General features: G+C 39.2%; 1 protein-coding gene across 1 annotated transcript; it reads right to left on the reverse strand.

Annotated features, from left to right (window-relative positions):
• Positions 1 to 13,826: 13,826 nt before the first annotated feature.
• Positions 13,827 to 42,072, reverse strand: SPACA1 (sperm acrosome associated 1). Its single transcript, XM_063297311.1, has 8 exons — positions 41,919 to 42,072; positions 41,318 to 41,374; positions 35,335 to 35,436; positions 34,283 to 34,389; positions 32,922 to 33,057; positions 19,108 to 19,228; positions 17,699 to 17,858; positions 13,827 to 13,832 (listed from the first exon to the last, which is right to left on the reverse strand). The coding sequence occupies exons 1-8, from the start codon at positions 42,070 to 42,072 to the stop codon at positions 13,827 to 13,829; spliced, it is 843 nt and encodes a 280-aa protein (XP_063153381.1).
• Positions 42,073 to 72,089: the final 30,017 nt, after the last annotated feature.

A 72,089-nucleotide genomic window follows, 5' to 3' on the forward strand; every position in this document is an offset into this window, starting at 1 on the left:
AACTGTCTGTAAGAGGACTTTGCTCTGATCACACAGAGCCTTGGCTTGTAAGAAAGCAAACCCATGCACAGTTTGACCAGTAGAAGCTTCTTTTTATTCTTTTTATTTATTTATTATTTATCATTAAGAGATATTGATGGGAACAGGGCTTAATTGGAGCACCCGTGTGGTGAGAAATTCGATGTCAGTCAGATGGGGATGAAACAAGTGTTTTTGTGGCACTGATTGCTGCTACTCCAATCCTTCTCTTCTTCTTACAGCTACTGGCATGATTGCATTTTCGACCACAAATGGGCATGGTACGATAAATGAAAAGATTATTTATTTTGCACACTTTATAGCCAGCCCAACCTAGAAGGCTCTGGGCAGGTTACAAGTTAAAATGATAAATGCAACAATAAAATAAATCAAAATGTTAAAACCAATAATATGGATGTTAATAAAACTTGGTTTTCAACTAGCTTCAACTAGAATTGAAAGCCTGATAAAATTGCACAGCAGTGACTTTTTCTCCATTCATTTGTGTAACCATTGTTTTACACAGGGCAGAGATTATTACTCCTTTTTTTATTTCTCTGCTTCCTCCCATAGTATGTCAAACTTGTATTGGAGAGTTGGGTGGAAGGCTATTATGCTGGGCTGCAGAAAAGACCAGTTGTGTATAACCTGCCTGGAATTCTGCACTGTATCGGTTGCCTATCCCAAATACTCACAGACTCTCAAGCAGGGGCTTGGTAATATCTGATTTATTTAAGAATAGTGAACAAACACAAAGAAAGCTGAGAACGAGCAAAAGCGCGCCAAATACAAACTAAAACCCCTCGGTGCGAATGTGACCCCTCCCCCTTCGTTCAACTGTTTCAAATTCCCCATCCCAGGTGCTCCTAACGAGTTCTGCTAAACAACGGGCAAAAAGGACCTTGAACACCAACGATAACCCAAACACATTCCATCCCCATGAATAGAGATAGAAAGCCTGGTACAAGGTCTCCCAGCAGCTCCCTCCCAACCGGAACGCGCATCAGCACCATGGCATGCGAAACGTTACGACGTACATTGAACATTGCAATGATGAACATGACATGCACTTAGTTAGGATGCTTAAATTGCAGTAGAACCATCAGGGAGTTAAGTGGCTTGTGCGAAAGAAGATTGTTCTAAACTACCCACAGAAAAGGCTATCACAGAATGGAACCAGTTCAACCTGACAGCCAACCCTGTAGCTCTTTGGGGAAGCAGAATGAGCTCTCTCTTACTGTAAGAAAGGAAGAATCTCAAAATGAATAGAATCCAGTGTGGAATTAATTATTTATATTGGCATCAACCACATCAAAATTATTTTCTGTGCTGATGAAGAAGAATGGATTTGACCACAAATGCATCTCTGGTTCATGAACAATGAGGATAATTGCTACACTATTGAGGAACACATGATGGGAAATTTGCACAAAGCTGTATCTTTGGTCTCCAGCATTTGAAATAAGCCCTGTTCCTGTTTTAAATTTTTTAAAAAAAGATCTCTTTCAGACTTCTAGCATTCTGTATGACAAATGCTATGTCTGCAGGGCTGTTATGTAACAGGTTTGGAATTGGACAAAGGAAATTCCCTTGTGATAAGCCAATGCCAAAGCAGACCTAGATTTTAGAAGGTGGATCCCTAAAATTAGAATCCTAAATGCCTAGTTGCAACCTAAATAAGCAGAATGGCTTTCAAAATGCTGAGTCACCAGTATTTTCCTCTGTCTTTGGACCACATTTATCTCATAAACGTCCCCTGTGATCACAATATAGGAACAGCTTTGCTTCTTTTTTTTTAATTCCCTGCCCTTTGTATATTTGTTGTTAAGCTTTTCTGTCTGAATTTCTTCTCAGGAAAGCAATTTTAGCATTAAATATTTTTTTAAAAGTTTCTTTCTTTAAAACAAATGTATATGTATCTCTACAATGTTTTTCCATCATCAGATTACTTTCATTTTTATTTATGAATTGCCATTTTCATTAAAAATGTGCTTTATATCTGCTATAAAATGATATGGAAAATTAATGTGTGTTTTCCTTTGCAATGCCGATAATTAAGAATCCATGTGTGAGCTCACCTATCTTCATTGGCATACAATAAATCATATCTTACGTTTTGGGGCAGACTCTAATTTAGTATAGTTTCCTTCAAATTTGCCAGACCAAACATGTCCTTTTATCTTTAATCTGCTATAAGGGACTCACTTATGAAATAATGAACAAATGCCTTTGGTACATGCACTCAGTGAATTGTCTCTAGGCCATTATATTGCAGCTTATGCTATAATATATGCTCTTTAATTTGGCCCTTCATTATTTTTCAGATTAATATATTTACTTGTCTAGATTTTTTAAACTTTTTTTTCTATACAAAATGCAGTGATTAATGAGAACAACACAGAAGTCCAAAATCTGACAAACACAGTATTAATTAAAGGGTCATTCCATCATGCTAATTTATTTCTACTTTATAAATGAAAAAATATACTGCATAGGTACATGTTGGAACTGCATACAATAAATCTATCTTTCTTTTATCAGTCCCTTTTCTCCATCTCTCCCTCTCTCTTTTTCCAAATGTTGGTCACCACTCTGGCTCAATTAAAGTCATGGCCCAGATGCGGATAATGATTTCTCACAACATACCAGTGATCATGGCAAGTTCTAAATTTTATTGCTGCCCCTTACAGTGTATGTCCCTCCCTCAACATAACAAGTTTGGCAAAGGTCTAACAAATGCATTACACAACGTGCTAGGTTAGCCTGAGCCTTTGTGATGGTTTTGGTGGTTTGATATGTTGTGCAAACCTGGTTTGCTTGGTTATCTTACAATTCAATGTATTGGGGAAATCCAGAGAACAGGCTAATTCAGTAACTAAGAACAGGTTTGAACAGAGCCTTTAGAGCTCACTTCGTTCTTCCAGGTTGCCAGCTGGAGCTGCATCTGCAACCTCTTCTCCTTGGTGCCACTATTGTCCTCTCTTCCATTCACTCCGTTCACTTTTCCTGCTGCCTGACTGAAGGTCATAAGAACTATAATCACTCACTTGTTTGCTGCTCTGTGTTCTTTTCCTGAACACTATGGAACGGCAGTGGGCACTAGCAACTAAGAGGCCCTCTTTGCAACTGCCCTGCCTTCTCCACACTGCCAGACAAAGAAGTGAACCGTGATGGACAGAATAGGAGAGAATGCTGGCCATGTATCATGTTCACTGTTTCAATGTACAGTACACATCGTAACGTTTCACATGCCATGGCGCTGATGCACGTTTCTGTTTGGGAGGGAGCTGCTGTGAAACCTTGTGCCAAGCTCTGTATCTATGTTCATTTCAATGGAATGTGTTTGGGTTATGTACTCTGCTCAAGGACTTTTCCCGTGGACCATCAGAAGCCGTTAGGAGCACCTGGGATTGTGAGCCTGGGAAGATTCTATGGTGGGGAGGGATCTCATTTGCACCGAGGGTTTTTAGTTTGCATTTGGCGCGCTTTTATCATTCTCAGCTTTCTCTGTGATCCTGCATACTATTCTTTAATAAATCAGATATCTTTGAATTCCTGCTCATGAGTCTGATAGTTTTAGAATAGGCAGCCATTACACCATGGTGGCGAGGAACTCTCCCCGCTTTTCAACAGTAAGTTTCTAGGAGCTCCAGTAGCTGATGCCCCCCACTTTAGAAGATGCCTTATGACATCCAAGAGCTTCTAGTAGTGAGAAAGACAGGGCCTTTTTCCAGAGATGGGGTCAGTCTGCTGACACTGGGCAATTCACTTGGTGTAGAGCTCAGTTTCTTGCTTCATGGAATAGTTCTAGGGACTGGTTGTAGTAAGTATTAGTGGGACCACAAAAATAAGGGTCTGTTAAGAAACCATAGTTTGGGTCCTCATAGTCATTTTTCTGTGGACTTCCTGTTCCTTGGAATTTATTCTGAATAATGTTATTGTCTAATAAAATATTAAAATGAAATAAAATTATTTGCTTTAGACACATCCTCTCTAGCTGGATCTCCATCCTGAATAGAGTCAGTTAAGGTCTTTTAAGGTTTGGGCTACAGATCTCAGCTTCTAAGTACCCTGTTCGAAATGGCTCTGATTCACCACAACCTTTTGCAGAAGTGGCCACCTGTAGGCTACTAGCCTCTCTTCTCTCTGAGCTTCCAAATAAGCAAAGCCAGACAAAAGATAAGCTGTTAATTTTGTCTCTGGCCTCCTTTAAATGAATATATTTGAAAACAGAATTTGATTACCTTGCATATGCCAGAAGTAACCAGTCAGGCTTACAGTTTCCTTTGCATAGAGATGTATTATTCCACAGAAAGGTTTCATTTGGGTATTAATTGCTCTTTTGAATTACATGCACAGAAATAGTAAGAACAAATTAGTTCATTGCTACAAAGAAATTTCAATCTTCTTTGCCTTCTCCTTATTTCAGGTTCAGGTAACAAACATGATTTTCTACATTTTCTTCATTCAGAAATCACTGGGTATCCTCACAGCCAAAATTAAAACAAATTCAGTTCCTTTTCTGTTGTGTCCCCCCAGAGATCAGATGGGCCCCAACCTTACTGGCTTTCTGTAAGGCCTTAAAGACTTGGTTTTGCCATTGGACACAGGGACCCAGGTGTGGGAAAGCCTGTACAGTGGCTGTGTTTATTATTGTGATGGGTGTCGGTATACCTTGGCTATGAACTGTATTGTATGGTTTTTATAGGATTTTATGCCTGTTTTTATATATTTTTAATTATATTGTTTTTAATTGCTGTGAGCCACCCAGAGTCATATATTTGAGACGTATGGCTATATAAATTAAAATAACAAATAAATAAATACTATCTGTCCATTGGCATCCTTTAGCAGATTATTTCGAAGTTGGAACCCCATTCCGAGTTCAGAGATCTTTTGAAAGACTTTCCTTGTTTTTCCATATCTGTTGCCATCTTCTATGTCTTTACAGATGCTTTTGTAATACTGCTTCTTGTCTCTTCTAACGGCTCACTGAAATTCTGTGTTGAGTCCCTTCCTAAGATCTTTGTCTTTCTTGGCTTTGGCGTCCTCTCCTCTCTCCTCTCCTCTCCTCTCCTCTTCTCCGCAATTTCCACTGTTCGCTTTCTTCTGTTCCTTGGTCTTTGGCAGTCTCTTTTCACATTCATCCTTCACAATTTCTTTAATTTCATTCCACAGTTCCTTTGGTTCCCAATCAATGAGGTTCAGGACTTCAAAGTGATTCCTGATGTTCTCCCTGAAAATAGTGGGCATATGCATACAATGATGTCATGAAAAATGGCCGGCTTTGTTCTTCCACTTTAACTTGACATGGAACTTGCACGTGAGCAGGTCAGGGTTTGTTCCACAGTCAGCCCCTAGCCATGTCTTTGCTGTTATAACTGAGCTGTTCCACTTCCTTCTACCAATAACATAGTCAATTTGATTTCTGTGCGCCTCTAGCATCTTCCTACATTGCTATTGCCTGAAATGGGTGCCTGCTTGCTTTACCTGGGCAGCTGGGATGACCTTCATGCCTTAGGTGACCCCGCTGGGAAGTACATACTCTTGGTGTGCACTCCCAGGGTTCTTGGCTCGTTCCTTGCAGGAACATCTCCCCCATGCCATGACGAGGTAGTATAGCTGGACTTGGAGGGCGTGCTCAGTTCAGAAATAACATCACCTTCTATTCTGGCTGGCTTCCTGTTCTTCTTCCTGTTCTTGTTTCTTCAGCTACATCACAAATGGATAGATTCACCAACAATGCTTACATCAGAACCTTCTGTTGCTGTCATGCCCAGTATGTCTTGTCATAGTCTAATGGATTATATAACCCAAGAACTAGGAACAAGTGGCGCAGCAGGCATTATTAACCTAGTAAGCATTATTAACCAGCATTTTTCACCATCAGTTTGCTGAACAGAGCTGCTGAGCGATTATTAGAATTAAGAATTAAAAATTCCCTGCCCCAGATCAAATTAAGTATGGCTGTTTACTTGGAGACATAAGGAGTTCTGGAATGTTTCACCTTCTCCTTTTACTTTCCCTTACTGCTCCTCTAGCAGTTAGAACCAGGGCTTGACCAGATCTAGTGATTTGGAGAGAAACAGCAGCAGTAGCAAGTCTATTATCATTGTGTGTCTCCACCATGGAGGCAGTTTTTACAAGTTTCACCTATTTCTGAAATGAAGCATCTTTTAAATGCAGTATCTAGACACCGAGTATTAATATTCTGGTAACAGATGGTTTAGATTATTACATTTCAGCAATGATAGTGTTTCGGGCTCCTATCTTTGAAGCCAGGTTGAAAGCTGTAATTAAGGTAAAATACAACAACAAGTTTGTTAACACAGACTATATATATTCAGGAGCAGTGTGAGTTAAAATACCGCTTCAGACTTTGGGAGGCAAGCCAAAGGAATTGCATGACTCCTGAGGCTGTTTTCCCTCAGTTCTGAATACAGCTTAGTCTTGCAAACTCAGACCACTTCCACTCTACAACATTTCCTTTCCCCAATCTCTTATGAAACAGTTTGGAGCTGATCTGTGATTAGTTTTACTTCAGCTGATCTTGAAATACTGAGAACCTGCAGAGGCCTATCGTGTTCCCTCAGCTGACCTCTAAGAGAGCATGAAGAATGGTGTGCAAAGAATGCTCTGGGCCTTCAGCCTCTATAGCCACTGAGAGTCCCATTGATTGTGATGGGCTATAAATACAATAAACAAACAAACCTGGAGTAAGAAAAACTCTAAATAAATAAATAGGACCTCGAGTAAGAAAACCTCTCACCCTACTTGATTCTAGCCCTATGCCCTCATCCAAGCTGATAAGATAGGAAGCAACTGTAGAGAAAAGGAATCATCCATGCTGCATGGCCACTATTCCTTTACTGAATTTAGAGGCCGATGCCCTGACGTAGAGGAAAAGAGAATGGCCTTGAGGGGCAGCAGGAAGAGCCTCTGCAAAGGCAAGTCAGATAAAGGAAATCTGAATCCGGGGCTTGAATGTAACGTATGTAAATGTCTCGGACAATCCCCTCCCTAGAGAAAAGCAGCTCAGGAAGAGATAGCTTGTTTAAGCAATCTCTGTGCCCTGTGGCGGTGGGGGGGCAGCTTGTTTATATGGGGGGGGGGTTGGGGGAGAAGGAGGAAAAAATGGGTCAGGCACAGGACAATGTGATACTGTACTGACTGTAATGGTGAACACATGACTGAGAGAGAGACACTGCCAAGGTCATAAATGCAGGCATTGGTCTCAAATTTACTTTTTCATCACGGTTGGAATTGTGAACGGTCACTGTCCAAGGTAGTCACTAAATGAGGACTACCTGTATAGTGGCTTGGGGAGGGAAGAGAGAGAACACAAACTAGGAAGTAGATAGTGCCATAATTCCCACCATAGGGAAATGGATAACCTACAAACTCAGCAGGGACTCAGTGTTACAAAGAAAAAAAAAGCTTGCTTCAGTTTCAAAGAAATGGGAGCTAAGCTAGGGAAAAAGGCATGTTGCTGTCAAAAATGGCCAGCATAATGTAAGCTAGCAGATCCAAAGCTGCTTCAAACTGGCATGAAGATTCGGGTAATGGTCTGTCAAAATTTCTTTAAAAGTTGCTAAAGTCTTCTGGATTGCAGTCGCTGTCAGAAGATGCTGGAATCCCTATTGATTTACACCAGGAAATGCAGAAACTTGATTACTTGACAAGTTTGGGTGAAAATTCTAGGCATATTAGTGGCATATATAATCTGTCAATTTTAGATACAGTATATTCAGTGAGAGAGAAGGGAAGGCTGGAAGAGTGCTTTGGAAAAATAAGGCTTTGCTGATATTTTAAAGGAATATTTTATTGTATTATATTGGTGGGCGTAGATGCCTCGTGTGGCGCAGAGTGGTAGACGGCAGTATTGCAACCAAAACTCTCCCCACGACCTGAGTTCAATCCCAGCAGAAGCTGGATTCTCGGGTAGCCGGCTCAGGTCGACTCAGCCCTCCATCCTTCCGAGGTTGGTAACATGAGGACCCAGCTTGCTGGGGAAGGTGACAACTGGGGAAGGGAGTGGCAAACCACCCTGCTATAGTCTGCGAATAAAACGTGGCGAAAGCAGCATTCCCCCAAAGGGTCAGACATGACTCGGTGCTTGCACAGGGGACCTTCTACCTTTCATTTCATATTGGTGGGCAAAGTAGCCCACACTAACAGAATGAAGTAACTCTAATTTGACAGAAAAAGGTGCATGGTTTTGTGTTGGGGGCAGGCAGGCAAAGACAGCAGTTACAACAGAGTTGTAATTCTGGGAGTTAAAAGCCATACATCTTAAAGTTGCCAAGTTGGAAAAACACTGATATAGAGACTAGGAAGTTAAAATGAATGGAAACCAATTTGAGGGGTTGATTTTATTGTATGGTCCTATTGATAGCAATGGACATACTGTTCCTTTTATATCCCCTCTCCAAAACACTATGATTAGAAACTTAAAGGAAAGTCCCTTAGAAAAAAAAATCCTAATTGGAAGATGGAGCTGTCCATCACTCTCTGCCTCTGCTTCCTTGGAATCTCTAAGATGCAGCTGAGAACTACCTATTGTCTGTGAACCAGGGAGTTATGCCGATAGTACAAACGTGTCACACCAGTTGCCAGGCAGCTACATAGCCTTTCCAGATGGTTTTCGGTACATCTCAGACAAAGGTGCCCAAAGGATTATTTTTGCCCATATAAAGCTGCTGGACTATTGACTTTGGCGTCTGCTGCCCTATTCTAAGCATCACAGTTTTCTGAGATAAGAGGTGGAGATGAAGAATGAGCTTTCCTTTGGCATTCTATTCCCAGGAAATTTTAATTGGAGTCATCTTTATTTTCCTTTGCTGTTTTCACCCGCTAATTTGTTTCTTCTGCTCTTCTTCCTGGATGGTTGGGCAAAGCAGATTGCCTAAAGCCATCCTGGGTGTTCACTGGCAGAAGTGATCATGAAAGAAAGTTCCTGTTTTGCTTCTTAGAGGCCTTGCTCTCAAAACAAGAGTGGTTCTTTTGAGCCAGTCAACCAAGGATGCATAGCAGCAAGTGGCAGTGAAGTGATGTGCTGCTTTTTTCTGAGAAGCAATAATTTTGAGAGAGTGAGAAGTAAAGATCAAAGAGTATAGAAAAGTAGAAGGAAAATCTCTGAGTGCCCTTTGCTCTGTCTTTCCAATTTTTTCCCCTTAAACTACAGCAAATTGATCATATCTGTGGGAACTAAAGATTCTCAAATTGAAAAGCAGAAAGAATAAAAAGTGATTTGAGGGTGGGGAGGGGAAAGCAGAGTGTTTGTTGGTTGTAAAAACACCAGCAAGGAGATGGAGTGGAGGGGGAATAGGAGAGAATGAGAGAGGGAGTGCAGAGAACTTTCTACATGATTGTGTAGAAGTAAGGAAAAAGAAAGAAAACCAGGAATAATTAGATGGTGCTTTTGTGATATAAAGCAGGGGAAATAAATTACCTAATTAGCAAGATTCAGGTTTCCTGTCTTCATTAAGATTAGTGGTATGAAGGGATTAAGGAAACAGAATTGAACAATCAAGTTCACTTTATGCTTCCTTAATATGTTACTGGAGTAAGATCACAGAAACAGACAATGGGCTTTTCCGCACTATGGCCTTGAGCTGCAATGTCTCCTGTGCATAAAATGGCTGCAAATGAAGCCGCCTTCAAAAATGGCTTTCGGCCTCTTCCTCCACTTTGGCCACAGTGATGCCAGGTGTTCTGTCCAGGATGCAAATAACATGGCCCCTGATTGGTGGATTCGCCTCCTCTTTTCCTCTTCTGTTCATGCCACGAAGGCAAGCATCAGTTGCTTTCCCTTCGGTGGGCACAACTTTTGAGGACTGGTGAAAAAAATAAAATAAAAAAAGTTTTATAGTTTTTCCTGTCACTTGGGCTAGGAGGGAGGGAAGGAGGGCTGACATGTCACCATTCCGCTACTGAACCTACAAAACAAAACAAAACATTTAAAAAAAAAAAAAAAACAAGCTTCAGCTGTTCATGGCCAGCAGCCCAGCAGCCCACTTCAAAATAGCCATCGAAGGAAGAGAGAGGTATCGGGTGGGCATGTTCACCAGAACCCTCCCCAGCCAATTGGAATAGAGGCATTTGTGTAGGACAGAATGAAGCACAGGAGGTGGACCAGGCTGCCTTGCTTGTACCACCAGAGAGGGAAAAACACAACTTTTGGTGCAGAACCAAAAAGATACTCAGATAGAGATTGCCTTTCCAGCAGACTTGGGGCAGGCTGAGGACAACATCATCCATTCCTTCCCTCCCAAAATGGTAGGAGGCCCATTCTCATACTAGAGTAAATAGGAAGTGTGGTTCAGCCCAAAGTTTGCCTCCGTGGACTGAACCTGGAAAAATATACTGTATATACATATTTTTCATTACACAAGGTTTTGAAACCACATAGCTCACTGCTGGAAAACCATCATGTAGATATTTGAGCTTATTTTAGACATATTATGTGAAGACCCTTTATTTATTTCCTCCAGGAAATAAAGCCAGACTGCTCACTTGAGGGAATGATATTAAAGGCAAAACTGAAATACTTTGGCCACATAATGAGAAGACAGGACACCCTGGAGAAGATGCTGATGCTAGGAAGAGTGGAGGGCAAAAGGAAGAGGGGCCGACCAAGGGCAAGGTGGATGGATGATATTCTAGAGGTGACGGACTCGTCCCTGGGGGAGCTGGGGGTGTTGACTGACAGGAAGCTCTGGCGTGGGCTGGTCCATGAAGTCACGAAGAGTTGGAAGCGACTGAACGAATAAACAACAACAACATGTGAAGACCCAGCTCCTTTGAAAAACCTATAATGCTGAGAAAAGTACAAGGAAAGAGAAGAAGAGGAGAACCAGCAGCAAGGTGGATGGACTCAGTTACAGTGGCAATGGGTGCACCATTGGAAGACCTGAAGGGACAGGCAGGGGACAGACCATCCTGGAAAAGATCTATCTATATGGTTGCTAAAAGTTAACACTGACTTGATGGTGCATGATCAAAATAAGCAAAATATTCTGTATAGATATATGTAGTGATTCACTGCTTATGTTAAACCAAAGGTTCTTAATCTTGCATCTGTAAAGTCTTAACAATCAAAGATCCTGGTTTCTACCATGAATGGAACAAGAAGTCTTCCTCAAGAAAGATGTTATATATTGATAGGCATTCTATTATAATAGTTATAATTTATGGTAAGCTTTCAGGCTTAAAGTTTAAATTACGTACTGTGTTTCCCACCTAAACTACTTGTGAGGTCTGTGGTATACACACCACCTGTTGAGAACTACTGTGTTAGACCATGTGTATCAAAATATTTGCTTTTGTCTTTCATAATATTTCTGACAGCCTTTAGATCAACTAATTATTAAAAAGAAAAAGAAAACACATCTTTCTCTATATAAATGGGTTGATTCAAATAGAGATACAAATGCCACATCCTTTATATTTATATTAAGAAAGCATGTTGGTTTATACACATAGCATAACCTTATATCAGTCTATCCAGAAGTAATACTCCCTGTAATCAGTTGGGATTTTGCACAGATAAAGGGGTATCAGGCTGCAGATTTAAGAACTACTTATATGTATGTATGCTGGAGTCAGGCCCACTGAACTTTATACTTGCTTCTGAACAGACATGGATAAAATCATACAGTCCAGTAAAATACAGTTAGAAATACAATGGCTCTTTCAGTGTTTTTATTACCAGGAAATACTAGACTGATGTGTATCTTTAGTGAGGTGGAGAAATGGAGTTCCACTCTGAATTTAAATTATTCACAGCACTAATTAAGGCAAACTTTTCAACATTTCACTTATCAACTGAAACTATTGTTTGATTCACAATTCAAATTATAGCTTCCTGACTCTTAAATATCTCTACTGATCATACAGAACTAAATGATCTCTTTCCATGATTATTTTTTATTTGTTTTACAAAGCATCAAGTTTTAAAAATGGTCTTTTTAAAACATTGGTAAGAAATCAATGTTACGAAGCACCATGGGAGGGGAAATCCCTGTTGCTTTCCTGTTTTTTTGTTAAATTCTTTGACTAAATTAAGTAATAAAATATAATGAAAATCTTTGGGATTCATCACTTTCATTTTGAGCTAGGCATGCATAACACTGTAAAAAAGAGAGAGAATTATTTCCATCACACACTATTAGATCACATATTAAGTGAAACTGGCTCATATATTATAATCTTTAAAAAAAATAATATACCTTCCATTTCTTGAGGAACACACAGCAGAGATATACAGATGAGGTAGGCATTACTGAAAGATCTCCAAGGCAAAATAGGAATGGACAGAAAGGAAATCAAGGCTAGGCGAAGGCTCCCTTTGTGTGAGTGAGTGCACGTAAGGTGCACACTTGCCTGGAAGAGCCTTCTTCAACCCAGGGATCTCCAGATGGATTGCAACGTCCCTTCTCAGAATTCCCAGTCACAGAACTGTTGGCCCTCTTGGCTGGGATATCATTTGGGGAAATATGCCCTAGAATGAGAGGGTTTTTTTTTTCCTAATTAGAAGTCAGAAGCAGAAAACACATGTCTGCAAACAAATATGTAGGAGAAATGCTATCACATATGTACTGGTAATAAAATATTAAATAAGAAAAACTACTTCGCATGGGTATGCACTGTTGAAAAATCACGATTCAGTCATTAATGAGGTCCCTATCTCTCATAATGTTCTTCAGAGCTGTCCAATGAGGCTGCAAGTGGTCCCCAAGTGACCCATCCCTGAGAGAATTTTAAAGTTGTTACCATATTTTAATTACTAACACAACAGTCAGAAGAAATAATTACATGTGTGACTGGAAGATAATCTAAACTCTATTTTATTTTAATTAAATGTAAATAAAATAAAATAACCTTTTTTCCTAGCCCCACCACGTTGGGGAATGTGGCCCCAATGTATCACTCAGAAGCCAGTGTAGCTCTCAGTCCCCCCACCCCTGTAACTACCCGATTTATTCATTGCATGTTCATCTTTATGATATTTATAATACAGGGATTTAATTAAATGTTCTACAATCCAAACTCAAAGTATAAAGAAAATATACTTTTCTCCTGATCCTCTCAGTCCTACCATGCCTCCAGCAACCCAGATTCCTACCTCAGAGTAAAGTTTCTCTGGGCACAAAACAAGCGAAAACCCTGCTTTAAAAGACACTGGGACTCCATTCAGGGGCAAGAGCAAAGTTCAGTACACCCAGATGGCTAGGCAAGATGATGTCTGAAGGGCTACCTCTGTTGGGTATGTGTGTGCCAGAGTAGGTAAGTACAGATGCTTTGGAGCACACGGGAATGTGAATATTGGAGCTCTCTGCAAATTCTTAAAACAGCCATACCTTCTCCTAGGACCACATGACTGCCTGTGGCTGGTGCATGATCCTGTGAAAAACAATAGATTTTCAGGTGGGGAAAAATGGAGAATTGATGTGTCTCCGAACAGCGGAGATGACGCTGAGGCAGACACAGGAGACTGAGCAACAAGCCCAGAACAGCGGAGCCTCTCTGGACAAGGAGAAGCCGGAAGATCGTCCACATGTGCTCCAGGAGGCAGCTCCTCAGGAGGAGACCTGCAGAACTCTTCAGGCAACGCATAAGAATGCCAGGAGCCGCAGAAGAAATATGTTCACAGCCTCAGTGGAGCCTGTTTAAGGACACTGGGTTTGCCCAAATCACCACTTTCTAAAGCACAATTGGAATATAACAACTTTAAAAGCTGTAGAGGTCTTCTGAGCAGCAGAGCAACTACACCACCCAGTGAGTGATCCTTCAACCAGGATTAAAGATTAAAGCTAAAAGCAAAAAAAGAAAGAAATATAAGGACTTAAAAATAATTAAAAGCAAAAAAGCTTGCTAGGAATATGAATTAAGAAAGTTTAATATGAACTAGGGACAGTTGATTTGGAATTATTTACTTTGAAGTACTTTTGAAATACATACATACGTACCTCTGTATGAAAGAGGACTGTTTAGATTTGCCAAAGAAAATGATTGGTTGGCTTTGTCAAACAGAGGTAAAGGAAAATTGCAAAAGATCATCTGACCATAGAACTACAGAGTGTTGTATGGGACCAAAGAGTTAAGGATACAGAGAAAGCGGGGGAAAGCCTCTCTTTTATTTTTACTTCTCCATTCTGGATGACAAATTAAAGAAATGAAATGGCTACCACTAGGAAAGCAGCGAAACTTGCAGAAGGGAGGAGAGGATCTTTGACAGAGCAAATGACAGAAAAAGGGATTACACCAGAGACATTGCAAAGGATGTTCAGGGACTTGGGGAAAAATGTGACTAAATCTGTCAAAAGAGATTTGGCTTCCTTGGAAGGGAGGATGGAGGAAAAAATTTGCAAACATGGAAGATGAATTAAAAATCTGAAGAATCTGTATTGCAGATGAGTTGGGAGGTTAAACAAACTAAAGATAAAATGGAAATTTTATCTGTTAAGAGAGATTTGATTACATTTGAAGGGAGAATGGAAGAAAGATCTGCAGATATGGAAGAAAAGATGAATAAAACATTTGAAGAATCTGCAATACAATGAGTGAGACAGAAACATGGAGCCAAGAGATGAAAAAAGATTTAGATAATGTGATGCTACTAGATTTAAAAGAGAAAGAATTTTGCTTGAGACTGATAGTAGCTACAGAACAATCTGGCAAAGACAGTAAGGAGAGGATTGCTGAAGCCTTAAAAAAAAATTAGAATGGGAGGAAGAAGATATGGATGCAGAAGTGGACCAGATGTACAGCATCAATACAAAAAATGAAAAGTCAAGAAATGTACTAAGAAATATATCGGTGCACCTTGTCAGGAAGAAGACAAGAGACCAGGCCCTTACCAGGACTACGTCTAGTCTCATGTATCCATAATGTGCTTTTCATCAGGGAGTTTATCGTATTTTCTATGCAGTTAATAATTCTATTTTCCTTTCTAGCAAGAATCTGAGTAGCATTATATGCTTTTAAAGTGCTTGCAGTTTAACTGAACTTAACGTTTGTGCTTGAATTTTGAAGTTATGTTTTAAATGCAACTTCTGATAAGGAAACACTAGTATTAGTGACAATATTGTGCCTATTTTCCTTCTTTTTTTAAAAAAATACTGTGATTTGTTGGATTTTTTTCTCCTTGTAAAGCTTATAAATGCAAAATTTATCCTGTTGCTGTCTGCCAAGTTGTATGAAATGTTTCTGCTACTTAGGTTGCTCATTCTGGTTTCCTTCAGCCAGATTCATGAAAAATATATGCTTTGTCAATAAATATTATATGGAATAACAGGTCTGAACCTTTAGCAAAATGTTTATGATTTAATTTAAAAGGCAGACACTATTGCTACCACGTTATATGTTTTTAATCTCTATTTTCCATAGATAGTTTTCAGTAAACAATGGCAATTGGGACCAGAATTGCCGTCGCTAAGCAACGTGGTTGTAAAGCACGTCATGTGACTGCGCCGCCTAGCAATGGCAATTCTGGTTGCTGTCATTAAGCAAATCACTGTCATTAAATGAGGACATCATGTGGTTGCGATTTGTGACCTGCTGCTGGCTTCCCCATTGACTTTGCTTCTTGGAAGCTGGCAAAGAAGGTAGCAAATGGCAACCATGTGACCGTGGGACACTGCGAAGTTTTAATCACAAGCCAGGTGCCAAGCGCTGTGACAGCCGGAACTCCGAGAACCAGTTGTAAGTACCACTTGTTCAGTGCTATCGCAAATTCGAACGGTTGATGAACAAGTGGTCGTTAACCGAGGACCACCTATTGGTGCCTTCCAATCAGTCTGGACTCTTGTCAGCTACAGTACATGGACAAGTCCCTGCTGTTTTCTTCGCAACTTTTTTAGAAGAGGTTTGATATTGCTTTCTTCCTAGGGCTGAGAGGGAGTGACCAGTCCAAGGTCACCCAGCTTCTAGTCCTACACTTTTAACCATTACACCAAACTGGCTCTCATTCAGATTTTAGAATGCTCTAATTCATTCACTAAATGACACAATAAAACCATGCCCATTTCAGAGATACAAATGTCTTTTTATTTGGTTGCCAAAATCTGGTTAGGGAAACAACATGTCATTTTTAAGTGTAGAATTTTATGTCAAATGAATGTTAATTTTGTTTCTTAAAAAGAAAACAAAATATATGTACAGAAACAGTTGATAGTTTCTTTAAAGAATTACAGGGGATGCATTTAGAAGACTTGCATCAATATCTGAAGAAAAATAAATAAGGTTTACTTCCTTCAGTGAACTATCACATTTTTGTTTAATTTTTATTTACTGAATAAATGTTTAACAAAAACCTTTGTGAATATAACCAATTCTATATATACTTTCATATCTTTCCATATCTTTTACATAACTTTATGAAGATTTTAGCACAATTTTTAATACCATAACTATTCTAGGCCCTTTTAAATTCAGTAATGGCTACTGAATATTTAAGATGTCTACCTTATTCATAATTAACCTTATATAGTTTTAAATTTTTATTTCTGGAGCCGTAATTGTGAAGATCTCAAATTGATCTAAAAATACCTCTCACTTTCATACATTAATCCCTTTGTCTAACCCTGACACCAGAAACATGCAAATTTAGCTATTATTTAGACAAAAGAAAATAAATTATCTGGATTCTCTAATTTATGTATTTATTTCTATTTATATCCTGCCTTTCTTCCAGGATCTCAACATGCTTAACACAGTACTCTCTCTTCTAATTTTATCCCTACAATTCTGAGGTAGGTTGAATGGAGAGATAATGATCACTCCAAAGTCATTCAGTAAGTTTTCATAACTGATTGTGGACTTGAACATGAGTGGGTGCTAACTACAATACTCTATTACATTAAACTGCAATGTCTGTTATGGGGAGTGTTGCATAATGTATGGTTCTGGTCATTTTGGCTTAGTGTGTGTGATCCATGGCACAATGGCTTATTCAACAACCCATGGTAAATTTTTATTGTTCTTTAACACTGTATGTGAATCCTCCCTCCATGTTTATTATACCATATCTTTTATAACTGGGCAAGTGATAAGGTTATCATGAGATTACATCATTCCATCTCTATCAAAATATCGCGAACATGTCACGCCATACAAAAGGTCTTCATACAGAATGCTAAATATAACTACAGAATCGTGCACTGAATTCAATGGCGTTCAGGAACCAAGGACTGCCCTGGCATATGGCCAAATGCACATATACAAGTCATCAATTCCTCAAAATGTCACATATATCAGTAAATCCACTATCATAATTTTATAAAACATGAATACATCATAGAAAGATACAACAAAATAAATTATTTAGAATCGAAGTGCCACTGTATTTATTGCAAGTTTGGTAACTCTTTATTAAAATATTTCGTTTTTGATTTCCAAGAACCCAGAGAGGCAGAAGCCTCTGGTGAATCACAATAATCTTATCAGCAGAAATCCACCTTTAAACCTGGTTCTTACAGCTTCACACCACATTATCTCAAAGTTTCAGAGCAATGTTCATCAAAGCAGCAAAAGTCACTTTTTAGAAGTGGTACTCTTTAATATTTTGTGCATCTTTTAATATAATCTCTCTGATTTAAAATAGTTCCTTCTCTTTCTTTTAATAATTTCCCTTGTCTCCTTCCCCTTCCCCTTCTCCTTCCCCTTCTCCTGGTGGTGCATTCCATTCCTGATAGGAACCCTGTTCCTGTACACTGCCACCCATGTGTGACATCTGAGATGCTTCTATTGTGGTTGCCGGCCCCAACGATGTTCTCACCGAACCTAATTCATCCTTGTTTTTCCAAACTTTTGTCTGCCAAAAAGTTTTCACAGCAGCCCTATAATAAAAATCACACCCAAAAAATCAGAGAGCAAATGTAACCAGGTTTTAGATAGTTTAGATAAGCTATAGTAATAAAGTTAGCAAAAGGGATCCATTCCCATATTGTAAGGACATTTCTTGTAATTCTTTTAGCTTAGCACTATCACCCTATACAATGGTGGCCAATTTATGGCCCCAAGTCTTCTTTTTGCACTTTTCAGGAGCCATCTAGCCATGATTGCTAAAAACCGACAGCACAATTTCTGCCTGAATGGTAAGCATAGCCTTTAACCAAGAAAATGTTTTATATAGCCTTCCTCAATTCCAGCTAGAGATGCTAGGGACTGAACCCATACAGCATTCAAGAGTGTGCTCAGCTACTGAGCCATGGGTTTTACTATTTAACTAAAAGCAAGCAAACCTAAACTCCCAACCCAACCATTTCTGCAGGAGTTTCCAGATATGTAGCAAGCATATTACTTAATGTAACCCTGTTACATTAAAAGGCTTCTCAGCTGTTTTTCATGGCACACCATGTAGTTCTAACATTTGAATTTCTCTTCTTTAATCCCCTTATATTCAATCTCTCCTTCATTTCACTCTTTATGTGCTAATTTACCTTGTGAGATCCCTTCTAATTTTCTCCCATTTCTGTATGCTTTCTGCCATGGCATTTTCTATGGTGGGCACACCCCTCCTCCTAGCGTTCCTCTTCCTAACTCAATGCCAGGTTACTTCCTCTCCTTTTTCAACAGTCCCCTTGAAGTTCAGGAGAGGCATGCCTCTCCTGGATCTCTCTCGAGAAACCTCTTTGGTACTCTTTATTACAGGTTACACCAGCTCTATCTGGGTCCTGAGGAAGGTTGGCCTTATAATGAAGCTATTGGAAATAGCTGCTTTGAAGTTCTGGAGAGGGAATCTAGGTATATCATCAATAAAGGAAGGAAGAAGTGTGTTCGTGTGCACATTTATGTATGTATGCACGACTAGGTATACATGTAGGCACGTGCAAGACTTTTCATCTCAATTCAAAGCATCTGGCAGTGTTAGAAATCTTGTTCTCTCTCTTAACTACCAGAGAAGCAAGTCTGTGCTAATGTTTTTGTTTTGTACTTGAACATACTGCAGATACCTTCTGGAGTTCACACATCATCCTAGCTCTATCCTGAGTACATCTTTGCTTCTGGAGAGAGGAGGGGTAGCGTGAACGTTGTTACTCAAGTACAAAACCTAATGCCATTAAAATTTAGGTATGCTCTACCTACCAATTAAGAACGATGAAGATTATTGCAAAGATAACTCCAACGCAAACTATAACTCCAGTTATGAGGACAAACACCAATACGATATCTGTACTCGGCTTCCTCAACCGTCTTGTTTCCAGTTCTAAAGAAAAAGAAAATTCTCATTGCTGTGGTGCCTGTTATGAAAATGTGAAAATAAACTGCATGAAAATTAAACTAGATGAAAATTAGAAAACAAGATTTTAATTTTCCACTCACTTTAAGGGCTAGATAATATTTTATACTTATGAAAAGTGAAAAATGCAAAGAAAGGATTTGGTACACCTACACTATCTTATTGCTTTAAATTGACCAAACTGTTCCAAATGTCATAGGAAAAAAGAAATTCAATTAAAGTTGTGCAGTTTCTGTAATACACCAAGATGTACAAAGGAGTATCTTTTAATAGGAAGATCAATCATAGAACAGAGCTTTACCACAATCTTAGGCAAAACTGATTTTCAGATATTTTATGTAGTTCTAAGCGCACAGTTGGAAAAAAAAAAGCTGCATCATCCTGATAAGATTAAGAATATAGCAGCAGAAATCATTTAAAAGAACATGTGGGAAACTAGAGAAGTAAACAGATACAATTGCTTACAGTAAGATTTCCATTAAAAAGCTGACTTAAAGTGCAATAACTCTTTGAAACGTTGTGTAAAACATTTTAATGCGTGTGGAGTTCAGGTAGGCTAAGTAAATAAAATACGGACAGTCTAAAACAATGCACAACGTTTGAAGCAAAGTTGAATTTAGAGTCACGACTGTTGGAGTCATTCTTTCTATAATCCAAAGAATGATTCTAATGGGGGAAAAGCTAAAGTAAGAAAAGCTGTGGAAAATGCTGTACCCACAAGTTGATGATTTAGTACAGAACTAAATAACAAGAAAGGAAATTTTTGCATGTTATTATCTATTCTTTTTTAAGTATGCATTACTACATTGGGTGTCTCTCTCTGCATATCTCTATTTATGGCATTTTTTGAGACGTTATTTTAAGCTGGTGATACACCGTGACAGCTTAGCAGCACAGATTTGCCACGAGACTGAATTACTAGATGACATTCAGAGAATACTGGAAGTCAACTATCCTCTAACCAAATTTCACTACTTTTTAATTATTCTATTCAAACATCTCTGAGATCATGCCTGAAACTCAAAAACATTACAGTAGCATTAAAACCAATATCACTGTGTCCAGACTAGATATAAAACCTTTATTTTTGCTTTGTACTGTTCTGTTCAAAGAGGAATTGTAAGAGTGCTTGCTGTTCACATTTCAAATATGAATTTAGTTCAGGTATGCAGAAGCTCTGCTTAATGGATCAAATAAAGCCTGTGGGGGCTCACTAACTGACCCACTAGTTTTAAAACCAGGTCCTGTCCCTCTCTTAAAGCACTTTTCCTAATCAGCAACTGATTACCGATGAGAGCTTTCTCTGCCCCTTGTAATGATTAAGGTTAAAAAATTACACAATGATTCGTTTTCAGAACTCACTGGAGCCCGTTTTGAACAATCATCCTCTCCATCCCTTTTACGTGTATATATGAGGTAGTGTGTTAAACCAATGAGATATAAGAGTGTGAATGGAACAAATGTGTAAGCGAGAGAACGGCGTGTCATCAGGTTTTATGAATGAGTGCATATGTGCAGGCTTGCTGGGAAAGCACATAGGAAGTGGTTTTGCCTGTAGTTGATATCCCTGCCTACTCCAGGCTACAGCTCTACTCTTTGCAAGTATAGACTGACAGACTTGCCTGGAATAAGTCTGCCCTGATTTAATAAATATTACCTGATTTGCTGTGCTTTCCTGTTATTTGTGATCGATGAGTACTGAAAACTCTCAACTACTAACCAATCTACACTCTGTTCACTCCTAGGCCCTCAACCCCCAGATTCTAAGCCTTCCTTACATACAACTTCCAGTCTGCCAATAAGGCACAGATCAGGGTGATGCTCCAGAAGTTCTCAAACTACAACTCCCATTATCCTTTTACCATTCACCATGATGCCTGGCCCTGCTGAAAAATGGAGTTCAGTAACATGAAGAGAGCCACAAGCTCCCTTCCCTTTGCATGAACCCTCTTTATGCCATACCATTGCTCCAGCAAAACATTCTTTAGCTTCATCTCCAAATCTCTCCACTATTGTTGCCTTACTTTTTAGCCTCCTCCCTGGTCCCCCACCCAATTTCTTTTACTGCTATTTTTCAAATAATCTCTTTAGTATTTCTATCTCTCCCTAACACATCATCCAATGCCCTCTGATGTGAAGCATGATGCTCCTTCAGGGTTACATATATCATTTGAACTCACCCCCACCCCAAGTTATGTGTTATTTCTGTCTTATCGCAAATGCATCCTTGTCTCTCACTCATTTCACTCTCAAGTTTTTCCTTCTCAGTCTGTTGTTCTTCTTGGGGACCATCACATTCCTGGGGACTGTCACCAACCTAAGTTTTGTAATCGTGAAGCAAAACTATTGTATTCTTTTCTACGTAAGTCTGTATTCTACGTAATTGAACAAAGAGTAACAATTGCAGATAGTCAAACTACCTAAAAAAAATCTCTTTGCCAGTTAAAAATCTGATTTAACTTTAATTTTGGCTGTATATAATCTAGGGCAGTCGCAATTGATGGAATATCATTATTTTAGTAATACTGCAAACACCCACATGAAGACCACATTATTTTAAATTCCCATTAATTTAAGCAGAAACTCTGCAAGTCACCATATTCCTATTACCTCTTTTGTAGATTGAAAACACTTCATGTTTTGGCCTGTATTACAGCTATGAAAGGTGCCTCAAACAAAAAAAATAAATGTTGGCAATATAAGATGCTACAAGCTTAGCATGATTATATAATTAGGACAACCTTTCTCACTGAATGCATCAAAATGTGTTGGAATTTCAAAAATCCCCACTTGGCTGTCTGGAAATTCTGGCAGTTGCATTCCAAATTAATATAGAGGACATTAGGTTAGGAAGTTTTTCATATAAAGTATGAGAATAAAAGCTCAGATTCAAATTGGACAAGTCATATTTCATTACTGGCAACCGTGTGAATGGCTTTTAAAATGTAAATTATAACTGCAAAAGCTTACTTTCGATTAGAACCACAGCAGACAGCTATGGGGGTTTAGCTCTGCCATCGTAGGCTGGATTCACAGTGCTCTCCTGAAGCATAATGGGGAAAGCTCCATTGGCTCAAACAACAGGTGTAATCCCTTTCATTCAGCAGGAGTCATTGGGTTCAACCTACATATTACCCCACTAAGAAGGTAAATCCAACTGGCAATTGCCTAAAAGGTGTTTCCTCTTTAATCATGACAATTGTATCTATTAGACTGTGAGCACTCTCTCTCTAGACCCATAGCCACAATGTTTGTTAGAGCCACACAATTCTCTGATGGCACAGTAGGACAGTGTAACCATCTGGCTGCAAATAGTCTAGTAGCTATTTAGAAACCAGTAAGCAGCCAGAATCTCTCCCTTGAGATAATCAGCAGTGCCACTGACTTGATAATAAACATTTCTAATAGAAGCAAAATGCAAATAGAAAATTGGATTCCTATTTTTTGCTTTAAAAAGTATACAGGGATTGCAACACATATGTAGATAGACATTAATAATCATAGGTTTGATCCTATATTGTAGAAAGTGTTCATTATATTCAGTATGACTTTTGTTTTAAATAATATAGGATCTGGAACAATCCTTCTTCTGATTCAGAAGTTTTCAAACAATTTGGCAGGTAGGGTGGAATCAAGAAATCAACTGTTCTTTTTAGTGGAAGTTTATAGAAGACTAAGCCATTTGAATTTATTCATCAGATTAATCAGTACTTCCACCATTATTTATTATAAATACTAAATAAAAATAAAAATATATTTAATTATTAGGAGTCTCATCTTCTACTCATAAGTTCTATTTGCTTCATATATTATAAGGTGGTTGCAAAGGGTGTACGTTTTAGTGAATTTCTGCTATCATGGAGCTAGATGTGACATGGCTTTTCCCTCTGTGGCAAATGGACCATATATGTTAAACTTCTGTAAGTTTAACTGTCGTTGGTATGACTCTATTCTAATTTCTTATGTCTGAAACTGAAATCTATTAGATTGGTGGTTTTTATTTGTAAATGTAACATTAAGACGACTGGCTCTGTGTGCACAGACAAAAATTATTTCTGGAACTAAACACAGAAGTATTGTTTATGTAAGAATTTTTAATATATAACTAGATTCAAATATTCTACAAGCAAAAAAAATTCAGGAAGTACAAACAGTATTTTAGTTTATTCCGATGTATACAGTAGATACAGAGGAGTCTGGGAGATCAAGTTCAGGGTTTCATAGTGCGATGAATCAGTCTGAGGCCTGAAGGGGTGGTGGTGGGATTTCAAAGGCTGGGATGATAGGGAGAGACAGGCTTCTGATTCAAAGATGTGGAAATAGTATGTCATGGAGAAGATAATGTCCTCTTCAAGTTGAGTTCAACTGATGACTTCATGGAGTGGTATATATAGTTTTCTTACAACAATATGGAGATGCCTTCCTGAATGGCTTTTTGACTTCCCAGTCTAGCTTATAGCCTATAAATCTTCCTGGTGATCTCCACTGAAATACTAACCAAATATGATCCTACTTAAATTTCTGAGACCAGCCAATGTCAGTGAAATGCTGCCGCCAAGCCAGGCAAATTTGCAAATTAGAATTATTCTCAGTTTTGCTGCAAGTGGAGAGAGAGGTCACTCGTTTGATCTCTGTTCCAGTAATATAATAGCTTGAAAAGTTATCTAGAATGTTATCTTCAGGGTAAGATAAGCAGAATACAACTCTGCTCTGTTACTTGTCAGAAGCTACCAAAAGGGTAGAAGGACCTGAATACTCCTTTTTGTTCCCAAAACTACTAAATGTGCCCTCGTGTCATGTTCACTGTTTCAATGTAGTTTATACATCGTAACGTTTCACATGCCATGGCGCTGACGCGCGTTTCTGTTTGGGAGGGAGCTGCTGTGAAACCTTGTACCAAGCTCTGTATCTGAATTCATTACAATGGAATGTGTTTGGGTTATGTTCTCTGTTCAAGGACTTTTCCCGCAGACCATCAGAAACTGTTAGGAGCACCTGGGATTGTGGACTTGAGAAGATTCTATGGGGGGAGGGATTTCATCTGCACCGAGGGTTTTTAGTTTGAATTTGCCACGCTTTCATCATTCTCAGCTTTCTTTGCGATCCTGCATACTATTCTTCAATAAATCAGATATCTTTGAAACCCTGCTTATGAGTCTGATATCCATTAGAATAGGCAATCCTTACATAAAGCTGAGAATCCCAAAATTATACCATTAGCTCCTACCAAGATTAGTTTCTTGTGAGGAAAAATAGTTAATGATGGCTGAGTCGAAATCCACGACCGGGGGACGAGGAAACGGCTAGCTTGATGTCCGAGTCAACAGTCAAAAGCGGAGAACTAAACATCACCACAGAACCTTTGGAATCCCGAGACCTGTCAAAGGATGAATCGAATTCCGATTCTGATTCGGAAGAATCCGACAATGGGGAAGAGCCAAAGCAACCGGCACCAAGTGAATCGCTCACCGAGTTGATCATCTTGGATGAAGTGGGGGACTCCCAACCAGGGACACTGGGGACGTCCTGGAAGTATCGGTTCCCACTAACCCCAGACAAAGAATCTACTACGGTGTCGACTGAGAGGAAACCGGTCACGCGAAGGAGAGGGGACTCTCGAACCCCTGAGAGACTAAGAGTGGTGGAAGCCAAAATGGAATCGATAGAGTACATGTTAAAAAACTTGTCTCTGTCAATGGAGGGACAGGGGAGACGCGGAAGAGATCCCAGCCTTCCGCAACCGTCCCCCATCCAGACCAGTGGCAGAACGGGGCCAGAGACGGTTCCAGGACAAATCTCCACCCCGCAGAGCCTGGCCATCAGTATCCCCATCCCGTAAAGGGAAAGCTACCGTAACCTGGGGGCAAAACACTCAAGCGCCTACTGGGTCCACCCCAGCCAGAGGCGGAGTGAGAGACTTTTCTGTCAAATTTGATGGGGATCCAACAAAGTTATCTTCCTTTTTGACTAATGCTAAGAGTTATATGAGAGAGTTTGGAGCATGCTTCTCTTCCGAAGAGTCTAAAATAAATGCCATTGCCACTAAGTTGAAGGGTCGAGCAGCTGACTGGTATGTTCAATTAAATAATGCTGACTCCCCTGCACTTGATTATTTCGACGATTTCATCTGGGCGTTAAAACTGCATTTTGAAGATCCTCTGGCCAAGGCAAGAGCCAAGAAGGCACTGAAGGATCTTACCCAGGGCCAAATGTCAGTAGCACATTATGCTCTAGAGTTTAAAGCTCTGGCTGGTAAAATCACTGACTGGTCTGAGTCAACTCTAATAGAGCTTTTTAAAGAGGGACTCAACCGAGACGTCCTGCGCTGGGCATTGTGTAGAGACGACCCCGAGTCATTGTACGACTGGATCTGTCTGGCAGGAAAGGCTGAGAACGCCCAACATACCTTCCTGCAAACCAGAAAATCCGAAAAACCACACACCACCAGGAGAAGACCCCGAAGTGCTGCGACTGCTGTCTGGCCAAGCCACAGAGCCTGGGATGAGGAGAGAGATCGGCGCTACGCGAGAGGTCAGTGTCTCCGATGCGGAAAGGAAGGCCATCGAGCAGCTGATTGCCCAAAAGACAAAGCCAGAGATCGAGTGGGGAAGCTGCTGGCCAAATCGCCCCCTGCTTCGCAGTGAATGACAGCAGCCAAAGGGACAGCCGATGCTGAAGAATTAATCTACTTTTCAGGAGAGGCTGAAGGTGAAATTAAGGAGCCGGTGGGAAACGCCAGCCACCTACCATGAAGGGCGCCAGCAGGCAGGTGGAAGAGGATGGGCACGAAGATTCTATGGTGAGTGCTGACTGTCCCACTTTAGCAGTAGAAGTGAAATTGAGTTCCCGCACAAGATCTACCGAGGTGTGGGCTTTAGTTGACTCTGGGTGTTCCAGGTGTTTAATTCACCCTGATTTGGTTGCCGCTTTGGAACTGCCAAGTTTTCCCCTCCGGCGTCCTTTGATCTTTACACAGCTGGACGGTTCAGCAGCGGGGGGGGGGGAGGCAACCCATTTCACTGGAACTGTGGCAATGCAAATAGGCAGCCACCATGAGACTTTGAAATTCGTTGTAGCCCCTGTTGGCAATCCCTTGGTAATCCTGGGGATCCCATGGCTGACCTATCGAAGCCCCTATATAAACTGGGAGCACAGAACTGTGACTTTTAAAGATGGATTATACCAAGCTCCTACAGCGGAGATAGTTGCCCGTGCGGGGGTTGGAAGGGCAGCAATCGTCATGCCGCGCCCTGACTTGCCACATTTAGAGGCTTGCCTGCTCAATACCAAGAATTTGCGGACGTATTTGGGGAGATGGAAGCAGATCAGTTACCCCCTCACCAGAAAACTGACTGGCAATAGAGTTGGTCCCCAATGCTCAATTACCCAAGCCAAAAATTTATCCGATTACTCAGAAGGAGCTTGAGGCACTACGGGACTTGACAAAAATCTGTCAAGGGGATTTATTGAACTTGCTAATTCCCCAGTTGGGGCTCCTGTGTTATTCCAGGAAAAGAAAGATGGCACGCTTCGGCTCTGTACAGACTATCGAGGGTTAAATTCAGTCTCTATTGTCAACAAGTACCCTCTGCCCCTCATGAAGGACATGTTAGCTCATTTGTCAAAGGGCAAGATTTTCTCCAAGCTCGATCTTCGCAAAGCCTACTTTCGCATTCGCATAAAAGCTGGGGATGAGTGGAAAACTGCTTTTAATTGCCCACTAGGATTGTTTCAATACAAAGTCCTCCCTTTTGGGTTGGCAGGGGCGCCCAGAGTATTCATGCAATTGATTAATGAAGTATTACATGATCATTTATTCAAAGGGGTCCTGGTTTATTTAGATGATGTTCTTATTTACACTGAAACTGAGGAGGAACACGAACGCCTCCTCAGACAGGTGTTACGCAAACTTAGAGATGCCAAACTCTATGCCAAACTTTCCAAATGTGAGTTTCACAAAAAACAACTTGACTATCTGGGCTATCGAGTGTCTGACCAGGGTATAGAAATGGACCCTGCAAAAATTCAGGCGATTCTGAGTTGGGAACGTCCCCGCACCTGGAGGCAATTACAAAGTTTTCTAGGTTTCAGTAGAATATATAATTAAGAAGAATTCTAGTTAAGAATTGTTTAGATCCAATGTTTACTTGTATATGCAACATAACAAAAAACTCCCTATTTAAGATGTTATGAAAAACATTAAAAAGATTGAGAACTTTCTCAAACCAGATCTTAACTCAAAGCTTACAGCAGCAGCAGCATAGACCTGATAGTTCCAATCAAGCAAACAAACAAAAGAATTAAGAGGCTTCAAGCTATGATTAGTTCAGATACTATTAGTGGATTTTACCACATGAGGCTTATATTGGTTTTTGTTTCAATTATTCTGTGCAACAAAGTCCAAAAAAAGATTTTAGAAACTGTCACCTGATACTCAAGTGACAAAGATAGCAGGAATATTTCAAACTGATCTCCTTCAGAGCAGAAGGGTGGGAGAGTTAATACATTATGTCCTCTTTCTCCTTCATGGTTCCAAGATTTTAAGTTTTCATATTATCTTTTGCTATGGTGCAAACTCTCGACTTTGTGGTCAGCTACAGCACTGCTTTGATAATCACAGTTTCAAGTAACATGGGTTTTACATTCCCTGCACAGGATGATATGGAGCAACACTTTCCTTTCCTATAAGAAAAAAAAATCTTTTGAGGATTTCTAGGAAAAGGAACCCTCTGTTGATATAAATCCAGAGGAGGAGGGGAAAAAAAGAGAAGATTTCCTTGGACCTGGGGCAGCTGTCCTCTGTGGAAGGCAAAGGGAAGTGTTTTGTTTTTCAGCAGAAGGAACCACTGAATACTGTTCTTCAGGCATTACCTCTATCACTGAAACTCTTTAGATCATTCCAGATAATGACAAACCTGGTTAATATGTCACATGTGTTTTACAGGGCAAAGTGTTGCAATGTAACAGCCTTTGCCTGCAAAGGAAATGAACTGAATTAAGGAAAACCAAGTGCAGAATTGCCTCAGCACAGCCAACTGTGCCATGTTCATGTGGGAGAGGCTGCCATTTCTGAAAACTGGCCAGCTGCCGCCTCCACCTCCTCCCCTGTTGTTGCCAACACACTCACTCACATGGGTGGCAGAACAAGGAGCACACTCTGGGTCTCGTCTGGCTCTCTCCTCACATGGCAAGATAAGAATCATCCCTTTCACTTACAACACACTACCTCCCCCGCAGAACTATTATCAGAAAACATGAATAAACTGCCTTATGTCACTGGTTTTGTCAAAAGCAAGTTACAAACCAAAATAGGCTGGAGTATGAAATGGAGCAGCAGTGCAGGAACAAGGCCATATACCAAATTCATTTATTAATGAGATGATGGAAAAGAGTTAAAAACAGAAGGGATTTTTAGTTTATTTCTATTAGGTATAAGTACCACCTGCTGGTACAGAGTAGGGGTGGGAAACATGTAGATCAGGATCTATTGATAGATCTCAGGTAACCTGTAGTGTAACAGCACAGGCTTTTTAAAAATGTCCCTTTATTAGCAATAATGATGATTCTTCTATCCTTATTTTTTTTGGAGAGAGGTGGAGTATTTAGGAGTGAACTTTTATGTGGAGGGGCTCTATCTTGGGTATATTCTGATATGGAAAGCAATTTCCTGGCCTGTAATTGTGTTTGTGTTTTGCATTAGAATCCAGTTGCTGGAACACATGTTTAATAAAAACCAAAACAAATCTGCAAGTCTGAAATGTCAGTTCCTGAACCAGTACAGTATTAGAAATTAAAGTCACTTTAATTATGAACACCAACAAAGATTGCTACACAGAAAACCAATCTTGTCCAAAATACTCCCTATGAGTAGCTTTTACGCTATACCAGTCTTACCCTTACATCCCACCTGGAAACTGAAGGAAAATTGCTCATAATAGTTGCTGTGGTTTTCACACTTGCCTCCAGAGAGCTCCCTATTGCCCCCACATCAGTAATGAAAACTTTTGAATTGCACATTATGAGCAAGAAAATGGACGCATTGTTTATATTATTCCAACTACCTGAAGAATGATGTGGTTCCATTCTTGTTTTTATCTCTAGTTTTTAATGTGTGCAGATAAAAGACAATTGCACTCCTACTTCATACTAAGAGGAGGCTCTATTTTCAGGATGAGCAATTGCGTTCAAATTGAGTTTCCAGCTGATGGCATTAAATTGGGCTCTAATGGTAGGAAAACGGCCACTAACTGCAGCAAAACAGAACATATAGCAGGATGGGATGGGGGCGACTTGGCTAATAAGAATTTGTTTTCTTCCCCCACCAACTCATTTAAAAAAAAAATCCCACTCTCAGAATCCTTTGAGAAAGCTATAAACTAAAAATACCTTGTAACTGTTTTTTTGTGTTTTGCTTATGACTGACAATAAGGCTGGCTGGAGGGGGATGAATCAACTGCAATATCATGAGATATAAGTGCTGCAAAATCATTGTAATAGCCTCGCAGGAATACATCAAAATTTGTGATATGCATTCAAAGATGGAAGGATGCACAACTTCCCTCAATGGAGGATTGGACGATTAAGTTAATGGAATTGGCACAAATGGTTAAACTGACAGCATTGATAAGAGAAAATACTGTAACTGGATTTGTTTCTATTTGGAAGCCGCTTTTGGACTATTTGCTTGTAACGCAAAAAACCGAAATTTTGATTTTGGGTTTTGATGATTAAATGGTCTGATTTTAGAGAAATAATGTTACTAAATGTTTAATTAATAGCAAGAGATTATCTTTTATGTACTTTTATATCTGTGTTGGAGAAGGTCAGAAGCCACCTGTCTTATATGTTTTTCTGTCTATTCTTGCACTGTTTTAATTTCTCGTTTCTTTTTTAGACTTGTATTCTATCTTTTCTGTATTCTGTATTTTAATTATATCTTGAAAATTAATAAAGCTCTATTAAAAAAAAGAAAAAAATTGTGATATGCATGCAAAGCTCACCAGATGCCTCAGCTCAAGTGTCCATGAAGAGCCAAAAGCTCAGAAAAAATGCCCTTTAAAGCTGACCATATATATATATCTTATTTACCAGAAAAAATGAACATTTTGTCTCAAATAATTACCTGTGAAGGACAGAGGGAAAAGCGGAATCGTACATCTCTATTGCCAAGAACAGAAGAAGATGCAAACACCTGGGTGGGAAGTGTAGAATGATGGAAAGGAAGGCAAGAAAGCAGAAGGCCCTGCCTTTGACCTTCTCATTGCTGTCTACAGGTGCAGGATGAGTGTTTGCAATGGGGCACCTCCCTTATTCATGAAAACCCTGTCCATAATTTATGATCCTCGGCCGATGGTGTCTTGTCAACAGAGGGGCTTTCATGGTAGAAACTCATCTTGTAGGGGAATGAGAAGACCGTGATGCTAATACACAGACTGAACAGGGTTAGAAGTCCTAATTTCCTGAAAATAAGAGTGACTGAACTCAGTGGGATTTACCAAAAGTATACACAGCTGACCTTGTACTTGCAGCTCAGCACAAAGGCATCTACTGGTTCATTTCCTTGTTTCAACCATGAAACGAAATGGAAAACATGTTTTTGTTTTGTGCATGAAAAATCACATTCTGGCTCAGACATTTGAGTGAACCATTTTGCACAGGCCGCTGTTCAGCCAAACCAAAACCCAGAACCTTTCCAATACCTTCCCTTAACTACTGCACTTGAATTCAGATATGTCACACCCAACCGGCCCATCTGCGCCTCCTCCGTCCAATCCTCCAGTGTCTTCTTTTCCCTTACCTGCCATTGGTTTCACTGCTGGCTCTGCCTTTTCATAACTGTTTCTCACCTACAATACCTCTACCTGGGACACACGTTTGCAGAGACCAAACATACGTGTTTTAGATCTGTTCCTGGACAAAGCATATGCGTTTCAGTCCAGACACGGACCAGCCAAAACATTCACAATGGTTTGTGCATGAAACGTTTTGTAGTTTCAAAGAAAGATCACTTCCCTATTTTTTATTCCATCTTACATGGAATAACCTTGGCTAAACAAATCCATCCCCAGCATAACAGCAGTCTGTATATACTCACTTGGAAAAGTCAACGAACTCAGTGGGACTTGCCACAGAAGTGTGTATAGGTTTATGATTGCTGAAATCGTATTTCTGCAGTCTTTCCCTTCATAAGTGTGTCTATGTGCATGTGAGTACATATGAGTGGTTTACATAAGAATAGGCTGAGTGTGTATGTACTGTATATACTGTGCAGGTGGGAATCAATTTTACAAATGAGGTGCTTTAATCTACAGATAACTGTAATCAGTAATCATTAATATTCCTACTTTACAAATTATCAAGGTTGTTTCTTGCTTTACAAATTTCAGTTATGAGTCGGATGGATAAATGCAAAGCAAGATCAAACTCTCAGGCTTTAATAGAGGTGTAGGAGATTACAGTAATAAAATGTCCTCTTCTACACAATAATTAAAGGCATTCTTTTATACTCACTATCCTACTTCTAGATGTGTTCTCATTCTGGTCTGCATGCACATGTCTTCTTTACAAAAAGACATAATATAAATGCTTTCCATGTTATTTTTTTTTCACATGAGTTTTTCAAAGGCTTTCCTGAGAAAACTACCTAGCCTAGCAACATAAATAAGTCTTAACTACAATAAAAAAGAGAACAGCATTATTTCATACGAAGGGGGACATCTTTTTCATGTTGATTGGAGGTTTCTTTTGAAGCCTTGGAATTATTAACTACTGTGGGTGCAAAATTCAAGATGACAGCTGCAGATAGCACATCAGTAAAATTCTCCTCTGTAGCACTAAAAGATCATTATAAAGGGCCTGGGGAGAACTCAACAAGCTGACACCAACTGCTTCTGTTAAACTGCCTGATCTTGACTTTTGAAATGCTACAGATACAACCTAGATTAAATGCTGTACAGTAACAAATTAAAAATGGGGATTTCTTAAATTTAGCATAAATATATTGCAGAACGTGCACTGCTGCCATACAAATATTGTTTTAAATGGGAATAACCAATCAAGCTCTGGTGTTAAGCATTTTTCCATTAATTTAATGACTACCATATCTGGACTGCAGAACTCCAGATGACCACTAGATGGCAGCAAAAAAAGAGAAAACCCTTTTGTGCCACCCAGTCCAGAAATTCCTATTTTGATGGAATTTCAGGTATCTAGTCTCTCATATATAAAAATGCTCTATATGATCTAGCAGATTTCGAATGTTCCTAATCCCATCAATTAAGCAATGCCACCTGAAAGGAACCAGGAAGTGGGTGTCCCCACAGATCTGCATGGACCCTGCCCTGATCTATTTTTTAGACAATCCCTTAAGACTTGGCTCTTTTCCCAAGCCTTTGTCTAAAATCAATGGGGAGCCCTTTGTGGGTTATCTGATCTGAGATAGTGGTTGTTTTCTCCAGACATTACTTTTGTATTATTGTATTATGGGATTGTTATTTTAAATCTTCTATATTATATGCTGCCCTGAGTCGTAAAAGATTGGGCAACTTATACATTTAATTAAAAATAAATTGATTAATTAACAAATGCATGTTTCTTCTCATAAAGATTCATTTAAGAGAAGCACTATCTGACTAAACAGTTACGAATTTCATGAACTTACCAGCTGTGGTGTACACCGTATATTTTACAGATGCAATCAATTCATCATTTTCTATTGTATCACACTCAAATGCAACGGGGTGACTATCTCTGTGTACTTCCAAAATAGCTGAATCATTAGGAATAATGAGTGATTGCTATCAATTCAAAGGTGATAAAAAGACAAGATTTGTTTATTTCATAATTAGGAATTCACTATATCAAAATCTTGTGACAACTTTGGAGCTTTTCACCCAGTGGTCCCTCACAGTATCCAAAATGAGAATGTTTTGAAGTCTCCAGCCACATTTTCTTTTTAATCACAAGAGAGGATCCTATGCTCTTATAAAAGTTGCTGAACTACAACACTGAGCACTCATCACAATATACCACAATGGCAGAGGCTGCAGGGAATTGTTTGGCAGCATCTGGAGAGTCAAAAATCCCTCACTCATGTGTTATTTATCTTAAATACATAAATTTGGGCAGCAAACAATTCATACAAAAGTATTTAAAAAACCCCTCATAACGAATTAAAATAATCCAGTGCAAGAAAAGATAACTGGGGTACTACATAACAATCCCATAAAAACAAATGCACATGTATTGGGCTCCCCTCACATTCTGGCCTTAACATTTGAAGAGAAACCCAGGTTTTAATAATCTTCTAGAAGGCTTAGAGGGTGTTAATAACTATAAAGTGTAGGATTAACTATAATCTTATAACTCTTACTGATTCTCTTTTACACCGTATATTCCAGACAAATAAGTTTAAAGGAAAGATTTAACGTCAAACTTAGTTATTATTTAATTAAATAAAGAAAAGTAGAGATGAGGGGACAAATTACTATAAAAATCTAGCTAACAGCAATGACTACTTCATAGTCTATCATTAAGTTTCTTTCCATATTCTGCTTATGTCTCTGTTTTGAACAGCTTAATCCTAAATAAAATATTTTAAAAAAGCAGAATTTTTCTGGCCTTGACATGGAGGAAAAAATGTGGTTGAGCTTGGAGATGGATTTAGAGAGAGATTTGTTGCAAATAAAAAGGTTTATTTCCTCAGGGAAATATAATGGATGGTACAAGGAGTAGAGATAGTGTCTTATTTAGATCAGAAGGCAATAAAGAATGAAACCATGGTTTTTAAAATGACTTTTGAATATATCTTCATATTAACTTTGAATTTTGCCATTCAGGTTGTATCTTTTCTCTGATTTAGACTGGACTGTTTAAGGTAAAAGAAGCCTTAATTCTAGATCTACCTAATGGAATTGTTAAATTAAGACAACCATATAGCATGTAGGAAATAGGAAATCATTTGCAAAATCATGTACTAAATTCACAAGACACAAACATGTAGTATGAAACAAAACTACTTACTTGGTCTGGAATCAACATTTTCCAAATGTATTGAAACCGATTTTCTGGAGGTACAAATATACAAGGTATCTTCACGCTAACAAGACTTTCAGAAATAGGCTTGCCCCCTACAAGAAAACAGCTTTAATAATCACTTTATGCCAGTATAAAGTTAAATATTATACCATGTACCATATTAATGAGTTTTAGAAACTAAGCAGGGTTGAGCTTGGTTAGTACTTGGATATGAGACCACCAGTGCTGTAGACAACTGAAAAAAGCATTCTATGGTGAACCACTTCCATACTACTGACAAGAAAATTGCATGGACACATCTATGTAATCACCAGGAACTAAGCTCAATCTGAAGTTGTCCTCTCCTTTTTTATTACAGCCACCTAAAGCTCTGGAAATTATAACTAAAATTAGAATAATTATAAATAGCATGCAGCTGAACTTATTCTTAAAATTGTTTCAAAGTATCTCCAACCTAAGACATCAGAGGACCACATCCAGATGCAATTTAAGTTGCTGTTCGTCATCTACAGAGCTCTTCTAGGATCTCACGCTGGTTGTTTCTTTCCATCCAGTAGGACCTGGCAGATTTGGTTCACCCCAGATCCTGTCATGTTGTGGGACCTCAGAGAAAGGGCTTTTCTGAGGCTGCACCTCTTCTCTGGAACAGCATTCCCCTTAAGTTGATACAAATTTAATCCTGTTGGAGACGTAGCTTTTTTCAGCAGGTTCTGGAGGAGGGTGGCTTGTGATCTGGCTTCCTGATGTGCATTCTGTCTTATTTTTGTTAACTCGTTATGTCGTTATGTTATTCTCACCATTGTGGACATTCAGTAATTTTATTATCATTTGATATTACTTTTTTTTTCCTTTTTGGAATGCTGTTTGAGTCTTAACTATTCTATGTTGTAAGCTGCCTAGAGTTGTGACTGTGACTGATGTGACCTATAAGTTTGAGTAAATAAATAACCCACCTCATAATGAACGCATGCTATTATGGAAGGGAGCCATGAAATTCTTATAGGCTAACTAGAATTTACCATTACATTATGACTTACATCCACAATCTGCCGGTCCTCTACATTCTTCAACACGAACAATACACTTTGTTTCACCTCCAGGACATCCATTGGTTAATATAACTTCTCGAATGCCAATACCTTTGATCAAAATTTTTAAAAAGAGTGTGTGTACATGTGTGTTACATGTATCTATATATCCCTAACCCATATTTTAATTTCCCCTCTTTGGATATTCCATCTTTTAAAATAAAAGCTGCAGAAAAATCTAAACACCTTCAGAAAAACAATTTTTTTGTAAGTAAAATGTTGCTTAGGAGGATCTCCTAAATAGTGCCCCATCATCTCACAATGCAAAAATGTTCTCTTTTTAGTTAAATTTGATATGCACTTTCATTTTTTACACTGCTGAAACAAACAAGTTAATTAAAATTAAAATATCAATGTTAGCTTGCAGCCTTCATGAACCTGGCCTTTCAAAGCATCCACCATCTGGTGCCTGAAGCATTTTTGCTCTGATGAGCTCATTCCAAACAGGTACTGAGCATCCTTAATGCTTATTGATACCAGTGGAGAATCAGAATAGTGAACACTTTATGGGATCTATGAGTTCCAGGAAGGAGATGCAAGTTAAGGGTGTTTCATTTCAACCTCTAAGCAACCCTTGTAAGATAAATGTTATTTGTAAATTATTCACTGGTAGCAGGTACATCTATACATTCTATATTTTTAACCCCCCACCCCCCAAAAAATCAATGCATTCACAGCAAGATCACACAATAAGATATGGTGTGCTCAGGCACAGCATGAATTTCTATTAGAAGCATTTGATTCAAAATTTTCCTTTCAACAGGTGATGTTTTAGAGAGTTTTTTTTAAATTAATGTCTAAGTCATTGAAATAAATTTTATCTTCTGTATTTTAGAGTGGCAATACAGATAGTCCTTGACTTACAACCATTCATTCTGTGACCATTTGAAGTTACAACAGTGACTTATGACCAGTCTGCGCACTTACGACCATTGCAGCATCCCTGAGGTCATGTGATCAAAACTCAGGCGCTTGGCAACCAGCATATATTTACAATGGTTGCAGCATCCTGGGGTCACATGATTGCCATTTGCAACCTTCCCAGCCAGCTTCCAACAAGCAAAGTCAACGGGGGAAGCCTTAATTTGAGAGGTAAAGAGGACCACTCCTAGACAATCAAGAGCACTCGGCACATCTAGCTGGCCAATGGAACAGTCTGAATATCAAAATGTTCCCTATTGATCTGACAAAATACAGTTTTGGTAATCAGAGCAACAGCTATTTTTATTTTATCTGCCTCAATGGAATCCTGGAAATAATTTATATAAAGAAGATTGGGACTCTGTCCATCATCACAATAACTTCCAAAACCTGAGCAAAACAAGACCAAACTTGGTGTGGGAAGAGAGGGTCAAGAGGCAAAGTGGTGCCTTAAATCTCACAGAATTTTAACAAACCAATTTTTCCTCTTAAAAACCCCAACCTCTCCCCCAAAACTAAGCCTACTTTTGAAGTGTGGTCAAGAACATGCTATACAAAGTCCAGCAGTCCAAAGGAATGAGTTGCCCTACAGCCATCGCTGGATCTGATGCACAAGTCACTACTGCCTATTATACCATTTTAGATTATTTTTACCTATCTTCTTTACTCAGGAATAAGTCTCAAAGAATTCAAGAGCACATTCTTCCTAGTGAATATGCAGAGGGTTCCAGCCAACAGAAAACAGATATTCATATATGCAATTCAAATCAGATAAAGAGTCCCAAATCTAAATTGTCAATATTTCACTTAGCAATGTGTTATTTTTAAAAATGTAAAGATATCAAACACTAATGCTATGTAACTTTGCTTTTTTGCTCCTCTCTGTCTCTTTTATGCCAAACACTGCATTCCCTGCCCACTAAAATGACATTTAATGCAAGGGAGAATATTATATTTAGTTGCAGTAAATTATCAAATAGATTATCATCCGTTATAGAGACATTTGTTTATTGAACAATAGAGCGCAATTTTTTTTAAAGAAATATTTTGTTGACCTACAGATAAAGAGAATAAAATTTACTGGAATACTGAATTATATCCTAGACATACCAAAAATAACTTGGGATAAATTATTTTGCATTTTTAAATCTACTGAGCACAACCTGATAGATATTATGATAGTTCTTGGACTACATGTAAGTCACAAAACATTATTTCAAGTGACAGAGGGAAGCAGCAACATTTACTGGAACTGTCACAAAATGAGGATTCTACAACATGGATGAATATGGCTCAACTCAAAAATACAAAAACTAGAAATGTAAATGGCTAGGAATTGATACTTTTATTGAAAATATTTTTCTTGCTTTGCAGGTCTGTGGAATATTTTTAATACACAAAGAGGATAACAAAAACTTATGATGACAAAGATAGTAGAGAGGTGGGAAAAGCAGCAGCATTACCAGAAAGATAACGAAGAATTATTCTAGTCCTGGGAAAGTATGTATGGGAGGTGGGAGAGATAATGGTGTCCTCCTTATGGCAAGCTCTTCCTAAGGCCTTTCTAGACAACCAGCTCATTCTGACATCCAATCCTAGCTCTTATGTTATTATCATCCAAATTATAATTCAAGTCTGTAACTTTCAAGGTTATTCTGACATTAATACTGCTAAATTCCATATACTTCAGTAATCAGCCTGTCGGGGTGCTTACTAACTATACAATAAATTATTATCCATGTTGCTGCCCTATCCTCTGTTCTCCTCCCCACTGCATCAGAACATGCATGGATCCTGACCAAAAACCCACCATAATTTTCACTCACCTAGCTCAGAAAAAACAAGAAAAGGATTTGCTACTGGGTTTATAATCCCACTCCACACAACATATCTATCTTTTCACAATAAATACAAGCATTGTGGAAACCAGCCAAGGGACTGGATGATTTCTGAGTGCAAATAGCAGCATTCAGAAGCCAGCTGAAGAAAATGCAATCAAATGAGTATGTAGATTTTAAACAGAACCCTTTGAATCATACCTAGGTATTTCATAACTGATTCCTGAAGATCAACAAGAGGAGACAAAAGAAATTGTTCCTAAGTGGATGAAAATGAAATAGCAAGAACTTCTGGAAATAGGTAGCAACTTGAAAAGAAAAGGGAAAGCTCTTCCACAGAAGAAGGACCCCTTCTAGGAAGAGACAAGGGTCTTTTCCAACAGGGAAGAAACAGAAAGGAAAAAACCATACCAGGTTACCCACCTGGTAGTCCTGGCATACAGAACTGTATACAAAGATGCTACATATTAATTTGACTATAGAGTCTCCTGAGAGCCAATTTGGTGTAGTGATTAAGGCACTGGGTTAGAAACCGTGAGTTCTAGTCCCGCCTTAAGCACAAAGCCAACTGGGTGACCTTGGGCCAGTCACTCTCTCTGGGCTCTAGGAAGGAGGCAATGGCAAACCACTTCTGAAAAACCCTGCCAAGAAAACTGCACAGACTTATCCAGGCAGTTGCCAGGAGTCAACAGTGACTTGAAGGCACACAAAAAAAAAGTTTCTTGCATGACCAAGATATGAGTGCATGCCTGAAATAATCTTACTTATGACATTTTTATCATGTCTTTTCACTGGAAGCTCCACACAGCATATACGGTCTCCCATCATTTTTCCTTAAAACAAGTCTGTGTGGCAGGGTGGATTGAGAGAGAGGAAGATTTCTAGATGGGTAATTCTTTTACCAGAATTTCTGTCATGAAGCGTTACCATAGATAAAGGAAACAAATATAAACCACTAAGTGAGTAAAATTTAAACATCTGTAAAGACTTATTTCAGAAGATCTCAAGCTCCTTTATGCATATAAATCTTGATGTTGGCTACTTTTTCTGCTTTTATTCTCTAGGCACTGAATATTTTTATTTCTATATTCATGGAATTAAACTATTTTGAGAAATGCAGTATGATTTTATTTGCTAGATTTATATCCTGCCTTCCCTCTAACACAGTGGTTCTTAAACTGTTTCACCCAATTACCCATTTCCCCACTCTCGATTATCATTACCCTCATAAAAAACCCAAAATCTGTTGTTTTACACAAATGACTTGGCAGCCACACTCCCAAACTGGATCCTTGAGTCACAAAGAAGCAGGTACAAATTGCTTTTTTAACCCCAGGATATCTCCAAGTTACCCCCTTTGGGTAATCAGCCCCAGTTTAAGAACTCATTGCTCTAACAGCTCAAGATAGCTTCCTGAAGAATCTCCCTTCATTTTATCCCCACCACAGCCACCATCCCACCTGTGAAGAAGGATGGGCTCCATCACCCAATAAGTTTCCATGGATAAGAATAAACCTGAATATGTCAAAGAGCAATATCCCACACTCTGCAAAACTATTTGACAGTTTTACCAATCCTACAGAAGAAAACTAAGAATGCATATATAAATTTAATTAAGGTAAGAAATTAAACTGAAAAGACAGCAATTAGCATAGCCAAAAGGATTAAAACAGACCAAAGGCCAGAAAATCATTTAAATGTAAGTCAACCTTTAACTAAAGAATTAAAACAATTAAAATATATTCTCTTTGTTGTTTAAAGGGCTATGTTGGATAAACCAAAAGAAAGTAGAAAATTAATCACGAACTATATTATACAGCAATGAAAATTGTTTTATATTTTTATTTATGTTTTATTGTAAGCCGCTCAGTCCCTTTTGGGAGATGGGCGGTGATAAATTTGATAAATAAATAAATAAATATTAAGCTGAATCTTGGAAAGTATGAATATAGGCAGTAAAAGGAGTTTTGAAGAAAAAAAATTCAACCAGATATCAGTCCTTAACTTAGAGTTTAATATCTGGGAATTACAATTTCATAAATTTAATATTTCCAATTAGGAAAAATGGAGGTAATAAAAATAAAATAAAATGCAAAAGCCATTAAAAATGTATATAGTAGCAGATTAAGGCAATATAAAGCTAGGAGCATAAAAAAATCAATTCTTTCCTAAATAAAACATGACCCAGATAAAGATTATTGGTTGAGCTGGGGGGGTAGGGAGATGCTACATGATAGAGGATGAATTACAGATAGAATTACTGATGGTAATCCTTTTATTATAGTTGCTGAAAACTTTAAAACATTGTATAATGAAAAGAATTGGGATAATGTATGGATCAGATAAGAAATAACTGTGGAAATACTTGGATATAGAAAGAATAGAGATCATTTGACTATGAAATGAATACAAACTGGGTTGCAGGTATGATTTTAGTGTGTGTGTGTGATTTAAATATTAGTAGCATTTACCAACAATAAATGCTGCATGGATAGAGGAAGGGACAATATTTCCTGTTTCACTGCAGAAGTCCAACATTTTCTAAACAAGCCACAATTTTTTTTCTTTATCAACAACCTGAGAAATGAACTCATTGGAAGAAATGCAAACACCTATCTTATTTGCTATTCTCTGCTCTCTCTTCATCTATTACTAGACAATGGGTGCTCTAATTCTAAACACCCTCCGCTCCCTTCTGAGGCCTGAACTACCCTTAGCACAACTAATAAATTGTATGGAGTGCTGAATAGGCTACAGCAGAGAAGTGATTTGTGCTAATAAGAGCTGGCAATATTGTAAGTGGGAAGACATCTGTGAGATGATGCATCAGAAGGTCTTTCAGCTTCCGAACATCTCACAGATGTTCACAAATAGAGGGAAATTGTTACTTTGGAGAAAGCAGCTCATAGCCAATAAAGGAAAGGAACTGGCTTTTTAAAAGGAGCTTAAAGGCTGTGAAATTAACAACAGATCTGACCTAAATTTGTAATGACAATCAGCTGGATTGTTTTTGTTAATTATAGTTAACGATAATTGAAAATCACTATGAGGTAAGTAAGAAGATACAACTTAAAACAATGAAAAACTATTGTTAGCATGTTGTTTATACACACATGCAACTATATGTATCACCAAACTATATTATTGCCTTAGCCATTTGCTTTTTTACTTACCACATGTAACCGTGCATTCTCCAAATTCTACTTCTTTAGGTTCTGTCAAATTTTCACCTGCAAAAGGATGAGTTACCGCAAGCTGATAAGATGTAGTTATTTAATTAGAGGAAAACGTATTTCCTAAATTCTCTAGTGCATTTCCTCCATCCACCAAATAATGTGAAAGAAAGCGGACTCTAACTCAATTTATTTACCCAAGCATATCTAGCATGGATATTCTTTAATTGTTTAAATTTCAAATTATTACCTGACTCTTTAAATATCAAACTGCTTTTAAGAAATAGAATGTACATCTTAACATGTGATGTTTTAATTTTAAAAACCCAGCATTGCATTTATCCCATACAGCCATGTAAATTTAAACAATTAAGCATATTATGAGAACATTAACACAACAGGAACAGATAATTATACACAGATTTTTTTTTCAGGCGTTCTGTGTTGCTTAGGGTCCAGCCGCCCCCCTCCTAAGATAAGATGCAAGCGGGTTCCTCGGCAGCCCGCCTTTTTTGGGCTCCTCCCTTCCTTTTCAGGCAACCTCAGGAAGGTTTCGCATGGATAAGCGGCGCTCTCCCTTTGCGCCGCCTCGAGTCCTCACCCGAGTTCACGAGCCTCACGATGGGCTCTGCTAAAGCTGCTTCTAGTGACAACGTGTCGTTAAAGGCGATATCGTGCTCTTCGGCCAGGAGGTTCAGGAACAAGCTCACCAAGAAGGCGAGTGTCCCCGCGCCTCCGGCCTTGCGGAACCCCATTTTTTGCAGCGCCTTGACTGCGCCGAGCCTGCGCGGAGCTGATCCGGGTGGGAGCCGCGCTCGCGGCAACCATTCAGGCGTCACAATGTGACCTGCTCAGAATTCGAAGGGAGGCTCCCGGCGGGAAGAAAAATAGCTGACCTCTTTTTTTTTTGAGGCCCTCTCACCTTGTTGGAAGACGGGTCTGATGACGTGAGCATCCTTTCTGCCCCACGGGTCTTTTCCCTCCTCTGCCGCTTCCATTAACCCCCAGAGACCGTATTAGTCCTTATAAGTAGTCTCTATAGAAAAAAAATCGCATTACCCCGCTGCACAAAACCACGTTTAAGCCGCCCGACTCAGCGTAGGTTTCTTACGTTTTAATTCCTTGAGCGGAGTTTTCTAAAAAAAAAAACCAGGATTGTGCCCAAACAGACATCATTCTGTTTAATCTATTTCTTCTCTAACCTATTTGGTGTTTTCATGCACCAGATCTCTTATCCTCTCTAGTACGGATTTCCATATGCTGGAATGGTTAGACACTTGTTTTCTCTAAACCAGTGTTTGCTGGCTGGGGAATTCTGGGAGTTGAAGTCCACACATCTTCAAGCTGCCAAGGTTGAGAAACACTGCTCTAAACTATCCCAGAAGGCCTTATGTGACTTAAAGAGGTAGTTTGTTACTTCCCAGTGGTCTGAACTTCTGCCAAAACATCCTTTAAGTTCCTTTTCATGGGTTGGTTGTCCCTGATCTGCTTTCTGGACAAATGTAAATTCATACCCCATTGGCTCTTACCCCAGCCTTTTATTCAGGTGTTTCTTATTGGCCTCTGCCCTGGGGCATGCATTTGCAGAACAGAGATGGTGGGCTAGGGGATTTGCAGTAGAGTCACGGGAAGGGAAAGGAATAATTTATTCCCAACAACACTCCATACCTGGCCACAAGCTAGCTAGGACCATTGAACTTAAGTGCAATTCAGATATCCCAAGTGGGGTTGTTGCAATAAAAGCCAAGGTACTCAGGCTTTGCTGTTCTATCCAGCAGCCGAGTTATAGATTGCTTGATTCCTGTTGCTACTAAGAACTTTTAGTATTGAGGCTTTAAGCTTTGTTTAATAAATTAGCATGTCACAGAGGTTACGTGCCTTGCTCTCAGCTTCTACTTCCTGTACTTTAAATATGTAATCAGTCTTTGAGTTGGACCTCTATTATGGCTCTCATGAGGGCTCTTTAAACTTTTACACTACAACCAGTAGCGTAACATGGAGTGGTGTCTGCATCACAGCTATAGCTATTAATTTCAAGCTGTCAACATACTTGAATGAAGAGCTTACCTAATGAAATTGAATGTTATCCTCTGACAGTACTATACATTCAGATATCCTTAGGGCAGGAGGTAGGCAAAAATAGTTCTGTGCTCAGTTAATCTTAGCTACTTTGAATCCTTAGGCTGAATCCACAGCAAGATTATAATAAATTAGCTATCTGGCAAATATTAGGGTGTTCCATGGATGTGGTCAAATCTCAAATCCTGGTTAGAAGAAGGCTGAATCTGTAGCTATCCAAGGCAAACTGCAATTTTTACAAAACAACATAAAAGAATTGAGCAGCTTTGTGAATCAGTGATCATTGATGCCTATTAATGCAGAAAAGCATGCTAGGCAAGGTGTCTACCAAAAGGGTTACTGTACATTGTTTCAATTTTTCTACAGAAAGATATAATGGGGAGAGATGCAAAGTGACTAATAGATTTATATTTTATTTGTATGAGGCTTCCAATCTTTACTTTGAATGAACTGTTTCCTATAACAAATAGAACATAAACAGATGGAAGTAACTGCTAATTGTACTGCAGTGGATCATAGAAAATCATTTCAGGATTTTAGGAACTATCCCCAAATCAAAATACTTGCTTCAGAAGTTATCTTCTTAGCTATGTCACTTAGACAGCAGTACAGCTCCACTGTGTACTTCTCTGAATAACTTATTTCGTAAAACTCTATTGTTTTCATACATCCCCTTTCCAACAGTTCTGTTTTTGAGTCACAGAGTTTTCAATGCAAGGATCAGAATTTTTGGCATAAGAAGTATAGAATGAGCTTCATTTATTCTTTCCCATCCAACCCTAACCTACAAGAGAAGATTAATTTTTTTTAACCTCCCCTGATTTGTAAAGCCTTTCTTTACACAAAATATATCAACTTCCTTATCTAAAATTTGGTGGGATTTATTCCCATTGTAGAACTGTGCTCGTAAATGCCATCTAAATTGTGTCCAAAAGCAAGGAGGTTGTAGTCAATTCCCTTTTTGAAAAATGTCAAGTTTAAAGAACCCTAGTTCTAAAACATCTGAATTCTGCAGTACCTGAAACTTTATTCGTTAAATTTATTTCTTAAATCTTTATTCCTGGGAATGTTCTCTTCTGGAACTTTTGTCCCATTGAAAAGAAGAGGGCCACTTATATTTAACACTGAGTGTCTTCTTGGATCAAAGTTGGCTTGAACAGCTTTTCTTAAAGATTTTTTTTATCCTACCTTTATTATGTTTATAAATAACTCAAGCCAGCGAACATACCTAATATTCCTTCTTCCTCCTGTTTTCCCCACAACAGCCACCCTGTGAGGTGAGTTGGGCTGAGAGAGAGTGACTGGCCCAAAGTCATCCAGTCGGCTTAGATGCCTAGGCAGAACTAGAACTCCCAGTCTCCTGGATTCTAGGCTGGAGCCTTAACCACTGGACCAAACTTGCTCTTTCCATTCCATTTGAACTGAAACAGGTTTATATAGGTACCTACTAAGACGGATATGCAGAGGAAGCTGTGCTTTCCAAAACAATATAGGCTGGGTTCTTCATATTGTGTAATATGAAGAACCCAGCCCTTCCAATGCAGTTGATGGTCATTATGGTAGCCCTATTTTGTCATTTAATTTGCCTCTTTTGAATAATTTTAATTCTAAAAATTCTCTGTGGCTAACACTTCACTATTAGCAAGAATTAATGCTCATAGATCTGCCATCTCTTTCCATAGTCACAAAACTGAAGTTCCTTTGGAATTGTTAAATGTCAATCAGTAGAAAGGTTTGTAAGTATACAATCTACAACATTGACAGAAAGCTAGATTTGAAATTAGAGAATTTTCTCTAGTGGAAGATGGGAAACATTGCAGACCTTCTACAGAAAACAAAACTAATTTCTTTAACTTAATTTCCTGCCAGTAATTTCTCCAACACAAAGGAAAGGAAAACTCACTGTCTCACTGATGATGACATATTAGAAAGTAGTGGTTAAGAGCTCTGCTAATCTGAAATCTTTAAATTCAAATCTCAGCTTGGATTGTATATTATTTGTTAATGTTGGACTGCCCTCTTTTAATAAAACTGTAATATCTCAAGCCTGATTTAGATCTAAATCTACTGGTAGATTTATAAACAATTGCCAGTAATGTCCAAGTTTTCTAAATCCCAGTTAGCCTAAAATAGCAGCAACTAAAACACCTTTTCTCCTAATTTAGGTTGCTGAAAAAGTACTATGAAAGAAAAGCTATTTTTTTTTAAATGGAAGAACTTGGGTGCTTGGTTTGATACCAGTCACAGTTGAATATGTACTTAGAACTACCCCTTTAATTCTTACCACAAGTCGGCCCACTTGAGCCACTATTTGCATCAAGCCTAGTTAGTTAACGTTGGTTTTCTAGTAAAAAGCAAAGTAGATCCCACAAGGGTAAGTCTAGTCATCAGCTTTTCAAAGCCATAGAATTGGATAATTTTTTATCCTCAATAAACCTCAATATTCTCCTAGGTACTAAGTTCCACAGTTCTTTCATTTCCCTTCACCAGGTAAACAGATGAGGAAACATTACCATCCCAGGAAAAAAAGTGGAGGAAGAGATCTGTCAGTACTTGATCGATAGTTTGCCTAAATCTGTATGTAGGAAGGCAGCTGTTTCCTAAGTGAAAAATTATGAGGATGAAAACTGATAAACATCAGGATGTTTGTTACTGTCCTTGTTGAAAAAGCAAGTCCTGTCTGAGCTTTCTATTTTGCCATATAATCCAAATACTCTGTTAAAAGACTGCATTTTTTTTCTGATATAACTAATGTAACCAACCAGATAGCTTCTGAATGCTAGAAAGCTTATCTTTTCACTCGCTCCCACGGTAGTCAGATATAATACAAGTTGTATTCTCCTGTACTAAGATATAACCATAGAATGTATACAATCAGCTGGTATGAGATAATGTGGGACTGAGAAGATGCTTCTTGAGAGATCTCAGATGGCATTCCAAAAATAGTCTTTAACTTTACGTATTCTAATGAATTAGATACAATAAATGCACATGCAATATAAACAAAATTCCTGTATCTGTTACAAATGAAGCTAAACTTAAATATCTGAGGTAAAATTTGCTAGAGCTAGTAGAAATGGAAATCAGCTTGCAGGACACTGAGTGCCCATCTTCTAAAATGTTGTTCATTTGGTGATAGTTCAAATCAGATATTGCTAGGTTATTCATGGTTGAAGGAGGATTATTTAAATAGCATCATGGGAAGAAAAAAAATAGAATGGTACAGCCCATTTACAGGTTTTTATTAATTATAGTTACTTGCCTAAAAATTTAAAATTATTATTCTTTCTGCTTTCCTTTTGCGATATAAGATCAGATGGCAAGCAAACTCATATCCAACCTCCAGACATATCTAATGGCAAGGGACTGGCAGTTGTCATTCAAAACATCTGGAAGGCACCAGGCTGACCTCTCTTGTTATAGATCATTGTAATTCAGAATGGACAACGTTGAGCCCTTTAACTTGTTGCCAAACTGTTGCTGGAACATTGACCATTTTGGCTGAGGCCATTAAAAGCTGCACTTCAGCCACATCTGGAGGACCACACGTTGCTCACCTCTGAACTTGTATATTACTTTAATCATATCGATGTGTCATATTGATGTGTTTGCAGTCCACCAAATGTGCTATGCCATGAATTCCCATTCAAGGAAATGTTCACAGCAATAGGATTTGTTTTGTTGCATGCTATACAATGCATACAATTGCTGATAATTATACATTCACCTTCTGCTTTGTCTTTAAACAGAATACTGCTATTTAAACTTATATGGCTATTTAAAAGAATTATCAGCGTTATATTATCAGCAGACTATTCTTTAAAAACTCATATTCTGGCAACGTTAAGGCTACTGAAATGAAAGCAGCTACACATGTCACTCTGTATCTGTATGTGGATATCGTATGTGGACTTACAAGAACTGTTCTGAAAAGTGAGCATATAGTCTAGTGGTTAAATAACACTCCTTGCTATAGCACAAAATTAAATGCATAAGAGATCCTTGTTTGAGTTCTTTATGGCAGAGTTAATAGCCAAAACTGCCCTATAGGTAGATGTGCAACATTGCACTTGAGTATGTTTGCAAATGTAATTGAAGCTATGTGGGAATTTTCTGTAAAGTTGTAAACATGCCCCAAATACCTTATGATAGATCAAGATTTACATTTCAGTAAAATGTTTGCCATATAAGAAAATATAATCACTAATTTATGTAGCAGAACTTGTAAATATAAAGTAAAAAAACCAGCCTACCTGGAGATTAAGGGGGGGGGAAAGATAATTTATGCAGGCCAAGTTGCCTGTATGTTTAGAAAATGATAAAAGCAATTAATGTTTAAAAATTCTCTGAACTCTTCATAAAATCTGTACTCAACCCACACATCTAATAAATAATAGACTTTACATTGTGTAATTGTTAGTTTGATGAGATAGAGAAAGAGCCCAGCTGAATTTTTAAAAATGAAATAGGGCCTCTAAGTGTACCATTAATGGTTGTTTTTAATTGAACCTTTTGTTTTTCTAGCAAATTAGTTTGATTGTTTAAATTTTAAGTGCTTCCTAAAATTAATTAGATCTTAGAATACCTATTTAGATGTATCAAAAGAAATACTGCCCTTATTACTTTATGCAATTATCAGAGAAGTGCTTTATATCAAATTAAAAGAGTAGAGAAAATTATAATGTTCACTTACACCAGTTATCTCCACTATTTTTAATTTATTTGCTGTCTTTATAATTCTTAAATAGAAAAGGGAGGGGAAGCAATTAAAGGAGAAGGGGAAGGAATAGGCCAGTCATTTTCAGCCTGTTCATATTTACGCTGTAGCATTGTTGTTGTTGTTTATTCGTTTAGTCGCTTCCGACTCTTCGTGACTTCATGGACCAGCCCACGCCAGAGCTTCCTGTCGGTCGTCAACACCCCCAGCTCCCCCAGGGACGAGTCCGTCACCTCTAGAATATCATCCATCCACCTTGCCCTTGGTCGGCCCCTCTTCCTTTTGCCCTCCACTCTCCCGAGCATCAGCATCTTCTCCAGGGTGTCCTGTCTTCTCATTATGTGGCCAAAGTATTTCAGTTTGGCCTTTAATATCATTCCCTCAAGTGAGCAGTCTGGCTTTATTTCCTGGAGGATGGACTGGTTTGATCTTCGTGCAGTCCAAGGCACTCTCAGAATTTTCCTCCAACACCACAGTTCAAAAGCATCGATCTTCCTTCGCTCAGCCTTCCTTATGGTCCAGCTCTCGCAGCCATATGTTACTACGGGGAACACCATTGCTTTAACTATGCGGGCCTTTGTTGTCAGTGTGATGTCTCTGCTCTTAACTATTTTATCGAGATTTGTCATTGCTCTTCTTCCAAGGATTAAGCGTCTTCTGATTTCCTGACTGCAGTCAGCATCTGCAGTAATCTTCGCACCTAGGAATACAAAGTCTTTCAGTGCTTCTACATTTTCTCCCTCTATTTGCCAGTTATCAATCAAGCTGGTTGCCATAATCTTGGTTTTTTTGAGGTTTAGCTGCAAACCAGCTTTTGCACTTTCTTCTTTCACCTTCATCATAAGGCTCCTCAGTTCCTCTTCGCTTTCAGCCATCAAAGTGGTATCATCTGCGTATCTGAGATTGTTAATGTTTCTTCCAGAGATTTTAACTCCAGCCTTGGATTCCTCAAGGCCAGCTTGTCGCATGATGTGTTCTGCATACAAGTTGAATAGGTAGGGTGAGAGGATACAGCCCTGCCGTACTCCTTTCCCAATCGTAAACCAGTCTGTTGTTCCGTGATCTGTTCTTACTGTTGCTACTTGGTCGTTATACAGATTCTTCAGGAGGCAGACAAGATGACTTGGTATCCCCATACCACTAAGAACTTGCCACAATTTGTTATGGTCCACACAGTCAAAGGCTTTAGAATAGTCAATAAAACAGAAATAGATGTTTTTCTGAAACTCCCTGGCTTTTTCCATTATCCAGCGGATATTGGCAATTTGGTCTCTAGTTCCTCTGCCTTTTCTAAACCCAGCTTGTACATCTGGCAATTCTCGCTCCATGAACTGCTGAAGTCTACCTTGCAGGATCTTGAGCATTACCTTACTGGCATGTGAAATGAGTGCCACTGTTCGATAGTTTGAACATTCTTTAGTGTTTCCCTTTTTTGGTATGGGGATATAAGTTGATTTTTTCCAGTCTGATGGCCATTCTTGTGTTTTCCAAATTTGCTGGCATATAGCATGCATTACCTTGACAGCATCATCTTGCAAGATTTTGAACAGTTCAGCTGGGATGCCGTCGTCTCCTGTTGCCTTGTTATTAGCAATGCTTCTTAAGGCCCACTCAACCTCACTCTTCAGGATGTCTGGCTCTAGCTCACTGACCACACCGTCAAAGCTATCCCCGATATTGTTATCCTTCCTATACAGGTCTTCTGTATATTCTTGCCACCTTTTCTTGATCTCTTCTTCTTCTGTTAGGTCCTTGCCATCTTTGTTTTTGATCATACCCATTTTTGCTTGGAATTTACCTCCAATGTTTCTAATTTTCTGGAAGAGGTCTCTTGTCCTTCCTATTCTATTGTCTTCTTCCACTTCCGCGCATTGCTTGTTTAAAAATAATTCCTTATCTCTTCTGGCTAACCTCTGGAATTTTGCATTTAATTGGGCATATCTCCCCCTATCACTGTTGCCTTTTGCTTTCCTTCTTTCTTGGGCTACTTCTAGTGTCTCAGCAGACAGCCATTTTGCCTTCTTGGTTTTCTCTTTCTTTGGGATGTATTTTGTTGCTGCCTCCTGAACAATGCTGCCAACTTCTGTCCAGAGTTCTTCCGGGACCCTATCTACTAAGTCCAGTCCCTTAAATCTATTCTTCACCTCCACTGCATATTCCTTAGGAATATTAGTGAGCTCATATCTAGCTGATCTGTGGGTCTTCCCTAATCTCTTTAGTCTGATCCTAAATTGTGCAAGAAGAAGTTCATGATCTGAACTACAGTCAGCTCCAGGCCTTGTTTTTACCGACTGTACAGATGTCCGCCACCTTTGGCTGCAAAGGATGTAATCAATCTGATTTCGGTGTTGTCCATCTGGTGAAGTCCATGTATAAAGCCGTCTCTTAGGTTGTTGGAAGAGAGTGTTTGTTATGCAGAGTGAATTGTCTTGGCAAAATTCTATCAGCCTATGTCCTGCTTCATTTTGTTCTCCCAGGCCATACTTACCTGTAATTCGAGGTGTCATTTGACTGCCCACCTTAGCATTCCAGTCTCCTGTGATGAAAATAACATCTCTTTTAGGCGTGTTGTCCAGTAGGTGCTGCAGATCCTCATAGAACTGCTCTACTTCAGCTTCTTCAGCATTTGTGGTTGGGGCGTATATTTGGATCACTGTGATGTTAGATGGCTTGCCCTGAATTCGAATTGAGATCATTCTGTCGTTTTTTGGGTTGTATCCAAGCACTGCTTTAGCCACTTTACTATTAATTATGAAGGCTACTCCATTTCTTCTGTGGTCCTCTTGTCCACAGTAGTAGATCTGGTGGTCATTTGATGTGAAGTGGCCCATTCCAGTCCATTTCAGTTCACTGACGCCCAGAATGTCTATCTTTAATCTTGACATCTCACCAATAACCACATCCAATTTGCCCTGGCTCATAGATCTTACATTCCAGGTTCCAATGGTGTGTTGATCCTTAGAACATCGGATTCGCCGTTCACCACCAGCACCGTCGGCCGCTAGCCGTCCTTTCGGCTTTGAGCTAGCTGCGTCATCACGTCTGGGGCTAGTTGAGCTCATCCTCTGTTCCTCCCCAGTAGCATTTTGACCATCTTCCGACCTGGGGGTCTCACCTTCCGATGGTATACCGACATATCTCTGGTTGTACTGATCCATTTAGTTTTCACGGCAAGAATACTGGGGTGGGTTGCCATTACCTTCCCCAGGGAAGGTAACGCTGTAGCATTACATTCATTTATCTGAGAGAAAGTCCTGTTGAATTCTGTTAAGCTCTGTTATACATGGTGGTATTACTTCTGCATAAAGAAACTTGGGTATGTACCAGAAGAATTTGAGCTGCGTGCAACTTTGGTCAACACTGACTCCTCTATACAGTATTTTTAAACTCTGTCAATTAAATGTACCGGTAGTGTTGGGCAGCTTATAGGCTTCCATGCTCATTGTCTATCAGTTGATTATTTCTACTGTATTATAAGACAGCTTTTTCCAGCCAATACTTTCAGATAAGAATGGCTCCATTCTGAAACTGTTATGATCAAGGGGATGTAAAAACTTGAAAAAAAGTGAAGAATTCCACTATTTTTATAGCTTTTTTAAAATGATGGAACAAAGGTTAAAAAGTTGGAAAATAGAAACGTTTGAAAATTAGGGGTTAAGAAAAAAAACTATACATTTTTTCCCCTTGATGAAAAGATTTGTGTCTGTGTGTATCTTTGTGTTTGTATTCAGAATTGCTATTAAACCAATGATGCATAAGCTTCTATGAATCAGAATTATATTTTCCCATTTGCCAGCCCAAGGCTTTTCCACTTCAGGGTTTATCATTTACAGAAGACTGTAAGTTTGAAACTACACTTCTCACTGCTTATTCCATACCAACAGGTGATAACAGACATCATGACTAGTAGCCACTGATTTTGAGTTCTGCCACACCACCATCCGTTCAATCTGCAAGTCATTACCCAAACACTTTAGATACATACTCTTCTTACCATCTTCAGATTTAAAAATGCCTTTGGCACTGTATTTGGATTCTGGAGTTTGCAGAGGGCATTTTCAGCCAGTCTTTGCTCAACTTATTCTGATGAATGGTCATCAATTAATGTTCATGTTCTCTGTTTCAAACTCGCCAGTCACTGAGTTTATGGCCTGTCCTTTGAGGATTTTCATGAATTAACAAAGTGCCTTTTTCACCTTCCTTCATAGAGAAGCAACAAAAATTCCTAACTCCTGGTCCACCCTCCCACACCATCCATGGCTTTGTCTCCGTGTATTTGTAGGGATATGTTCATTTACAAAATGACTTTTTAGAGTGGCTATTTGCAAGTAAAGACTAATTTTTGAACTATTGGCATATGGGCTGAGAAGCCTGAAATGCCTTCTTCTCTCCATGGTGCTAGATCAGTCTAGCATGTGGACTATATTATATATAGCAGCATCATGCTGGCAAAACTGCATTCAGCAGCTTTTCCCCAAGCTGGGCTGAGTAAAAAATAGTAGGAAAGCAGTGGGTATATCAGGCATCCTCTCCAATAAAAATGAAAATGCCCACAAATACAGGATTTGTTTGTTGAAATATAACTTTGTTCCATAGTACAAGCAGGAGAAGACAAAAAATCTTAGTTTCATGAAGATTAAATAACTGAGTTTTTAGAAAAGTGAAATATCAACAGTAGTTTGCTGTTGGCATCATCTTATTATTGGAGGCATATGCAGTAAAATCATTGTAAAGTAGGACTCGGTATTACTGTCTGTTAATTTGTACAAAAATATCTGCTGGGTGAAAAAGTATTTTCATCTCCTAAATTTCAGTATTGCAGCACTTTAGTGGACAAGGGTTACAAGGAGGAAGAAGTATCTCTATCTTTTAGTTTTGTCCACAGTTATATACATTTATCACATTTCATCTAATTTTCAGTCTATGAAACTAAAATGTCCCAACTCTTACAAGCTTTCCTGATAGGAAAGTTCATTCAACTTTCTTTTTTGTCCATTTCTGTGCTTTTTTTCAGCTCTACAGTATCCCTTTTTTAAGATGTGATGAAAACTTGTGTGACACCCTAACTGTTATGGGTGTCCTTCACACTTTTTCTCTCTCTTTGAAGGAACACATTAACTTTTATTATATAACTTTAAAATAGTTGTACACGGGTCTTCTTAAGAGTACAATTTAGGTTAACTTCTTTAGACTATTCTCTTAATTCTCACAGCAAGATGACTCCTAGTAACTGATACTCACACAGTAGACAGAGTTGACTTATTCTCTATAGTCTCACAGCGCAGGGGCAGAACCATGGATTAAAACTACAAGGAAGCAGTTTCTGGCCAGATATCAGGAGGAACATCCTGATTGTATGAGATGTTAACCAGTGGAATAGACTGCCCTATAAATGCTTAGTTCTGTAAGGTTTTCAAACAAAATCTGGATGGTAATCTGTCAGAGATACACTGGTGGATCCTGTACTAGACAGAAAGTTGGACTTAATTATCTCTACAGTCCCTTCCAACTTTATCCGTAGACTGCAAATCTTTGCCTTTCCAGACAATATCTATTCCTAACACTGTCACTCTGAAAGTTGGAGCCTTTCCTTGGAATACAACTCAGAGCTTTATGCAGACCTATTGTCATGAGTAAGGATGGCGAGCAGGGGGCTCCCATCCAGACTGTCAAGTGCATGCGTAGCACTGAGGAATTGTTCAGCCATTCAAAGAGACACAGATCGGGACCGCCTTAACCCTTGGGGGTTATATGTCTGGCTTTTTCCCACGCTTCTTCAGTTTGTTAGGATTCCTGTTAAGTACTAGCAATAAATATTAGAGACCAGTTCATTGTCTCAGTGTGTTTCCTGGTTGTTAGGACACCTATCCTCCTATTCACACTTCCAAAATCCTCTCCTTAGCAGCCTTCCCTCCAGAATTTAAACTGAGAAGTGGAATCCTGTGCTACTGTTCTTTAAGGGACAATTCTAAAGTCCAGTAATCTGGTATTCCAAGCTGGTCACACTATACATTTCTACAAAGGCATTGTGATATTGGCAGTTTTATATTTGATTCCTTAAGGCCTTCTATATGAAACAGGAACCACTAGACTGAATTAATATACTTCTAAACCTCAACTCCAATCTCTTTTTCCTTTTCAGTCACTGCTAGTTCAGATCCAATCAATGTATGTATGGTTAGGATATTTTTGCCTCAGTATGTGAGGCATGAGAGCCTCGTGTGGCGCAGAGTGGTAGGCGGCAGTATTGTGACTTCAAACTCTCCCCACGACCCAAGTTTGATCCCAGCAGAAGCTGGATTCTTGGGTAGCCAGCTCAGGTCGACTCAGCCCTCCATCCTTCCGAGGTTGGTAAAATGAGCACCCAGCTTGCTGGGGAAAGTGACGACAGGGGAAGGCAATGGCAAACCACCCCGCTATCGTCTGCCAAGAAAACATCGCAAAAGTGGCGTCCCCCCAAAGGGTCAGACATGACACAGTGCTTGCACAGGGGACCTTTCGCCTTCACATGTGAGGAATACTTGCTTAATCTGAACACATTTGTCATTCTAATTTCAGTACCCCCAATTTAGATCCATCCTAAATAATCTGATGTTGTCAGCAAAATTGGCTGTCTCCTTGCTCACCTTTAACTCCAGCTCATTTAAGAACAGCTGCAATTCTTGCTGTCTTATTGTTATCCACAGAATTGTTGGCAGTAAAATAGGAATAAAATTGTATTTTTCACTTTTTTAAAACAATTTTGTTTGTGGAAATCTTGCACTTGTGAAAATGAGGGCTCAGCTCCACAAATAAAGTAGGATGAAATGGTTAATGAGGGCTGATCCACCCCACAGAATACCAGTGTGAAAATTCAGTAATACATGAAGTTTTAGAATGTGATTTTACATTGTGATAGCCTTTAAAACATCTAATACTTTTTAATCCAAAGTATTAGATGTTACAATTTCATAAACTCTTACTTCTTGAAACAATATCTTCTGTTGTTTCTACTTTTCAATCATCTTTTTCAGTGTATCTTTGATTCTTAAATGATTTTTATTACTCAATGAGAATATTTTAGGGCTTTCCAGAGGAATAGCCATGTTAGTCTCTTGTAGCGAAAGCAATAAAGAGTTTTGTGGTACCTTAAAGGTTAGCAGATTTTATTATATAATACTTTTGTGAAAATATGTCTCAAATCATGCTGATGTTTTTTCTTCTTTCTACATCAAATTTCTTGCTTCTTATTTATACCAAAGTTTATATCCAGTCATTTCTTGTTCTTTAGAGCAAGGAGAGTCGTGGAGACACATATAAGGTAAATGTTATTGCCCACTAAAGTATCCTGTTTGTGCTGCATTAATGTGGAGTTGTCTACATAGCCCTTTAGCACAGACTTCATCATCTGTCTTATGTTTCTATGTCTATATATTCCTAAAATGAACATCCTATGCCACTCTAGTCATTTCACTAAATGATATTTTCTCCTATCCTTGCATTTTGTAGTCAGTTGTGAGAGAGTATATACTGTATACTCTATTTGCCCTTCTTGGCATTAATCTGTTATTCCTTAGGATAAAAAGAATAAGAAGTAGTTCTTGACATGCGCTACATGTACATCCATGCATGTTCTGGATCTGGCTCTCTGCAAAATCTTAGTATTTTTCTCTGTAAAGCTTCTTTACATTTTTGTTTTTAAAGTGTACTGTATAACCCACAGTTTGAGACCACCAGGTCTTCTGTTTCCAAAATCTTTAACAGGTAATCTTCGGTTAGTGACCACGGTTGGGACTGGCAGCTCAGTCGTTAAGTGAATTGATCACTAAATGAAACCATGACTGTGCTTATGATCTTACTTCAGCTTTCCTTTGCTTTACAGACCTGTGAAGGTCATAAATGCAAGGATTGGTCACAAAGTTACTTTTTCATCATCATCGTAACTGCAGATGGTCACTGTCCAAGGCAGTCACTAAACAAGGACTACCTGTACAATGCATTTTTCAATAAATTTGGAATATCTACAAGCTATCTTTTGATTTTTCAGACTTATGTCACTATTCACTGCACTGTAATCATGGGTAATCTATGCTTTTGTGAGTTTAGAGCTTGAAGAGAACATTATGTGTTAACCCTAGTTTTCTCCATCCTAGTTTCCAACAGCTAAATATCCTCTGAACTTGCCAACTGGTTTCTCCTCCCAGCGATCTGAGCTGTGAATTTTCCACATGATTGTCTACATATATTTATCTACATTTGTCTGCCTGGTTGCAAGAAAACCCTCTTCTGAGACACTGCTGTATGAAAGGTGAAGGGATCATTAATTGAAAACATGGAAATGGATGTCTGAGTCCTGCAGCGCCATGGCCATGGTGATACAATAGCAAACCTGCATGCAGAAGCCTTTTTGAGTTGCAGCTATCACGATGCTACATATCTACAAGTTGCTGACATAACGCTAAGCCTGCATAGCAGAAGCTCTTCTGTGCAGAGATGGCAGGAGGAAGATCAATTCTAAACAAAGACCCAAATCTTAAAAGCGCATTGAGCAAGACTTTAGATCTCTTGGGAGAGGCAGGAGGAAGAAAAGATTGGTTTCACATAAACACGTAATGATTAAGCTAAGTATACTTGGAGGAAGGAAATGGAGAAAATCTCCTTCAGTGGAAAACAGATCATCTCCACAGGCTGCTGAAGTGCAGGAGAGCTTCTCAACCATTTTGGTAACAGTAAATATCAAAGGGAAAAATAGGATTTTCATAGTTTGGAAAAATTGCAGAGGGATTGTCTCATTTATCAGATTAGAAATGGCTTCTCCTTCATGAAAACTGTCAGTAGGTGGGGTATTCTACTGGCAGACTAATAGAGATGCCTGGAAATTATCACTGATAATTTATCACTGATAAATTAATGAGTTCCATACTGCTTGAATGCAGCTTTTCCCAGCCTACTTCCCTCTGCATATTAAACTACGATTCTTATCACCTCAGCAAGCAGAGCTGGGTGGATGAAAACAGCAACCCAATGTACCTGGAAAACACGGAGTCGCTCGCAGCTTTATTCATGGGCATTTTGGGAGGTGGGGGGGGGAAGATTCCATATGAAATTTGCCACACTTTCTTCCATCTGGTCTGAAAACCTCTCTCCATCCATTTTCTCCACTGGCTTTAGGAAGCCCACTAGGCTTGCAAGCAGCAATAGTTTCCACACTCTTCTTTAGGAACAGTACTTTTAAATCGTACTCTATTATGCTACTGCTTGCAGAGATGCATCCTCTAGTTCACCAGAAACATGTTGTTAAGGTCCCATTGTTAACATGGCCACCACTAAGCTTTTGAAGTAGAGTTGCCTCTTACGCACTGAAGAGTCCTTCTCTTTCCAGGGCTAGTTGTCATGCCTGCTGGGGCAAAGGATAAGCTCCAGAGTATTAGTTTTTTTATCCTCTGTTTTCCTGCTTCCTGAGTTTTGGCACTGAACATTCTGAAATACTAGAGTAGGCATACTAATGTTTGACAGGTGAGGAGCCACAACTCAGCCTTCCAATTTTCTAGGAGACTAGTGATGTAATAGCACTGGAAGGGTTATGGCTGAATTTTGTGTCTGCTTGTTTTGCTTTTTGGAAGGTGTTAAAAGTGGAAGTGGCCGCAGGATGCCACTCAACAATCGTCCCCCTCCCAGATTGTGTTAAAATTTGCAATGTTGCAATGTGACCATTTTGCTGCTGAATGTTAATGGCACATACTCAAGGCCTGAAGGGCTGAAATAAGGGGTGCTGAGGAGTTACACACAGCCACGTTGCCTAAACCTGTATTAGAAGATGAGGAAAACCTTTCATGTAAATTAGTTGCACCGTGTTCTCTCAGAATGTGTCTGGGCAAACAAAAGAGCAGCGTCCAGCTTCTCTCAACCGTGCTAGACCTGAAGCAGGCATTCAGAAGCACAGAGCTGCAGAAAAGCTAGGAAAGCCTGAAGAAAGAATTCCAGCAACTGGTATGTATCAAACGCAAGCCCTTATCACAGCAAAATCCAGATTCAAGTTCTCACATCTTTCTCTCCTATCCCCAGAGTGAAATGGGCTTGAAGCAGCTCTCTTTGGGAAGGGAGGGACAGTTGCCAGCCGCCCTTTGTTTGAGTAACGTCCAACTTCAAGCTGTGTGCTTCTGACATTGTGAGAACTGGGTCTCATGTGCAGCCTGTATCCCTGGACCAGCTATCTTCTGATTGACTGTACAGAAGAGTGACTCAAAACCCCGAAGTGTCTATGGAGAGGGATGAAAAATCAAGATGGTAGTCATAACTGCACGATCAAAGGTCTGCCCGTTTTGTACATATGTCAGCGTCAAACATGTGTACAAAGGGATGGAGCTTTGATCACATGTCACAACCATCATCTGGACCTTTTTGACCCTCCATGGATGCCACTGACCTGTTGCAGAGCAAAGTACAAGCCTGAAATATAACCTTTATTTCAAAGATTGTTTCTAGACCTCATATAGACCCAATGGCATTTTTAGAAAATAAAATGGTTTCCTTCTGTAAGCTGGTGCATTGTTCTAAATGTGCCCACCTCTCTAGAAGGATAGACAAGCTGACTGTGGTCAGAGGGTCTCTTGAGAGGCTTAATGGGGTGGCAAGAAGCAACCTCATTCCTGCATTGCCTTCTGGTAAATGGGTGTTTTGTGAAATTCCCAGGGAGCTCCCTTACCTCAAAAAGACCAGGGCGGATCAGTGGCCTGATCTGTCTGCATATAGAAACAAATTGGTAGCTTCTATGTGGTTTCTCCTAGTATCTCTCAGTTTCTGGAGTTCAGCTGATCCTGAAAAACATTGTAAAAGAAAATAATATGACCAAATGTAATTAAATCCCCAACTTACATCTTGCTTTCCCCTTCCCTGCTTTGCATAATATTATCTGGATTACTAGATGCAGCAGGTGTTTAAATATCATGAAGACAGGCACCTCCAATTAGCTAGATCTCCAAAGGCAGCCATAGAAAAGGAAACTGTGATACACCCCAACATGGAACAGAAGCCTGTGCTTCCTACAGAATTAGCATAACGGGTGAGAATACCAGATTTTTTTCTAAGCAGCAAGAATTCAAAACTCTGACTTGCAAAACTACTCTCCAAGGCAAGTGTAATTTCTTATTGCCAGGCTTGTTATTTCTTGGATAAAGTAAGAAGTAGGTGTATGTGTAGTGTAATATTTCTTTTTCTTCATAGACATATTGTTAGGTTAAGATTTTTACTGTGAAAGATGTCAGTGTCTCAGCCAACTCTGAACACATTCAGGCAATCCTGCTAGGGTAGGGGTGCACACCTGAGGAGAGAAGAGGGCTAAAATCATGCTTGCTTATAAGCATCATGTGTTATAAGATGCAGAAGTGAGAGCATATTTGAGAGGATGCACATGTGGGGGTGGGGGTGGGGAACTAGTAGGAGCTCCAAAATGTGTCTTCCCCCTGAGAGCATCTTACCAGAGCATCCTCAACCCTGGCAGCCCCAATGACCACATGTTGTGGTGATATGATCAGTGCCTCACATCCTGCTGTTTCTGCTTCTGAAGAAGCATTGCCTCCAGCTTCTCCCTGACAGGTGCTTGTGATTCCCCAGCCCCCCAGAGGTTTTGGCCCTGAAGAGGTAGCACCTCCTCCTCATTATCAGGGGCAGACCTGAACTTGGAACTTGCATCTCAATATGTGTATCACTACACTGACTCTAATTCAAGCCCCACCCATATCTTGGGCTTGGGCAGGTCCTTTCGGTAGCTATGCCCATCATGGCAACCATTTTGTGAGTTGGAAAAGCCTTCCCTAGAAGACATTTTGTACAATCTTAAAATTCCAAATGTGCTAACAAAAAATGTTGGTCTATATCCTACAGCAAATCTGTGAATAGCGTTGTGAATAGCAAGTTGAGTTATTTCAAAGGAAACGGATAGAAAATGATAGTCCCAGTTACGTTTTCAGAGCCAATATATAAAGAAGCATCACGTAAATACAGTATAGATGACATAGGGCCTGGGTACTTGAGGGACCACCTCTCTCCCATAGCATTTGCCTGGCCAATTTGATCTGGCAGGGTTGGCACCCTCCAGGTTCCTTCAGTGAAACAATGCCATTGTGACCCCAAAGCACACCTCTGTAGCAGCACCTGTCCTATGGAATGAGGTTCCCCCCATTGAATGGCCCCCACCCTGCTGGTGTTTCAAAGCAGCTTGAAGACCTGGCCCTTCCCTCAGATCTTGGGTGAGGATAAATGAAACCCTATGTGTGGATTTTTGTTGTTGTTCCTGTCCGATTTTTTTCATCTTTGCCATCTTTCCTTCTTTTTATTTGTGAGCCACCCAGAGTTGTTGGGAGTTGGGCAGCACACAAATTTATTAAATAAACTATGTGAACAGTCACATGACAAGTATACCTCTAAAGTATTAGGATGCAATTCAGCCAAGAGCTATTAGCATAATGCCAAATTATAAAACGAATCATGTTTCCTTACAGACATTTCATTACCCGACTAGGTAACCTCATCAGTGTGAGTGAGTGTGGGTTTTGCTTCCTGTTTATATACAGCAGCTTGCCTTGCCAGTGTTGGTGGGGGTGGGCTTTTCTCCTTGGTAGTTCCTTGATTGGAATATTGTTTTCTGCTTGCTTGCTTGATTGCTTGCCTGGTGTTAATCCCTGCTTATCTGGGTGTTGGCTGCTGAAGAGGATACTGTAGGTTCTGGTCTTTTTGTTTCCTTTTTAGCTTTTATTGTCTTTTTTGAATGGTATGTAAACATGGTTTATTTCTATGTGTCTATTGATGGCTGATTTGTCTGAATGCCAAGCTTCCAGGAATTTCTGGATTTGGCTTGGTTTAGGATGCTCACAGTTTCCCAGTTGAAAGTACAGTTGAGTCTGTCCCTGTGTTGTGAGATGAAGGAGTTCTCATCGTGTCTTCTGACTGCTGGTTGGTGTTCGTGGATGCGCTCTGCTAGTCTTCTGCCTGTCTGCCCTACAGAGTGGCTGCTACAGTCCTTACACTGTATGTTGTAGATGATTCTGATTTTCTTCTGATACAGAATTAAAGAATATTTACAAAAATTATATTTCATCTTTATAGAACAGAACTAGCTGCATTAGAATATTTACCACATAGTTCTACTTAATCCTTCTCCAGCAATCGTTTTGTTTAGTAGTACCATATTTGTAAAAGCAACTGCTGCTGTATTATATTAGTACAAGCAAGTGCTGGGCAAAAGCTTGTATGTTCCCTAATGTGCGCGCGCACGCACATACACACACACACACAGAGAGAGAGAGGGAATATAGCCAAAACTAAATGACACATGCTGGGCAGAGTTTATCAGGTAGTGCCTTTCCTGAGCAGAGTCTAAAGGATATCATATTATTTACCGTTTTACTTATGTCTGTCAAGTGGAAAAGAACAGATGAGTTCTGCTTGCTGTGTTTAAGATGGATTTAAGATGGATGGCTCTGAACCTAAGTGTCTCAGTCTGCACCAACAGCGAGCTAGCTTGCTACCACATTCTGACAACAGATGAATAAATGCAGGCTTCATGGCAAGGATGTGACGTAGATTTTTAAATTTGCCATGGCTCAGCTCGATGTGAGTGTTCATCTTGAACAGAGTGCAGAAGCCCTTCTGTCAGCTGAGTCCATATGCTAGGCATGTGTTCTCCACTGCCAAGCACATCTTTTTAAATTTAGTCCTGGTGGGAGCATGTTCTACACCTTCCTGATGAGTGTATTCTCCCCATCCCCCCCCCAGTTGTGCGCCTGAAATTAAAGCACACATTCTTTTCAGAATATCCTAAGGCTCAGGAGATGACAGCTCTCTCCCTTTTAAGCAACAACCCTTGCCAAGATCTTCTTACTTGTTCCTTAATTCGGAGGAATACAATGAATCAGTGGTCTCTTTTTATCATGAGAAAGTCTATAAATGAGTCTCTTTTCATCCTTATGCATTTTTTACACACTGGTTTTTCTTCAAATTAACAAAAATGATCTCCCTCAGAGCTCTTCAAATCTGACACGGTATTTGTCAGCTTGTGGCCATTGTGGCTGCCAGGGTTGAGGGTGCACAGGCAAGATGGTCTCAGGGGGAAGCACATATTGTGGAGCTCTCTGCTAGTTCCTCCCCCCACCCCATCGTTTCTCCCTGTGATGTCTTTCTCTCCTTGTCCAGAGGGCCTCTAGGGAAGACAGAGGGCTGAGGAAGAAACAAGACAAGATTTTTCTTGATTTTAAAAAGTGGCACTACTTGGGGGACTGTTTCAGCTTCAGGGCTCTGAATCTGCACCATATGGTCCAGTCCTAGCTGCTCAACCACTGGAGACAGCGTTCCCTTCTTGCTACAGCAAGGATATACCCACTGGTAATGTAAACCCCCAGCACCCTGAGATCATGCCATCAAATTTGCAGCCTCCCAGCACCCCAAGACTGCACCACCATCATTCAGTTATATGGTCCATTTTCATGGCATGGGGTGCAAATGATACCATTGAAATGGGTGAAATAGCAGCTGGAGTATTGTAAGATATGGGTGCATACATCTGGAATATAATACTGAGTAGGGGCAACTACTATCAGCAGAGAGATCGTTACAAAAATACAGTAAGAATTCCCTTCCTGCACAGTCCCATTTATTTATTTATTTATTTACACACACAGGTACATACGCACACACACACATGCATACATACACACATACATATACATATATACATGCAAACCCAATATTTTGAAGAAAAACCTTTTGCCCCTATATGTAGGGGGAAGGAGGTGGTCTCCAAAGCTTTGGAATTTTCCAGAAAGACTGACACTGCTAAGACCTTTTTGTATCATGAAGTGCCTTCCCCTCCCTGCTTTTTTTTTTCTTTTTCTTTTATGCAATGCCTCTCTGATTTTGACTCATTGCCTCCTCATTCCCAACCCAAGATATGTTAAAGCCTGAAGTGCAAAATCTCCAAATCACTCTCTATTCATCTGGCTAAAATATTTAAATGAACCATTTGACATTTTTTGGAAGTGCCACAAGCTGACTCTCATTGTGACTCATAGAAGGAATTGCCCTCTTTTTAAATGGAATTAACCTTTCTTTGCACAAATATTTTGAATGCCTCTTGATAGAAAAGAGAAGAAATGTTTTGATAGCAATAATAGTTAAAACCTTTCTGCACATTTGTTCATCCTCCATCCTCATGTTTTTATAGTAATATTGATCAGCACACATGCCCTACCAAAAATATTTTCTCATCTGAAATATAAATAAAGTGTAGTTTTGTCATTAAAGTTCAAGCCGCATGAATTAAATAAAGATATTTCAACTATCCTTTAAAGAGTAAAGTAATTTAGAGCAGTATAGAGATCTGAAAGAGAACTGTTTTCAGAAGACACTGTTCATGATATCAGAAGTGAACTATTTTCCCAATGGCAGAATGAATGAGAGATCTGAACAGATAGGATTCAACTTTGTTTCCCATGCAATCCTGTTTACACAATTGCATAACTAGTGAAAACTTCGCCTTTATAGTTGCACCAAAGTTTGTTAGGAAGGTGAGTTTAGCCACTAAATAATGTATGCTATCCTTGCTGGCTAAACTTACGTTTAGAGAGGTTTACTACCCACATATCTATGTCAGCTTTGATGCCTTTATAAACAAAGCCTTTTCCTAGTAATTACCTTGGTGGAGTTATTGGGCAAGACGCAAGCAAAGACCACATTTAAATATCTTTTTCTTAAATTTACATAAAGAATTTTGCAACATTATACATTTTCGACCTTCCTGGCCGGCTTCTGGCAAGCAAAATCAATGGGGAACCACATGATTTGCTTAATGATCATGTGGCTCACTTAATGACCACTGCAAAAAAGGTTGTAAAATCGGATCAGATTCACTTAATGACTGCTTTGCTTACCAACCAAAATTCTGGTCCCAATTGTGGTTGTTAAGTGAGGACTACCTGTGCTTCTGTTCTATTGCTATTATATCAGTGGTTTCTTATTACAGAGCCTGTTCTGTTTTATTTTCTCTCTCTGGGATTTCTTCTACTTTTCCTTTTTCTGTTACTGGTTTTTAATGGTCAGCATGTAGAGCTCTCGCACCTTTCCAAGTTGTGCTTTTCCTTGCTGGGCTTTTATACTTCCTTTTTTTGTCTCTGGATTGTCCACTCCCTCTGAAAGAAAAACACCTTCTTTCTTTTGGCTTCTCCATTCACTGGTGGCTGCAGAGCTCCAAAATCATGCCACGCCAGACCACACCTGTATCGAGGTTGCTGCATTATTGACAACTATGCCATGCTGATGCTGGGGAAAGTCACCAATGGGAAGGAAAGGAAGGAGTGTAGGTGTCTGCAGTTTTCTCCAGCAGCCTGCTCTTCCTCGCCATCAAATTGCAGATTTGGCTGGAAAACCAACATGAGTTGAGTTAGCTGAAAGATGAAGAAAAGCTGAGAGGGTGGGGCATGTGCCAGAAAATGGATAGTGAGTGTTCCTCTGCCAGGCAAGGAAAATAAACTCCTTATAGTTCAGCAAATTCTGAGTTGCATTCAAAGATTCTCATTCCATTTGCTCAGGTCCATTTTTGGTGCTTTGGACTTAACCCCCACATTTGGGATTGGCTGTTTCAGGCAAGTTTCCAATTTCATTTTTTTTTTTTTTTATGACTGGCAGATACAATGATGCTTGTTTTGATAGGTGGTTTCATAATTCTCTTGACACATAGCACCTAATTCTGTTGAAACCTGTCATAATTCTGAGCACAAATCTGTGAACATCTTTACCCTCTCAACTCTATCCCATTAGTCTAATGGAACTCTGTATTTCTCACTTCCAGAGAGAAAGCATTCCAGCATGTCTTCTCAATTAATGATATAAACTTAGCAACAGCAGTAAAATCTTATTAGGGGAGAACTATATTAATACAAAAGGATCGATTCTGTACCCTATCTTTCTTTTCAAGAAACTTCTTCCAGTGGTTCTACTCTAGCAGTAAAGCTGCAGAATGAGACAATGGAAAGTCCTGTGTAACCATGCCTTTATATGCTAACTTTCATATGATAGAGAACAGCTCCCAGCATCTTGCACTAATCTGGTATCTTTCTAAGCAGCCATTCCTTAATTATCTGCTATAGCATTAGCTAAATTGATTCTAATTAAACAGAATCCTGTCCTGATTAAAGAGCAGTAATTATATCTCTGTGTCATTAGGTGAAATCAGTGTTAACAAATATTTTTAGCTCTTATTTTTTAATTGCATCCCTAACAGATTACCCAGTAGGATCAGGATGTCACAGTGGCAAGACCAATTTCTCGAGCATGTTGTGATGCAATATGGTTAGTTAGAATGCTGCCTTCATAGGGCTCACTCTACAATATAGAACTGGCCAACAGAAAACTTTGGAGGCACTAGTTTTAAAAATGTATCTTCCCTTGCAACCACCTCTCAAACAGCCTATTGAGAAGTTTTGCAGACTGCCCAACATATGCAAATATACATGGACAAACATATGGACTAGCCATATATGATAGAGACTTGTATGCCATGCAAGTGTATTTGTGTGTGTGAACGGATGTTTGTTAATTCACAGAGCATAGAAAAAAGTCCATTCAGTTGGCCAGCTTGAAACAGGAACAGTGAGTACTGATAGTTTAGCATTCTGTGCACTCAGCTATTGGCCAAATCACACTGTCCAAGTCTGAACAATGTTGGGTGAAAGTATTTTTTGTGAGCTCCAGGTTCATAAACATATAGATAACACCATATCAAATGCCCTTTTGATCAACACATGGGAAGGACAATACGGACGAGATATGGCTTCATTCTAAAGTTTTGTGAATGACTAGCAAATGGAAAAGAGAGCCAGGCTGGTGTAGCGGTTAAGGCATAGGCTAGAAACCGGGAGACCAGGAATTCTAGTCCCACCGTAGGCAGAAAGCCAGCTGGGTAAACTTAGGCCAGTCCCTCTCTCTCAGCCCTAGAAAGAAGGCAACGGCAAACCACTTGTAAAAAACCTTGTTAAGAAAACCACAGGGATTTGTCCAGGTGGTCTCCAAGAATCGGACACGATTGAACAGATTAAAAAAAAAAGCAAATGGAAAAACTGATGGTGTTGTAGACATCATCATTAAGTTTTGTGTGCAATATGAAATCCAGGACTTCTTTGGGGCCAATAGACATATTTGAAACTTGGATGGCATATTCTGGGCACCCAGAAAGAAAAGTGTATGTGTGTGTGTAAACCAGATAACACAGTGGGAGTGGCTATTTACAAAGCACTCAGTTTACCAGAAGGCAAAATGATGTTCCTCTCCAGACTCTCAGTCTCCTCTGGATACTGTCTAATGTCCCAACTTTGGTTGGGACATTAGACAGTACAGTAGACATCCATCCCTACCCCAGCAAATGGGTCCATGTCAAACCTAAACTCAGGGCAGCAGCCAACTACCATTTCCATTTTATAAATGTAACTAAGGACTTTGGTGGGGTTCAGTGTCACCCTTATAAATGAAGATACTGAAAAGTGGCACACTGCTTTGTAATATGCCAGCTTCCTCTATAGATACACACACACACATACATAATATATACACACACGCACACAATATATATATATATATACATACATACACACACACACACAGTATATGTATATACACACACACACACATACATACACACAATATATATACATACATAGACACATATACATACTATATATATACATAGTATTATATTACATTTTGTACATTTCCAAGGAAGAATTAGTCAAGAGCTTCAAACACATTTTAGATTAAAGCATTAGTTACTTCTGTGGAGTCCTTGGAGCTCTCTGAGCTTGGATGTAACAGCCACTGTATAGAGCAGACAGTCAGAAGACTAGCAGAGCACACCTATGAACATGAACTAGCAGATGAAAACTCCTTAATCTCACAACACAGACTCAACCATAGTTTCAACTGGGAAACTGAGCATCCTAGATCAAGCTAAATCCAAAAATGCTAGGGAATTCCTGGAAGCTTGGCATTCAGACAAATCAGCCATCAATAGACACATCAAGATAAACTACATTACACATTGAGATAAACCACATTTACACACCATTCAAAAGAGACAATAAGAAAAGCTAAGAAGAAAACAAGAAGACCAGAATACATCCTTTCCAGCAGCTGGTACCCAGATAGGTAAAGGTAAAGGTTTCCCTCGACGTAAAGTCCAGTCGTGTCCGACTCTAGGGGGCGGTGCTCATCTCCGTTTCTAAGCCTTAGAGCCGGCGTTGTCATAGACACTTCCGGGTCATGTGGCCAGCATGACGACTCGGAACGCTGTTACCTTCCCGCCGAAGCGGTACCTATTGATCTACTCACATTTGCATGTTTTCGAACTGCTAGGTGAGCAGGAGCTGGGATTAACAACGGGAGCTCACCCCGCCGCGCGGTTTCGAACTGCCAACCTTCCGATCTGCAGCCCAACGGTTTAACCCACAGCGCCACCGCGTCCCTTCGGTACCCAGATAAGCAGAGATTAACACCAGACAAACAATCAAGCAGAAAACAATACCTTAATCAAGGAACTACCAAGGAAAGAACCAACATTGGCAGGGCAAGCTACTGCCTATAAACAGGGAGCAAACTCCACACTCACTTGCACTGGTGATGTTACCTAGTCGGGTAAGGAAACTGCAAGCAAACAAGCAAGCTCAGAGGGCCCCAAGGACTCCACAGTTCAGCCCTGAGCTACAGATACTCTCTTCTATTGGTTGGCTATTTCAGAGTGAAAGTTTCATATCTGGTTCTAGCAAGCTTTGTATTACCCAAAGCAGTCAGCACTTTGGTCAAGAAAAGTCAGCAATAATATACAGAAGAGAAGATAAAATATTTGTTCCATAAATATAATTGATTATGCAGTCATGTGCTTTGTTATCCTCAAAGGGTAATTTTAGCCCTTTAGAGGAGGCTTCCTACATGCAGTAGCCATCCAGAATGCTTCTAATAGAAATTAAGCTTCACTGAGTTTTAAAACTTAGAATTAAGGTATTCTTCTGCCAAGCAGGGCTGGTGTTAAAGATGGGCACTGCTGGGCATTTGAGGTCCACATTCTAGCAGGGGACCCATTCCCAGTGTTTAGAGGTCCAAGCCCTGGTCTCCTCCTCCCTGTCAGTGCCTGGTCAAATGTCTTCTCTACCTGCCATGTGCTCTAGGCAGTTTATAATTTAAGTTAGTGAACTTAATTTATAAGAGTAGAATAATTATTCAGGGATGGCTCCCACTATGTGCATTTTGTGGAAAGGATCCCTCAAAATGTGGACTGTCTAATCAAGTTGAGCCAGCAGACATCTCAACCATATGACTTTAGCCCATAGAACAAAATAGGTTAATAGAATTTTGCAATTATACATAATAGCGTTTTACACATGCTTACATACAGTTTAACACAAATTAGAAGTATTTGGAAATGACAGATTACATCAATCAAGTTATGCTATTATCTTCTTTGGGATTATCTTTTATTCAGGTAATTTTACGCTAGCATATAACACCTGTAGGTTTAGAGCTTTAGAATAATTCAGAGGAAAAAAATAATCTTTATGAAAATAATACGTATTTCAAAAAGCAGTAGACTCTAAACTGTACCATATGAGTAGAAAAAATATTTAGGCCATACCAAACTAACTTTAAAAAAAATTCTTATCTTCACTCCCTATTCAACATAAAATGATCCTAGAGTGATCATCATAGACCTACGGGCTATGTTCCCACAGTGTGTTCAATCAGGCAAAGGCCAAGTGTCTGTGTTCGCAAAATATAGTAAGCTTGTTTAACATTAAACTAGTTAGGTTTGGGGAGGGGGGAATATACTGTATCAATTCGGCTAGTCTGTTCTGTTTATGGTTTGATGTATTGCATCAACCCAGAAAATGAATTAATTCCACACCCAAGTTATGTATGCTGTTTGAACACAACCACTCATTTTAAGACAAAATGCACAACAGATGGTAAATATTATTACTACCTTCTCCTTCCAAATGATCAAGACTACAGATAAATTGTTTCCTATCTTATACTTCTTTGGAAGGTAGAAGTGATAAATAATACAAGAATTATATTATTCCCCTTGGACTAGGGCTGAGGTGACTTCGTATGTGGCTATAGATACACGAGCACAAAACTAATGTAAGAACAGCAATTAATGATGGAAAATCCCATATAAACATTATGTTAAAATGGCTTTTGCTGTGTTACTGTGATGAACAGGCTTTTGTTCAGAAACATTATTAGCATATCCAAGAAACTCCATGAAAACAAAGGATTTCCTAAATTTGTTTTGGTTGGCAATGGTATAGTGTGGAGAGCAATGCAGCTTTTTCATCTCACTTTCTCCTTGATCTTTTGGGCACTGCACAACTCAAACTTGAGATCTGAAATTGGATTACCTTTCACAATTATTTTGTCATCTCTCAGCATTCATAATCCTAACTGTAGAGATGAAAGAAAGGTATGGTAGACAGTAGTGGGAGATATTTTTCACTCTAAGGTTCACAGTGACCTTGAAAATAAGGAGGAACCCGTGTGCATGTATAAATTCAATAATCTGCTTTTTCAAATCTTGTTTCTGTATCTCTAATAGTGTTTGGTCATGTATTTCAGACAAATTTTCTGACCTAAGTCTCTCTAAACTTTCTTCTGAACTTAGTATAAATTATTTCCCTTACCTTCTAATGCAGTACTTCTACTTCTCTCTGTTCTCTGAAGAGAATCCACATACTGGTTTTCTTTGAAAGGCACACTGGTCCCTCTATCACTCCTGAGGGCAGATGAGTCCTGTCATTTTTCTCTGACATAGCACCTTGCAGCAGGTTCTGGTGGAGTGCTTTATAGACAATAGTAAATTCATCCCTCTGAAGCAGGCAGGCATTCGTCATCTGGCTGGCAGCGTTTGTCAAGCGTGGAGTTCGTGACTTTTGTTTCACTTGCTATTGCCTTACAAATCCATCATTCTGGTTATCACTCTGGAAAGTCCAAATCATGCAGTTTGGGGAATGAAAGAAAATTGAAGGTGCTCTGGTCCTTGATAGATACTTCCAGAGGTTTCCAGGAGTCCCATGGAAAACAAGCTCCACAAAAATCTATGGGATTTATGATTTATGAGTAGGATTTATGAGGAAACATCATGTTGAAATCAAATTTTGGCTTGTCTCCCCATTTTAGAAGTTGTATTCAGCACATGGAAGGGCTTTGTTCTTTGCAGTTCATACATTTTAGAGGAGAAATGCAGCTGGAAGCCTCAGTACCAAATACCTTCCCATCAAGCTTTGGCCACCAAATTGTAATTTAATATGGCAGACTGGAAAAATATTAAATGTTGGAGAGTAACCTTACTAATACTATTTGATAGTTCAAATAAATGAAATTTCACTTTTGTCCTGGGCAGGCCCAAGCCTTAACTCTAATCCACTCCCTTGGCATTCTGCTGAAAAGCTAAGTGTAGCTCCTCAGCTCCAAAATAGGTTGCGCTCCCTTGTTCTATAAGTATCTGACCAAGAGTTTACACTGGAAGTCTCTTGTTTGTTTGCATATTTCTAAAAAGCTATTAATTATGATTGGTGATACGTTGTTGCTTCTTAGGCTGCATTTTTTTATTATTAGATATTCATAAAATTTTTGTATGTAAGCAAGTTTCAGTACTGCTTATACAAAAGCATCAAAGGCAAGCAAGATGAATCCACTCTGTATTGCAAAATAAGGCAAAAATCAGTCCTGAAGGCCACCAACCAATCTGATCTGAAGAATCCATCAGCTCATGGAAGTCAAGATTTGTTATCTAGGAGTGCCTGAAAATGAGTTCCCTGCACTCTTTAGCAAAAGGCCTCAAACTTACTTATCCTCTTTTTGGTTGTAAATATCTTTGATGCCTCAGAAGGAAGCAAGGAAGGGGGAAACTGAATCTGCAAGGTGAAAATGGAAAATCCTTCCTAAATCTAATAAGCCAGCAGTAAATCATTAGAATGAATCTCATCATAGAAATACCTTACATAAATATATCTGGCTCCAGGCTGCAAGTAATGAGATTTGTTACTCCCATGACAGTGCAGGGAAACAATGCCGGAATTGTGTATCTCTTCAGTGCATTTTACTTTAATCAATTAATCACTATACATCCTGCGCCAAATCACCGAAGTTTTCAGCCGCATCACTGGTTGTTACCCTGTGTTCATGCAGTCTCAAGACTTTTTTCCTTCCTTTTTTAATGCTTCCAGGAGGAGATGCCTCCCACAAGCATTGATCCATCATGTGCATTTCTCTGCCCAGCAGTATATCTTATGTATCGGTTTTGATTGCATTAACAATTCCAGGAATAATTTCTGTTCCTTCCTGTGCTGGGAGCTTCAGCAATATTTTCACGCATATACAAAGAACAGAATGTGAGAAGCAGCACTGAGTTCACTCAGAATATTAATATGCAGATGAAAATAAGAACTGTAGCTTGGAGACTCTAGAGCTGGTAATTCTAGCCTAAAGCAAGCATTTCTTGAGCGTTTTTTCTTACTAGAAGTTTGCTGTAAAATCTTTAATGAATGGTCTACTGATTTTTCATTTGAAAATTAAAGTAAATCTCTGGAGAAAATAGCAATCCTAGGGATTCACTTTTGGGGGTGGGGGGGTTGCAATAGTCATAAATAAAACTGCATGATTTTCAACAGTGGTTAGCTGGTTTTATTTGTAGCCTAGTAGACAAATCCCAGCATATCTTGAGGTTTCCTAAATCATACCTGATGCAAAATTTACAACATCCAGGGTGTTTTTGTTTGCCCCATCTCCCTCAGTCATGAGCTAATAGTGGAAATAATTTCTGTGATAAGTTAGAAGAAATCTAACACATGAATTCTAACCATCTCGATGTTCCTCTCTTCTGCAAAATCTTTTTATTTGTATATGTGCACATGTTTGTACACCCACACATGTATGTGTGTGTGTATGTATGTGTGTGTATAT

The sequence above is a fragment of the Candoia aspera genome, chromosome 1, assembly GCF_035149785.1.
Source record: "Candoia aspera isolate rCanAsp1 chromosome 1, rCanAsp1.hap2, whole genome shotgun sequence".
NCBI classification, from domain to species: Eukaryota; Metazoa; Chordata; class Lepidosauria; order Squamata; family Boidae; genus Candoia; species Candoia aspera.

Excerpts from the sequence above, each read along its gene's own strand:
- SPACA1 (XM_063297311.1), bottom strand. The coding sequence starts at position 42,072 with ATGGGGTTCCGCAAGGCCGGAGGCGCGGGGACACTCGCCTTCTTGGTG. Across the intron at positions 41,375-41,918 it reads CGTGAGGCTCGTGAACTCGG|GTGAAAATTTGACAGAACCT; the intron begins GTGAGGACTCGA and ends ATCCTTTTGCAG. Across the intron at positions 17,859-19,107 it reads ATCTTCATCGTTCTTAATTG|GGCTGCTGTGAAAACTTTTT; the intron begins GTAGGTAGAGCA and ends TTTTTATTATAG.